We start from the raw sequence: 72,089 nt of genomic DNA, 5'->3' as shown, positions 1-72,089 counted from the left end.
ATTTGATATTGCCTCCAGCTCAGGTATCAAGCATCAATTTAGTTTGTGAACCAAGACCTCCAAGGTATAGAATGACTATCGTTGCTTCATCAAAACCATGAGTAGGTGTCTTTCTCAACAAGCTCTTGTATCTATCCCATGCTTGCCCCAAGGTTTCCTCCATGCCTTGCCTGAAAGAAGAGATTTCATGCTTCCCTTTGTTGATCTTTGACTGTGGGAAATATTTATTCAAGAACTTTGCAACCACATCTTCCCACTCAGTCAAGCTATTTTCAGGAAAAGAGTTCAACCACAGTTTAGCATTGCCTCCCAGTGAGAAAGGAAACAAGCTCAACTTAATAGCATCATCTGGAACTCCATTCAGCTTCATAGTATTACAGATCTCATTAAAGGTTGTCAGATGCTCATATGGACTTTCATTTGACAGTCCATTGAATTGGTTTCTCTTCACTAGATGGATCAACGCAGGCTTCATCTCCATACTTGCGACATTAACCCTCGGCCTTGCAATGCTGTTAAAATGGTGAGGGCCAACAACTGTTGCATAATCTGCCAAAGTACGTATACCACCATTGTTGTCCATGCTTTCCTTGATCAAATTGTAAGGCAGGTGAAATTCTCTCTAGAGAAGGTTCTCTAGATAATCTGCTTCTTCTAGGCCTTCTATTAGTCTCAATACCTTCAAGAAGAGGTTCAGAAATTTTGTTGCTCCTAGTCCTGATTGTATCCTGTATAAAATAGACACGAAACCCTAGAAAACTTTGTTAGCACAAAAAAAATAAACGACACTAGACACAAATTAAAAATTAGACAAAAAAAATTAAAATTAAAAATAAAAAAAAAACAAAGTCAAAGTTAATCAAGAATCACACAAATAGAATAGTTTAAACCGTGAGTCCCCGACAACGACGCTAAAAACTTGTTGGATGATCGACAAGTGTACCGAATCGCACAAGTAATATAAAATGGTAAGACCAAAGGACTCTCGGTACTAAACAGTCGTGTGATAACTCGATTAATTAAGACTTAAAGAAAACGAGATCATTGGTTTCAAATGCAAAGGCATAAAATTAAATATGAATGCAGTTTGATCAAAAGTAGAATAACACAATGAACAAATGTTGTTCAATATGAGATGAATATGTTGTTGGGGTTAGATTTCACTAAGTTCCCTCTCATGTATGTAAGAATTCTTCTTTATGAATTAATGTCAACGTCACTCACTAAATCACTTAAACCCGATCCCTCGGTGAAGAAGCCTGTCCTTAATCACCAGTTCATGGAATTCCTAACATTCCTAGTAATTAAATGTGAATATCAAGAGCTATAAGACGACCAAGACTCATACCCTCATCCCTGAGCAATATTAGTCTTGGGAGAATTCAACAAGAACCTGAATTGTAAGGAACCTCCTGCCCCTCATGCAATTCATACATCATGCTATGAATGAGTTAAACAAAGCATATAATAAGCACAGATGAATTACTCTAACAATTAATGAAAAAGCATATGTTATTGAGAATCAATTCAAATACATGAGAGTTCACAAGGTTACATCATCCCCCAACAACAAATAGAGTTTAGTTCACCATAAACATGGTGAAACTAGACGAATAATGGAAAAGCATGAGATAGCAAAACCCTAAAAGTAGAGGATGGAAGCTCCCACATCCAATTCCGCCTTCAGAAAGTGGAAGAGTGTCCTATTGTGCTGCTCCAGCCAGAGATACAAAACATAGGACGCCTGGGTCCTTTAAATAGAGTGATGACAGAACAGAAACAAAGCCCGGGCCCGTGTCGTTGGCGCTCAAGCGCCCCACTTAGGGCGCTCGAGCGGTGCGCTGAAGCCTCAGAGATGGCGCCCAAGCTTCGTGCCTCCACCGCTCGAGCGCCCCAAAAAGGGTGCCCAGGCGGTGAGCGACACTCTTCTGCGCTCAAGCCTCTAAAAAGGGCGCCCAAGCTTTGAGCATCCCTCCCTTCTAGTGCTTTTTCAGGCCTTTCTGAGCTCCATCTCCTTAGCACTTCATCTCTGCTATCCATATTATCTCATTTTCAACCAAAACAAGGAGAATTAGTCATAAAACCATCAAATTCAACCTCAACTCTCTTATTCACACAACTTAACAAAAAAACATGATTTCAAGCAAGTTTCTAAGCAGAAAAGGGTGCATTTAGTATCAAAATTACATCACAAATAACGGGATTTTCAACCGTTATCAGTAACATGGCTGGGCAAAGAAGAAAAAATAGTTTTTCAAGATCGCAAAATCCCTGAGTTAAGAGATTCATTCATAAATTTATCATTCAAATACAATCTCTCTTTAGACAAACCAATATCACTCATTCCCAACTTTCCCCTTTTTGCATTGAGCTTTTCTTTCTTTGCATTCTATTTTCTTTTCTCTTTTTCATACTTGCTCAATACTTACCTTAATGCTTTTCATTACTTTCTTTTTCAATTCTCCCAATCAACCCCAAGCTTGAACCTTTATCAATACCACACCATGATTCTTAACTTAACTCAAGGTAAAGATTTTCACAAAGGATTTTTATAATTTGTTTAAGGCTTAAGGTCCAAAAAGGGTAGAACACTTCGTGCTCTCTTTCATTTGGGCTAAAATCATACACTGACTAAGAAAAGGGGTAATAAAAAATGGCCTTATTCATATGACACAAGCAAGCAAGTAGTTAAATCATAGAAACCTGGGCAAAGTAATTCATGCTTTCAAAAGAATAACAATCATTCACAACAAATACTCTAGAGTTGAAAACCTCAGATATAAGCTAATTCAATGTTCCACATACACCAAATACACATCCTGCTTAACATCATAATCACAATCATAACATCATGCATCTGTTCACACAGTTTGTGAACAACCACCTGTATATCAACATCTTGTGCAACATCTCAACATCAATCAATATCAAAGCATCATCAAGCAATACTCATCACATGCAAATCAATATTAAACCATCGCACCATATATAAGTCTCAAAATGAGTACATCAACACCTATTCTAAAAACAGGAGCAAAATAAATTTCACAAAAGTAAAAAGACAAGTTTAGAAAACTGGGTTGCCTCCCAGTAAGTGCTTCTTTAACGTCACTAGCTTGACCCAATAAGCTCATGGATCAACCAACTTCATAACTGCGAAAAGGCATTCCACTTCTCCTCCCAAATAGTGCTTGAGACGTTGACTATTCACTACCCAACTTCTCTATGGATCACTAGTAGCTCGATCTACCAATTCAATTGCTCTATGGGGATGCACATCCTTTACTATGAATGGTCCTGACCATTTTGACTTCAACTTCCCAGGAAACAACTTCAAACGTGAATTGAACAATAACACCTGTTGTCCTGGATTAGAAACCCTTTTTATCAACTTCTTGTCATGATAGAATTTTACCTTTTCTTTATAATTCCTGGATGAATCATATGCATGCAACCACATCTCCTTAAGCTCCAGTATCTGCCTTCGGCGTTTATTTTGATTATCATAGGGATCAAAATTCAAAAATTTTAGAGCCCACAAAGCTTTATGCTTTATCTCCACTAGCAGATGACATGCTTTCCCATAGACTAACTAAAAAGGTGATAAACCCATAGATGTCTTCATTGTCGTCCTATTTGCCCAAAGAGCATCATCCAATTTCTATGACCAGTCCTTTCTTGATGAAGCAACTGTTTTCTCCAAGATCCTCTTTATCTCCCTGTTAGACACCTAACTTGCCTATTTGTCTGTGGATGATAAGGTGAAGCCACCTTATGCCTCACACCATATTGTTTGAATACTTTTGCAAGCTTAAAGTTTCAAAAATGAGATCCTCCATCACTAATAAGTACTCTTGGAGTTCCAAAGGGTGAGAAAATTTGCCTCTTCAGAAATTTAATCACAGTGCTAGCATCATTTTTTGGACAAGCCAGGTTGATAACTCTCAGTATTTGCATATTTTTCTAGGTTAAAACTCTTTTCTTAAGGTTCTTTAGCTTTTAATTTTTTAGAAATATAATAGTTTAGTGTAAACTAGTAAAAATAGCTTTTAAATAAAAATTTGGTTAAATTTCTCTTTTTAGGCAAACTATTTTAGAAAACAAAGTAAAAATATATTTTAGAATAGGTTATATTTTTTTAACACATTCTTTTTCTTTGTTGCAGGAATTAATAAAAGTGGGCTGCTAAAGAAAATATATTGGCCCAGGTCACTAATGGGCCAACACTGATTGGAGAGCAGATTTGCACCATTATGATGATGATTGGGCTGTAGTAGCTGCCACAAGCCCACGAGGCTGTTGTGAGGGAATGGAATGAAGATTTTTTTAGGCCTTTGCCTGTCAGAGTTGAATGGGGATGATGTTGTGTGGAAAAGAAAAGAAGTGTGATGCGTGATAATAGTTGAAAAAATGTTATTTTTATACTTAATTTTTACATCAAAAACAACCTTTATGACTTAGAAACTAGCTTGTAATCATGCTTTTGCTTATGTTTTGGAAATAAGAGAATTGGATGGGTTTTATGCTTGGTTTTCCTTGTTTTTGCAGGTTTTAAGATGAATTGAATGGAAGAAGTGAAGTAGCCATAAGTTGGACTCAGAAAAGGAACAAAAAGTGCATAAAAGAAGAGTCGCAAGTACCGCTCAGCAGAAACTTCCACTGAGCAGCACTTTGAAGTCTCGTAGTCACCCCTGAGGGGCAAAACTGCAGCTGAGCGTCAAATAGAAGAGTCGCACTTACCGCTAAGCGGTAATTACCGCTGAGCGCCATTTTAATGAGCTTTGGGTCACTTTTATGTAATCTTTCAGAGTCTATATAAGGTTTTAGTCGACCTCGGGGTAGTATCTTTTGGCAGAACGAAGCAAAATCACACTTTATTCACCTCTTGGAGGAGGATTTTGGATGCTCAAGCTCCACTCTTCAAATTCTGGGGTTCTATCTTTCATTCTTTCATTATTTTTCATCTAGTTTCACCGTGATTATGGTGAACTAAACCTTCATTCTTGTTGAGGAATCAAAGTAATCCTTTGAAGCTCTCATGTATTGAATTGGTTCTTTAATCCATATGCTTTCTTTCATTAATTGTTTGGTTTTTTCTTCTATACTTTATACATGCTTTGTTTAATTCATTCAATTGCATGATCATTGATTTTATTTGTATGGACACATATAGATAAATCTAGACATGAAGAAATTCTCCCAATAGTAATATTGCCTAGACATAGGGATAGCAGGATTGGTTGCCTTTAAGCTTCTGTGCGAATGTAATGCATGAATAATTGCGTGGGAGACAAGACATTATAAACTAGTGATTAGGAGTAGGCTTTCTTCACCAAGACATTGGGTTTAAGGTAAATTAGAAAGTGACATTAACATTAATGAAGAAAGATGAATTCTTGAATACATGAGAGTGGATAGGATGAATTGAAAACCCCAACAACATCATCATTCCACAATTTCAATCACATTTGCTTCTTTTGATCCAACTGATTAATACCTACATTCATATTTAATTTTAAGTATTTGCATTTAAACCTTCAAGAATTTGTTCACAAGTTTAATTTAATCAATAAATCACATAACTGTTTAGGCCGTGAGTCCTTTGGGAAACGATACTTGGTCTTACCATTTATTATTGCTTGATACGATTCGGTTATACTTGCCGAGCTACAATCCGCTGGCAGAGGCTGAAGTCTCTAAGTGCTGAAATGGGCCAAATTCAGATGGGCCAGCGATGATTTAATTGCATCATTGTGCTATTGCTGCATGGGCTGAGCATAATTGAAACGCAACATTTTGGTGCTGAGTTTCCTGCTGCCTTTAGGGGTCTTTGCTCGAGACATTCAATTGGGGTAGAAGTATTCCTTCGAGCTAAGTTGGCGAGAGCGTAAGAGAAGAAGAGAAGAAAGGAGCTCCTTGGTGCCACTTACTCGGAGTGATGTTAACGGACCGATGCACGTGTGGAGGAGTCCGAATCGGCTTAGAGGTTGAAGATGATCGGATGGTTGGAGATTGAGCACACAAAGAAAGAACTGAGATCATCCGATGGGAAGCACGAAGCGTCCAAGCTGCCAAGGTTCCCCTTTTCCCCTTTTCCCCTTTCCCTCTGTCTCTGACCCTATAAAAGGGCATGTACATAGATACTTTGAAAGACTTTACGCACTTTACTTTTTGCTACAGTTCTCCATTCTTTAGTTTAAGGTTTTATTCGCTTTTCTTAGAGTAAAGATATTGTTCTTGATTCTGGATTTCGCTGATGAGATTCATGGAACAGTGACAATCTGTGAGCTCCTCATTCAGTGATCTCTGGTATAGTGTTTGTAATTTTCCTTTTTCATATTAATAAAATTCGATTTCGTGTTCCTTTTATTCTTGTTTTGTTGTGTTGAGATTGTTCTGTGATTTTGGTGTCTACCATTGTTATGTTCTGAGAAAATGAATTGGACTTTGATTATCTGCATCTTTGCAATTCCTTTTGGAATTGAATGATTCTGTAGTGAGGATTCTTTACCGAGATGTCTTCTCGAGTCAGAGTTGAGTCCAATACATAAAGACTCATTCAGTTTTGTGTTTCTATTCTTTTTCGTCTATTATTTTTGTTATGTGTGATTTTAATTCTGTAATTGAACTCTATTTGAGAATTGTGAAGGAAAACATCCACATTTCTACATCTGTTTTGGATGTAATATGACTCCATAATGAGCATGACTTATCAAGAGGTCTTCATGAGAGATGTTAAGCTTCATAATTGTCAGACTAAGTTCAATTTCAGTGTTGTATTTTGATGACAAATTTATGAACACCGAAAAACGGCGCCACAAACTTGTTTAACAATCGGCAAGTGTGACCGAATCGTATCAAGTAATAAAACTAGGTAAGACCAAGTATCGTTTTCCCAAAGGACTCACGACCTAGTTAATTATATGATTTGTTGATTATTTGAGACTTGTAAACAATTGATTGTAGGTTTAAATGCAAAAGACAGTAATTAAACATGTATGCATGAATGTTGATCAATGGAAAAGAGGAAAACAAACACTTTAATGAATTAAATGGATGAGTATGCTGTTGGGGTTATCAATTTCATCTTGTTCACTCTCATATGCTTTAGGAATTCATCATTCTTTTCATCAATTGCTAATGCCACTCTCTAAATCACCTTGCAAGAAGGCCTATCCTTAATTACGAGTTCATACAATTCCTAGAATTCTTAGTAATTAGTTCTGAAGTGCAGGAGCTTAAAGGCAACCAATATGCTATTGGGAGAAATTCCCCGGATCTAGATTTCCCCGTACGTTCCCATATCGACAAAATCAATAATCATGGCAATGAATGAGTTAAACAAAGCAAGCATTAAGCAAAGAGGAAAATCCCTAACTAAAGATGAAAGAAAGCGTGTATCTTAATATAAGATGTTAAAACACAAATTCCATATATGAGAGTTTCACAAGACTACATTGATTCCCCAACAACAATACAAGGTTTAGTTCACCATATTCATGGTGAAACTAGATGAACAATAATGAATGAAAGAAAGATAGAACCCTAGAAAGAGGAGAAGGTAGCCTGAGCATCCAAGATCTTCCTTCAAGGGGTGGAAAAGAGAGTGTTTGCTTCGTCTCTGCCAAAGATACAAACCCTAGGACGTCCTAAAGCTTATATACTATTCTAAAAATACATAAAATTAGGTCCAAGCCCATAAAAGTGCCGCTCAGCGGTAAACTACCACTCAGCGGTAAGCGCGTGAGTTGATTCTTCCCCCTCAGCGGCATTTTCACCCCTCAGCGGATCCACCGTGATTGCCTGAGTGCCGCTCAGCGGTAAACTGCCGCTGAGCGGTAATTCGACTTCTCCTTTTGCACTTTTTGATGTCTTTTCTGATTCTATTTCTATCCTTCTTCACTTCTTTCACTAAATTCACCTTAAAACCTGCATAAAACACTGAAATCAAGCATAAACCTGTCCAGCTCTCTTATTTATGAAAATATAACCAAAAGCATGATTTCAAGCTAGTTTATGAGTGTTAAAGGTTGCTTTTAGTATAATTTTAAGCATGAAAATAACAGTTTTTCAACTGTTATCATATTTTTGTTTCTTGTGAAAGTGTGCATTGGTTGGAAAATTGAGTGAGAATTGCCAATTCAAGTTCTGAAAGATGAACTATAAGACCTTGTGATGGGCTCACTTTAGTCAGAATTTCTTTCTGAAGAGTAATTGAGACTCTATCTTTCAATCTATTGCACATTTGCATATGTTCTTTGTTTTTGCCTAATATTCTTAGTTTGCTTCTTTATTTTCAGTATTTCTGTTGACTTGATGTTAGAATAGTCTTAGTTTTGATTGTGATTTTATTTTTCCTTCCATTTAGGTTCTGTTATATGTTGCACTGTTCTTAGAATTCATAGTTAGGTTTATTTTCTTGTTTTCTTTCAACATTGAGGTTTTGTTATTAGACAGTAGTGATGCTCATTAGTTTAGGTCATTTTAGTTGCATTTAATTTTCATATTCACTTAGGACATGTTGTTGTTTCTATCTTAGGAATTTAAGTTTCTACTTTCTTTTATTTTCCTTTTATTTCATATTCTTTCCTTAAACAAATTTTGTTTTTAATTCTTTTATTTTTCATTCTTTCATTTTTAATTTCCCCACCCTGTCTGTTAGTAGTAGTTAATAATAAATAATAACAAGAATTAACTTTACATTCTGAAACTTAATCATGGTTGAGTCCTTGGATTGACCCTTGGTTATCCCTTTACTACATTAGTGGGGAAACTGAGTTTGTTGGCTTTGATGCAACTAGAAGCGAGTTTAACACCAGGGCTTCCACCCATTTACTCACATAATCCACCGCCACCAATATGTATTCATTGTTGAAAGATGGTGGAAAGTAGGACTGGACAAAAATAACTTAACTATACTAAACTATAGTTAATTGTACTATTTTATACTAAAAAAACTAATTTATTTTAACTTAAAACTAATTATATTATTATCTAGTTCAGTTTAGAAAAACTGAACGTATTATATTTCTAGTGCAGTTAACTGAAAACTGGATTTTTACTTCTGTGTTTAGTGAGTTCCTATCACTTCTACTTTCATTTTGTTCTAAAACTGTAAGTTAGATGGATAATTCCATGGAAAACCCAACCTAGTTACGTGTAGTATTAATCTTATCTCATTTTTTAATACTTATTTTTTATTTATTTTTAAATACTTATTTTTTTATTTATTTAAATTCATGTTCACACAAATCAATCCAATGTTGCAGCTAATCTAACTCAACTTAAAATAAATAAATTCAGGCTAAAAAATATTATTCAGTATAAAAATTAATATTTTTAAATATTTAACATTTTTAATGTTTTTAAATATGATCCTTAGTTATTTTTATTTTAGCATTAAAATAAAAAGTATCAATTAATATAATTAAAATAAAAGTTAAATTAAGATAATTTAATTATGTTTTGATGTATAATTTAATTGATCTATGTATTTTTGTCAACTAAGGTAAGATAACTGTAAACTTTGTTTTATACTTTATTTTAAAGTTTTTATATTATTATTTTAAATAAACATTACCTTTTAATAAATTGTATATATTCCTTATTTTGTATCTAAACAAAAATTAAGAAGACATAGATATGGACTGGAACACTGTCATCTTCTCAATTTTCTTTGATTTCACGGTTCAAGAGTTTATCATTATATATTTTATTTACCGCTGTAGTTAATAATAGGCTTAACTTTTGAATACAAAATCCAGTTCAGTTAGTAGTTAATTGATATAAGTTCAGTTTTTCAAAATTGAACTCTTAAACAATACAGTTAAATATTATACTAAGTAGTTTAGTTTTTTTAGTTTATTAAAAATATAGTTAACTATAGTTTAGTTAACTATGCCCAACCCTGGTGGAAAGGGTCCCCCAAAATCAATACTCCAGCAATCAAAGACTTCAACCTCTAAAACGTCTTGTAATGGCATCTCATTACATCTTGAAATAGCCTCAGTCCTTTGACATTTATCACAATTTCTGGCATGATTATGAGCATCTTTAAACAGGGTAGGCCAATAAAATCCTGACTGGAGAACTTTTGTTGTTGTTCTTTCTCCATTAAAATGTCCCATATAAGGTGAATCATGACAGTGCTAGAGAATTCCTTCTGCTTCTTCATTTGTCACACACCGCCTCAGAAGATTATTTGCTCCAATTTTGAACAAGTAAGGATCATCCCAAATAAACTGTTTTGCATCATGCCAAAACTTCTTCCTCTGTTGCCAATTCAAGTCTTTCGGAATTACTCCTGCAGCTTTAAAATTAGTCATATCAGCAAACCATGGCCTTTGTTGAATATACAAGAGTGTCTCATCTGAAAAAGACTCCCAGATTTCTTTTTCCTTACTTGTAACCTCATTATTAACTAACCGAGATAGGTGATCAGCAATCAAATTTTCACTCCCCTTCTTGTCACGGATTTCCACATCAAATTCTTGTAATAAGAGCACCCATCTAATCAAATGTGGCTTAGAATCTGGCTTTGATAACAAATACTTTATAGCCGCATGATCTGTGTAAATGATCACCTTAGACCCAATAAGGTAAGGTCTAAATTTCTCCAAGGCGTAAACTATAGCCAGAAATTCCTTCTTAGTAGTCGCATAATTTAACTGGGCATCATTCAAAACTTTGCTAGCATAATAGATATTGTGAAATACCTTCTCTTTTCTATGACCAAGCACAACACCTATTGCATAATCACTGGCATCACACATTAGTTCAAAATTTCGATTCCAATCTGGAGCTACAATCATTGGGGCTGAAACCAATTTGCTTTTCAAGATGTCAAAAGCTATTAAACATTCTTCATTCATCAGAAAGGGTACGTCTTTAACAAGCAAATTACTCAATGGTTTAGCAATCTTCAAGAAGTCTTTAATAAATCTTCTATAAAAACCCACATGGCCTAAAAAACTTCTAATTCCCTTTACGTTTGTTGGCGGTGGAAGTTTCTCAATGACCTCTACTTTGGCTTTATCCACTTCAATCCCCCTAGCATAAATCTTGTGACCCAACACTATTCCTCCTGTTACCATAAAATGGCATTTCTCCCAATTAAGCACAAGATTTGTTTGAACACATCTCTTAAGGACAATATCCAGATTCGCCAAACACCTTTGGAAAGAATCTCCAAACACCGAAAAATCATCCATGAAGACTTCAATATACTTTTCTATGAGATCCGTGAAAATTGCCTGCATACACCTTTCAAACGTAGCTGGAGCATTACATAACCCAAATGGCATCTTTCTGTATGTGATAACGGTTGAAAAACCGTTATTTTTATACTTAATTTTGATATTAAAAACACCCTTTATGACTTAGAAACTAGCTTGAAATCATGCTTTTGATTAAGTTGTGAGAATAAGAGAGTTGAATGGGTTTTATGCTTGCTTTTCCTTGTTTTTACAGGAATTAAGATGAATTGGATGAAGAAGTTTAAGTAGTAAGGAGCTGGAGTCATGAAAGGCTGGAAAAGTGGCACATAAAAGAACCGTTGTTTCACACCTTATGCCACCGCTGAGCACCAGTCTGGAAGTGCAACCACTGTTTCACGCCTAGCTGCCACCGTTGAGCACCAACTTGGTTCTGAAAGCACTGTTTCACTCTTGGGTGCCACCGCTGAGCGCCAGTTTGGTTTTGAAAGCACTGTTTCACGCTTGGGTGCCACCGTTGAGGGTCATTTGAGTGTCGCAACTACCGCTGAGGGCCCTTTTGGGGCGTTGAGCGCTGACGACGTAGGCTTGGGCCATTTTGTTGATATTTTTATGAACTATTTAAGGTTTTGGACGACCTAGGGTTCATATCTTTGGACAGAAAGAGGCGAAAATACACTTCTTTCACCCCTTGGAGGCGGATTTTGGATGCAGAAGCTCTGATCTTCAGCTTTTAGGGTTTTATCTTTCATTCTTTTCATTATTTTCATCTAGTTTCATCAAATCTATGGTGAACTAAACCTCCATTGTTGTTGGGGACACGATGATATCGTTTGAAAGTCCCATGCATTGAATTGATTCTTATTATAATTGCTTTACTTCATTAATTGTTACGGTTTTTCCTCTACACTCTATGCATGCTTTGTTTAACTCATTCAATTGCATGATTATTGATTTTGTCAATATAGACACATATGGGAAAATCTAGAACTGGGGAAATTCTCCCAAAAGCAATATTACCTAGACATAGGGATAGGAGGGTTGGTTGCCTTTAAGCTTCTGTGCGAATGTAATGCATAATTAATTGCTAGGGATACAAGACATTGTGAACTAGTAATTAAGAGTAGGCTTTCTTCATCGAGACATCGGGTTTAAGGTAAATTAGAAAGTGACATTAACATTAATGAAGAAGATGAATTCATAAATACATGAGAGTGGATAGGATAAGTCGGAAACCCCAACAACATAATCATTCCATATTTTATATCAATCACCTTTGCCTCTTTCAAGTCAATTGATCAACACTTGCATTCATATTTATTTTTCGTAATATAAACACAATGATTTTGTTTACAAGTCTTAATTAATCAAGAAACCACATGAATGTCTAGGTCGTGAGTCTCTTGGGAAACGATACTTGGTCTTACCATTTATTATTACTTGATACGATTCGATACACTTGTCGGAGTGTTAATAGTAAGCGAATACACCAAATGGACATGTGAATGTCGTCTTCTCCTGGTCTTTTTGGATCTACCACAATTTGGTTATGTCCAGAATATCCATCTAGAAAGCAATAAAAAGCCTGACCTGTCAATCTTTCCAGCATCTCATCCATAAAAGGAAGGGGAAAATGATCATTCCTAGTGGCCTTATTTAACTTCCTATAATCAATGCACATCCGTCACCCAGTAACTGTCCTAGTAGGAATGAGCTTGTTCTTCTCATTATAAATTACTGTCATCCCACCTTTCTTTGGCACTACCTATACTGGACTCACCCATTCAGTGTCAGAGATTGGGTATATAATGCCAGCTTCCAGAATCTTCAATACTTCTTTTCTAACCACCTCCTTCATCATAGAATTTAAACTTCTCTACGGTTGAGCAAATGGTCTATAGTCATCCTCCATAAATATTTTATGCATGCAGTAAGTTGGGCTTATACCTTTGAGATCTGAGATTGACCATCCAATAGCTTCTTTGTTGGCTTTCAATAATTCTACCAACTTTTCTTCTTCTTCAGGAAGCAAAGAATTACTAATGATGACTGGTTTCGTTCCATCTTCTTCTAAGAAAACATACTTCAAATGTGATGGTAACATCTTTAATTCCAACTTCTTTTCTTTGACTTCTTCTTTGGTACCAATCTTCTCAAAATTAGCCTCATCCACTAGGATTTCCTTTAACGCCTCCAAATCCGTCATACACTCATCAATTAATTTATCTTCCTCTTCATTCAAATCTTCACATGCATCAATGAGAGTTTTTTCTAACGGAGAAGAATAACGCATCATCTTCTCTTACACCATACAAACTTCATCAAGCATATCAAATTGGAAACATGTTTTATCATCCTTAGGGTGTGTCATGGCTTTGAATACATCAAAATTCACTTCTTCATCTTGCACTCTTATTTTAAGATTGCCATTCTCCACATCAATTAAAACTGTAGCAGTCTTCATAAATGGTCTCCCCAGAATGAGAGGCACGTCTCCATTCTCCTCCATCTCCAATATGACAAAATCCACAGGAAATACAAATTTTTCCACCTTCACCAGCACATCTTCAACCACCCCATACGGGTATTTAAGAGACATGTCCGCTAATTGGAGCGTCATTCTAGTAGGTTTGAGTTCCAAACCTTCAATTCTTTTGAACGTAGAGAGCGACATTAAATTAATGGTAGCTCCCAAATCAATCAATGCTCTTCCAACTTCCAACTCTCCTATGGTACATGGAATGTTGAAGCTTCTTGGATCTTTAAACTTATGAGGCAATAATTTTTGTATGATTGCACTACAATTACCTTGCACTTCAATGGTCTCCTTTTCAATGTATTTTCTTTTCTTCGTGAGGAGCTCCTTCAAAAACTTTGCATACGAAGGCATTTGTTGCAATGCTTCAAAGAAAGGTATGGTGATCTCCAGTTTCTTAAAAATCTCCATGAACCGCTCAAGCTGTTTTTCTTTCTCCTTCCTTGAATAAGTCTTTGGATAAGGAAGGGGTTTTTCAACATCTTTTTCTTTTTTTCTCTCATCTACCTCTTCTTTCTTTTTTTCTCCCTTAGTTCTCTCTTTCCGTTCAATTACTTCTTTCTCACTCACATTTTCTTTCTCTTTTCTCTCTATTTTTCTCTCATCTAACACTTTGCCACTTCTAGTAACAATGGTCTTACACTCTTCCCTAAGATTAATTTTTGCATTCCTCTCACAACCCTCCATCTTGTTGACCAATTGCCCAATGTGAATTTTCATACTTTTAAGCGCAACCTCCATATTCTTACAATAAGATAAGCTCATTTTCATGAATTGTTGGAAGGTTTCCTCAAGCTTCGTGGTCTTCTCAGGTGGAGTAGATTGTTGCTGCCATCGTTGCTGCTGCCACTGAACCAGTGAAACATTCTGTATCTCTTGTGGCAATAGAGAAAGTTTCTTTGTCACTTCTTCCAACTATTGAGTGATAATTTTATTTTGAGCAAGCAAGGCATCTTGAGATTGTAATTGTAGAACTCCCTTCTATTGAGGTGGAGCTCCTCTTTCACTATGCATCTCGTTATCATTAGTAGTCATGTTGTCAATCAATTCAAAAGCTTCCTCTGGAGTCTTACACTTAATATTACCTCTAGCTGAGGCATTGATGGACAAATTTATGAACACCAAAATATGATGTCACAAACTTGTTTTTCAATCGGCAAGTATGACCGAATCGTTCAAGTAATAAACTTGGTAGGACCAAGTATCGTTCTTCCCAAAGGACTCACGGCCTAGTTTAGTTGTGTGGTTTCTTGATTAGCTAAGACTTAAAGACGAAATATTTGGATTTTATATGCAAAAGACCAAAATTAAATATGTATGCATGAAGTTTTGATCAATGGCAAAAAGCAAAAGATAAACACTTTCAATGAAATATATGTATGAATATGTTGTTGGGGGTCAATTTCATCTTATCACTCTCATATATTTTAGGAATTCAACATTCAAATCATCATTGTTAATGCCACTCTCTAAAGTACCTTTCAAGAAGGCTTCTCCCTAATCACGAGTTCATACAATTCCTAGCATTCCTAATGATCAGTTCATAAGTATAGGAGCTTAACGACAACCAATATAATATTGGGAGAAATTCCCCGGATCTAGACTTCCCCGTACGCGCCCGTATCGACAAAACCAATAATCATGCATCGAATGAGTTAAACAATGCAAGCATTAAGCAAAGAGGAAAAACCCTAACTAATGATGAAAGAAAGCATAGATCTTAAATAAAAGATGTAAAAACAAATTCCATATATGAGAGCTTCAAAAGATTACATTGATTCCCCAACAAACATACAGAGTTTAGTTCACCATATTCATGGTGAACCTAGATGAATTACAATGAAAGAATGAAAGATAAAACCCTAAAAAGGTGAAGAGGAAGCCTCAGCATCCAAGATCCTCCTTCAAAGGGGTGGAAGAGAGAGTGTTTACTTCGTTCCAGCCAAAGATACCTAACCCTAGGAAACCCTAAAGCTTATATAGTATCGTAAATTACAGAAAATTAGGTCCAAGCCCATTAAAGTGCCGCTCAGCGGTAAAATACCGCTCAGCGGTAAGTGCGTGTCACGTTTCTTCCCCTCAGCGGCCATTTTGCCCCTCAACGGTCCTCCCGTGAGCTCCTGAGTGCCGCTCAGAGGTAAACTGCCGCTGAGCGGTGACTTCGGCTTCTCCTTTTGCACTTTTTGATGTCTTTTCTGATTCCATCTCTCTCCTTCTTCACTTCTTTCACTAAATTCACCTTAAAACCTGCACAAAAACACTGAAATCAAGCATAAACCTGCCCAACTCTCTTTTTTCTGAAAATATGCAGAACAGCATGATTTCAAGCTAGTTTCTAAGTATAAAGGTTGCTTTTAGTATCAATTTTAAGCATGAAAATAACAGTTTTTCAACTGTTATCACAACCCCAAACTTAGAACTTTGCTTGTCCTCAAGCAAACAAGATGTAACTCCATCTTCAACCAATTCATATGATGGTTCACTTCATTCAAAAATCTTCTTTTCAAGATAAGTAAAAACATCAATCCAACTTATGATCAAGATTTCAATTAAGATGTGCACATGCTTTAGTGTTTCACAAAATCAGTTAATACCCAACAAATGCTCTTTTTCATGAATGACCAATCAATTAAGCATGGATGTTCATGTGCTAATGGAATATTTCCTCACTAGGTAAAGTATTTCACTCAACACACAAGTGTATAAAAGGTAATCACTCATTCACTCTACTATCACAATGTTCTCTGAATCAACTTTGCCTTTCATTTTACCACAATCAAAAACATTCACAAGCATGCATCATCACAAGGACTTTTCAATGGCTTATAATGTGGCTGGGCTAACAAGAAAATTGTTTTTTTCTGGATCACAAAATCCTTGAGTTAAGAGAATCATAACAACACAATCATCTTATTCATTCCCAACTTTCTTTTGCCTTTGCATTGAGCTTTGCTTCTTTTTCTTTTCTCTTCTTTTTCTTTGCATATTCTTATTTTTTAGCTCTTAGCTCAATGCTTTTCATGTTTTTCCCAACAACCCCAAACTTAAACATTTAACAATATCACACAAGATCTTCTACTTAACTCAAGGTAAAGATTTTCAATCAAGGGTTTCAGTGTATGTTCAAGGCTAAGGGTTCAAAAGATAGAACACAAAGTGTTCTCTTTTAGTGGGCTAACTTTATGAATTTGGCCAATAAAAAGGGTTTCCAACAAACGGCCTTGATCATATGATGCAAAACAAGCAATTGATTCAATCATAGAAAACCTAGGCAAAATCATTCATACTTTCAAAGTAATAGCATTCAACAATAACAACTCTGGAGCTCAAAACCTCACATATAAGCTCATTCACATTTGACATACACATCCTGCTTAATTTCACAATCACAATCATGATATCATGCATTTGTTCACAAAGCTTGTGAATCACCTGTATAAGCATTTTAATGTGCACATCATCTCAACATCAATCAATCAATAAGCATCATTCAGTATTACTTATCACACAATCATAGTTAATAGCAAACCATCATCAAACCAGGTGTTCAATAGAGTACATCAAATCCTAATCTAAAAACAAATAATGCTTACAGAATACTGGGTTGCCTCCCAATAAGCGCTTGTTTAACGTCACGAGCCTGACCCAAACTTTCAAGGATCAACCAACAACATCATTATGGAAAATTGTTGCACCTCTCCCCCTAGATAGGGTTTGAGACGTTGACCATTCACCACCCAACTTCTCTGTGGATCATCAGCAGCTGGATTAAATATTTCAATTGCTCCATGCGGATGCACTTCTTTTATCACATATGGTCCTGACCATTTTGATTTCAGCTTCCCAGGAAATATCTTCAATCTTGAATTGAACAATAATACCTGTTGTCCTGGATTGAAAACTCTATTCACCAACTTCCTGTCATGATAAAATTTAATTTTGTCTTTGTAAGCCTTGGATGAATCATATGCATGTAATCGCATTTCTTCAAGCTCCAAAATCTGCCGTCTACGTGTGCATTGAGTTTCATAAGGATCAAAATTCAAGAATTTCAAAGCCCATAATGCTCTATGCTCCAATTCTACTGGCAAATGGCATGCTTTCCCATAGACTAATTGAAATGGTGATAATCCCATAGACGTCTTCATTGTTGTCCTATAAGCCCAAAGAGCATCATCCAATTTGAGAGGCCAATCCTTTCTTGATGAAGTCACTGTTTTTTCCAGGATTCTTTTTATCTCCCTGTTAGACACCTCAGCTTGTCCATTGGTTTGTGGATGATAAGGTGCAGCTACCGTATGTTTTACTCCATAGTGTTTGAGTACTTTCTCTAGCTGATAATTGCAATAAGATAAGGTCTAAATTTCTCTAGAGCATAGACAATGGCAAGAAATTCTTTCTCTGTGGTAGCATAATTCAATTGAGCATCATTCAGCACCTTGCTAGCATAATAAATTGGATGAAACTTTTGTTCTTTCCTCTGGCCAAGGACAACTCCTATTGCATAATCACTTGCATCACACATTAATTCAAAATTTTGATTCCAATCTGGCGCTACAATTACTGGAGCTGACACTAACTTCTTCTTCAATATGTCAAAAGCTTTCAGACAGTCTTCATTAATCACAAAAGGAGCATCCTTCATCAAAAGATTACTCAATGGTTTAGCAATTTTTGAGAAATCTTTGATAAATCTTCTATAAAACCCAGCATGACCAAGAAAACTTCTAATCCCCTTTACATTTGTTGGTGGAGGTAGTTTCTCAATGACTTCTACTTTAGCTTTGTCTACCTCAATTCCTTTAGCAGAGATTTTATGCCCCAATACAATTCCTTCAGTTACCATGAAATGACATTTCTCCCAATTCAAAACAAGATTTGTCTGAACACATCTTTTGAGGACAGTGTTCAAATTAGCCAAACATCTTTGGAAAGAATTTCCAAAAACTGAGAAATCATCCATGAATACTTCAATGCATTTTTCTAAGAGATCCGCAAAGATTGCCTGCATACACCTCTGAAACGTAGCTGGAGTATTACATAATCCAAAAGGCATCTTTCTATACGCAAAGATACCAAAAGGACAAGTAAAAGCCGTCTTCTCCTGGTCTTTTGGATCTACTACAATTTGATTATATCCAGAATATCCATCTAGAAAACAATAGAAAGCCTGCCCTGATAACCTTTCTAGCATCTGATCCATGAAAGGAAGAGGAAAATGATCTTTCCTAGTAGCTTTATTCAGCTTCCTGTAATCAATGCACATACGCCAACCAGTGACTGTCCGAGTAGGAATAAGTTCATTCTTATCATTATAAATTACTGTCATCCCACCTTTCTTTGGAACCACCTGTACTGGACTCACCCATTCACTGTCAGAGATTGGATAGATGATACCAGCTTCTAGCAGTTTCAACACTTCTTTTCTGACCACCTCCTTCATAACAGGATTTAACCTTCTCTATGGTTGAGCACTTGGTTTATAATCTTCTTCCATAAAAATTTTGTGCATGCAGTAAGTTGGGCTAATACCTTTAAGATCTGATATTGACCACCCAATTGCTTCTTTGTTGGCTTTCAGAATTTCTATCAATTGCTCTTCTTCTTGTAGAGATAAAGAGTTATTGATGATGACTGGCTTTGTTCCATCTTCTTCTAGAAACACGTATTTCAGATGTGATGGCAATCTTTTTAATTCTGGTGTCTGTGCTTTGACTGTTTCTTCCTTATCAATTATTTCGAATATTGGATCTTCCTCTGGACTCTTTTTCAATGGTTCCAAGTCCATCAGACATTCATCAATCAATTTCTCTTCTTCTTCATCTAAATCTTCACATGCATCAATGAGAGTTTTTTCCAATAGAGAAATATTTCGCACCATCCTTTCTTGCACCATACAAACTTCATCAAGTTCATCAAATTGAAAACATGCTTTGTCATCATTTGGATATGTCATGGCCTTGGATACGTCAGAAGTGACTTCTTCATCATCAACTCTCAATTTAAGCTTACCATTCTCTACATCAATCAAAACTCTAGCAGTCTTCATAAAAGGTCTCCCAAGAATAAGAGGAACATCACTAGTTCCTTCCATCTCCATCACAATAAAATCCACTAGGAATACAAATTTGTCAACCTTCACTAGAACATCTTCAACCACTCCATATGGATATTTAAGAGACCTGTCCGCCAATTGAAGAGCCATTCTGGTTGGTTTAATTTCCAGCCCCTGAATTGTTCTGCACATGGATAGCGGCATTAGATTAATGCTAGCTCCCAAATCAATCAATGCTCTTCCAACTTTCACATCTCCTATGGTGCATGGAATAGTGAAGCTTCCTGGATCTTTAAGTTTAGGAGGTAGTTTCTGTATGATTGCACTACAGTTACCCTGTATATTGATAGTTTCCTTCTCAATGTACTTGTGTTTCTTTGTGAGGAGTGATAACAGTTGAAAAACTGTTATTTTCATGCTTAAAATTGATACTAAAAGCAACCTTTAGACTTAGAAACTAGCTTGAAATCATGCCTTTTGTTTATATTTTCAGAAATAAGAGAGCTGGACAGGTTTATGCTTGATTTAAGTGTTTTTGTGCAGGTTTTGAGGTGAATTTGGTGAAAGAAGTGAAGAATAAGAGAGAGGACATTAGAAAAGACAAGAAAGAGTGCAAAAAGGAGAAGTCGAAGGCACCGCTCAGCGGCAAACTACCGCTGAGCGGCACTCAAGAGGTGGCGTTGGAATCAAAGTAATCTCTTGAAGCTCTCATATATGGAATCTGTTGAGTACATCTTTGAATTAAGACATATGCTTTCTTTCATCATTAGTTAGGGTTTTTCCTCTTTGCTCAATGCTTGCATTGTTTAACTCATTCTAATGCATGATTATTGGTTTTGTCGATACGGACACGTACGGGGAAGTCTAGATCCGGGGAATTTCTCCCAATATTATACTGACAATATTCTATTGGTTGCCTTTAAGCTCCTGCACTCATGAACTAATCATTAGGAATGCTAGGAATTGTATGAACTATTTGATTAGGGAGAAGCCATCTAGAATGGTACATTAGAGAGTGGCATTAACAATGATGATTTGAATGTTGAATTCCTAAAATATATGAGAGTGGATGAGATGAAATTGACCCCCAACAACATATTCATTCATATATTCCATTGAAAGTGTTTATCTTTTGTCTTTGCCATTGATCAAAATTCATGCATACATGTTTATTTTCTGTCTTGCATTTTAAACTCAAATATTTCGTTTGTAAGTCTTAGTTAATCAAGAAACCACATAACTAAACTAGGCCGTGAGTCCTTTGGGAAGAACGATACTTGGTCTTACCAAGTTTTATTACTTGAACGATTCGGTCATACTTGCCGATTGTGAAACAAGTTTGTGACATCATATTTTGGTGCTTACAAATTTGGCCATCAAGGAGTTCCTTCAAAAACTTTGCATATGCTGGCATCTGTTGCAATGCTTCAGAAAATGGTATAGTGATCTCCAGCTTCTTAAACAACTCCATGAATCTTTCCAACTGCTTTTCTTTCTCCTTCCTTGAATAACTCTTTGGATAAGGAAGAGGCTTTTCATACTCTTTTTCTTTTTGTCTCTCCTCTCTCTCTTCTTCTTTTTTCTTTTTCTCTCTCTCAACTCTTTCTTTCCACTCACATGTTTCTTTTTCACTCTCACTCTCATTTTCTTTCTCTTTTCTTTCTTGTTTTCTCTCTTCTAACACTCTAGCACTTCTGGTCACAACAGTTTTACACTCCTTTCTGAGATTATCATGTTTCATCTTGTAAACTATTCTCTTAACATAAACCTCCATATTTTTAAATGCAGCATCCACATTCTGACAATAAGACGCATTTGTCTTCAAGAATATTTGGAAAGTCTCTTCAAGTTTTGTTGTTTTCTCAATTGGAGTAGATTGCATTTGCCATTTTTGTTGTTGCACTTGAACCATTAAGACCTGTTGTATTTCCTGTGTTATTTGAGAAAGCTTCATAATTACTTCTTCAAGTTGTTGAGATATAATTCTATTTTGAATAAGCAAAGCATCATTTGATTGTAACAACTCCTTTTGACTATGATATCCTCTTTCAATGTTGAATTCGTTGTCACTAGTAGCCATATTTTCAATAATTTCAGTTGCTTCCTCTGGAGTTTTCCATTTAATGTTTCCTCCTGCTGAGGCATGAAGCATCATCTTAGTTTGTGAACCAAGACCTCCAAGGAAAGTTAGGACTACTTCTTCTTCTTTGAAACCATGCATGGGCGTTTTTTGTAACAGGCTTTTATATCTGTCCCTTGCATGCCCCAGTGATTCTTCCATGCCCTGCTTAAATGAAGAAATTTCTTGCTTGCCTTTTATCCTCTTAGATTGTGGAAAGTACTTGTTTAAAAACTTTGTCACCACTGCTTCCCAATCTGTGAAACTTCCTTCTGGGAAAGAATTCAACCAAAGTTTAGCATTGCCTCCCAATGAGAAAGGAAACAGGCTAAGTTTGATAGCTTCGTCTGGTACCCCATTAATCTTCACTGTATTGCAAATCTCATTGAATGTAGTGAGATGCTCATATGGGCTTTCATGAGATAACCCATTAAATTGGTTGCTTTTCACTAGTTGGATCAGTGCTGGTTTGACCTCCATGTTAGCTGCATTGACTCTAGGTCTAGCTATACTGTTAAAGTGCTGAGGTCCAGCTATATTGGTGTAGTCAGCAAGAGTTCTTCTGATATTATTGTTCTCCATATTTTCTGTGCTATGAACAGAACCTTGTGGTGATGGTTGTAACAAAGTTTCCGGAGGAGGGAAAAGTTCTCTAGATGTTCGTATTCTTCTCCTCCGTCTACTCTCGTCTAGACCTTCAAGAAGAGGTTCTGTTGTTTTCTTGCTCCTAATTCGAATTGCCTCCTGCATACACAAGAACACAAAACCCTAGAATATTTGGTTAGCACAAAAAGTTATAGGAGAAGATAAAAACAGAAAACAGAAAAATATGAATAAAAACAGAAAATAAAATAAAATAAAATAAAATCTAATATAATCAAATAAAATAAAATCAAATCAAATAAAAACCGAAAAATAAAAAACAGAAAATAAAAACAAAAATTCAAAATTAAAGTCAAAGATAATCAATAATCACACAAATTAACCAGTTAAACCATGAGTCCCCGGCAACGGCGCCAAAAACTTGATGGACAAATTTATGAACACCAAAATATGATGTCACAAACTTGTTTTTCAATCGGCAAGTATGACCGAATCGTTCAAGTAATAAACTTAGTAGGACCAAGTATCGTTCTTCCCAAAGGACTCACGGCCTAGTTTAGTTGTGTGGTTTCTTGATTAGCTAAGACTTAAAGACGAAATATTAGGATTTTATATGCAAAAGACCAAAATTAAATATGTATGCATGAAGTTTTGATCAATGGCAAAAAGCAAAAGATAAACACTTTCAATGAAATATATGTATGAATATGTTGTTGGGGGTCAATTTCATCTTATCACTCTCATATATTTTAGGAATTCAACATTCAAATCATCATTGTTAATGCCACTCTCTAAAGTACCTTTCAAGAAGGCTTCTCCCTAATCACGAGTTCATACAATTCCTAGCATTCCTAATGATCAGTTCATAAGTACAGGAGCTTAACGACAACCAATATAATATTGGGAGAAATTCCCCGGATCTAGACTTCCCCGTACGCGCCCGTATCGACAAAACCAATAATCATGCATCGAATGAGTTAAACAATGCAAGCATTAAGCAAAGAGGGAAAACCCTAACTAATGATGAAAGAAAGCATAGATCTTAAATAAAAGATGTAAAAACAAATTCCATATATGAGAGCTTCAAAAGATTACATTGATTCCCCAACAAACATACAGAGTTTAGTTCACCATATTCATGGTGAACCTAGATGAATTACAATGAAAGAATGAAAGATAAAACCCTAAAAAGGTGAAGAGGAAGCCTCAGCATCCAAGATCCTCCTTCAAAGGGGTGGAAGAGAGAGTGTTTACTTCGTTCCAGCCAAAGATACCTAACCCTAGGAAACCCTAAAGCTTATATAGTATCGTAAATTACAGAAAATTAGGTCCAAGCCCATTAAAGTGCCGCTCAGCGGTAAAATACCGCTCAGCGGTAAGTGTGTGTCACGTTTCTTCCCCTCAGCGGCCATTTTGCCCCTCAGCGGTCCTCCCGTGAGCTCCTGAGTGCCGCTCAGCGGTAAACTGCCGCTCAGCGGTGACTTCGGCTTCTCCTTTTGCAGTTTTTGATGTCTTTTCTGATTCCATCTCTCTCCTTCTTCACTTCTTTCACTAAATTCACCTTAAAACCTGCACAAAAACACTAAAATCAAGCATAAACCTGTCCAGCTCTCTTATTTCTGAAAATATGCAGAAAAGCATGATTTCAAGCTAGTTTCTAAGTATAAAGGTTGCTTTTAGTATCAATTTTAAGCATGAAAATAACAGTTTTTCAACTGTTATCAGGCATCTAGCATTAATTTGGTTTGTGAACCTAGACATCCAAGGAAAATAATGACTATTGTTGCTTCATCAAAGCCATGCGTGGGCGTCTTCCTCAGCAAACTCTTGTATCTATCCCATGCTTGACCTAACGTCTCCTCCATGCCTTGCCTGAAAGAAGAAATTTCTTGCTTACCATTGTTGATTTTTGACTACGGGAAGTACTTGTTTAGAAAGTTTGAAACCACAACTTCCCATTCAGTAAAGCTATCCTCTGGGAAAGAATTCAACCATAGCTTAGCATTACCTCCCAATGAGAAAGGAAACAAACTAAGCTTTATAGCGTCATTCGGCACACCATTGATCTTCACAATGTTGCAAATCTCGTTGAATTTGGTCAGATGTTCATATGGACTTTCATGAGACAGTCCATTAAATTGGTTGCTTTTTACCAATTGTATCAATGCCGGTTTCACCTCCATATTTGTAGCATTGACCCTCGGCCTTGCAATGCTGTTAAAGTGATGAGGGCCAACAACAGTGGTGTAATCCGCCAGAGTGTGTCTGCCATTATTTTCTCCAGCCATCTCTTCAGTACTCTAGTCAGATTCTTGTGGTGAGGGTTGTAAAAGTGTCTCCGGAGAAGGAAATAATTCTCTAGATGTTCAGATTCTCTAGAAGAGGTTCCAAGGTTTTCTTGCTTCTAGTTTGAATTATACTCTGCATACACAAGAAAACAAAACCCTAAAAAGCACTTTTAAAACAAAACAAAACAAAAATACACTAAAATAAAAAATCAAGTCAAATCTAATCAATAATCACACGAATAGAATAGTTAAACCACGAGTCCCCGGCAACGGCGCCAAAAACTTGTTAACACTCCGGCAAGTGTACCGAATCGTATCAAGTAATAATAAATGGTAAGACCAAGTATCGTTTCCCAAGAGACTCACAACCTAGACATTCATGTGGTTTCTTGATTAATTAAGACTTTTAAACAAAATCATTGTGTTTATAATGCAGAAAATAAATATGAATGCAAGTGTTGATCAATTGACTTTAAGAATGCACAGGTGATTGATGTATAAAATATGGAATGATTATGTTGTTGGGGTTTTCGACTTATCCTATCCACTCTCATGTATTTATCAATTCATGTTCTTCATTAATGTTAATGCCACTTTTAAATTTACCTTAAACCCGATGTCTCGGTGAAGAAAGCCTACTCTTAATTACTAGCTCACAATGTCTTGTATCCCCAGCAATTAATTATGCATTACATTCGCACAGAAGCTTAAAGGCAACCAACCCTCCTATCCCTATGTCTAGGTAATATTGCTTTTGGGAGAATTTCCCCAGTTCTAGATTTCCCCATATGTTTCCATATCGACAACATCAGTAATCATGCAATTGAATGAGTGAAACAAAGCATGCATAAAGCGTAGAGGAAAAACCCTAACAATTAATGAAGTAAAGCATTTATAATATAAATTAATTCAATACATGAGAGTTTCAAAGGATTACATCATTTCCCCAACAACAATGGAGGTTTAGTTTACCATAGACATGGTGAAACTAGATGAAAATATGGAAAAGAATGAAAGATAAAACCCTAAAATGTGAAGATCGGAGCTTCCGCATCCAAAATCCACCTCCGAGAGATGAAAGGAGTGTTTATGCGCCTCTTTCTGTCAAAAGATTTAGTCTCTAGGTTGTCCAAAACCTTAAATAGTTCATAAAAATAACACAAAACAGGTCCAAGCCCACGTCGTCGGCGCTCAGCGGTGGTTGCGACACTAAACTGACGCTCAACGGTGGTGCTCAGACGTGAAACAATGGTTGCAACACTAAACTGATGCTCAATAGTGGCGCTGAGGCGTGAGACAGTAGAACTTAGCGCCTAGCGCCCCAAAATGACACTCAACGCTATCTGCGATTCTTCTATGTGCAACTTTTCCAGCCTTTCCTGACTCCAACTCCTTGCTACTTCAACTTCTTCATCCAATTCATCTTAATTCCTGTCAAAACAAGTTAAACCAAGCATAAAACCAATAATAACACCTTCAACTCTCTTATTCTCACAACTTAAGCAAAAACATGATTTCAAGCTAGTTTCTAAGTCATAAAGGGTGTTTTTAATATCAAAATTAAGTATAAAAATAACGGTATTTCAACCGTTATTAGCTATCATCTGAATCTTCCAACATCCATCAGTAGACACTGACAATACACCCATTAGTAGATGTCTAATCTCATAGCATCCATCAGTAGATGCTTAATCACATAGCATCCATCAGTAGATGCTATTATTCGTCATCCTCATCATAACATCATCCATCAGTAAATGTTGTTATCTAAGTCCTCCTAACATTAACCAGTAGATGTTGTCATCACTGCCATCAGAAGCATCATATATCCTAAAAAAAACTCAAACACACAAAGAAAAATCAAATCCAAACCACACAAATAATCAATAAAAAAGAAAAATCAGAAACTAGGTTACCTCCCAGTAAGCACTTCTTTAACGTCATTAGCTAGACACCATCAAGCTCCCGTCACATCTTTAATCTTGGTGTTTTCCTGTCTTTCTCCACACCAACTTATCTTCAGCAGCTTCCTGTTCACCTTCTTGACTCTTCTTGAAATTGGAGATTCAATCTCTATCAGTCCATAAGCTTTAAGTTCTTTTACAACCCAAAATTTGTTGTTGAATCTCACTGGTATGCCTGGTTTGAGTTCTTCATGTTTGACCAAAGAGTCTTGATGAACATTTTTTCCTTTGCTATCTTTTTCTTCTTCCTTCACTTGTGACAGGAAACAATTTTTACCTTTCTTGCCTGGCTTAGCAGCTTTTGTACTAGTCCCCGGTACATCTTCACATGCAGCTTTGAGACTAGTCTTCTTCACTTGGATTTGCTGCTCAGCATTGAAGACGTTGAACATCACCTCCTCTTCTTGGTCTTTGAGGGCTATAGTTTCATCATCAACATTGATGATTACCTTGGTCGTTTTAATGAATGGCCTTCCAAGAATAATAGGGATCTCCAATTTTTCCCCCATCTCCATCACCACAAAATGCACCAGGAATCTAAGGTTGTCTATTCGAATCACAACATCCTCCACCACACCATAGGGCTTCTTAGTGGATCTATCCACCATTTGCAAGGTCATCTTTGTAGGCGTGACTTCAAGACCATCAATCTTTTCAAGTACATATAAGGGTATCAAATTGATATTGGACCCTAAATCAATTAGAGCTTTCCCTATTTCATGACTCCCAATAGTGCAGGGAATAGTGAAACTTCCTGGATCTTTAACCTTTGAAGGAAGTGCCTTTTGCAAGATCACACTACAATTGCCCTATACCTCAATTGTTTCCTTTTCTAGATATTTTTTCTTTTTGTTGAATTTCCTCAGGAATTTAACATAACCAGGAACTTGTTGCAATGTCTCAATCACATGAATTTTAATCTCTAATTTCTTGAAGATTTCCATAAAATGCTCAAACTATTTTTCTTTCTTCTTCCAAGAATAATTCTACTGGTAAGGAAGGGGTTTTTCATATAATTCTTTCTTTTTTCTGTCATCCTCTTCTTTTTCTTTTCTCTCTTCTTCCATATTCTTCTTTTCTCTCTTTCTTTCAACCTCACTTTTTCTCTCTTCTTTCTCTTCTTTCTCTTTCGTCTCAACTTTCTCTTTTCTATCTACTACTCTCTCTTTTTCCTTTTCTTTTCTCTCACTCTCTTCTTTTTCTTTCTCTTCCTCTACATCTTTCCCTTTTTCACTCAACCTTTCTTCTTCTTTTCTCTCTATTGTTCTCTTATCTAAAACATTGCCACTTTCAGTGATAACGGTGTTACACTCCTCCATAGGGTTAACTTTCGTGTTAACCTCAAACTCTTCCATCTTCTCAACTAGGTGACCAATTTGTATCTCCATCCTTCTGATTGCCGCCACAATGCTTTTATGATGAGATATGGACATCTGCATTAATTGTTGAAGTGTGTCATCTAGCTTTACAATTCTTTCTGAAAGAGAGGGTTGTTGCTGCCATTGTTGTTGTTGTTGTGGTGGTCTATTGAATTGTCTGGCAACTTGCCCGAATTGACTTTGTCTCATGCTTGGATGAGGTAACCACCTGTGGTTGAAATTACCTTGGTGGAGTTGAGTGCCCATATAGTTAATCTCAGAAACAAAGCTCAGGCTCATCTCGCTAGCGCTCAGCGCCCCACTTAGGGCGCCCGGGCGTGTTGCAGATCTCATTAAAAGTTGTGAGGTGCTCATATGGGCTTTCATGAGACAACCCATTAAATTGATTACTCTTCACCAGTTGAATTAATGCTGGCTTAACCTCCATGTTGACTGCATTGACCCTTGGTCTTGCTATGCTGTTAAAGTGTTGTGGTCCAGTTATATTTGTGTAATCTGCAAGAGTTCTTCTGGCATTATTATTCTCCATATTTTCAGTGCTATGTTCAGAACCTTGTGGTGATGGTTGTAACAGAGTTTCCGGAGGAGGAAAAAGTTCTCTAGATGTACGGATTCTTCTCCTCCGTCTACTCTCGTCTAAACCTTCAAGAAGAGGTTCTGCAGTTTTCTTGCTCCTAGTTCGGATTGCTTCCTCCATACACAAGAAAACAAAACCCTAGAAAAATTGGTTAGCACAAAAAGATATAAAAGAAGATATAAGATAAGAGATAAGAAGATAAAATAAAAACAGAAAAAATAAAAACAAAAAAATAAAAACAGAAAATAAAATAAAATAAAAATAAAATAAAATAAAAATAAAAATAAAAACAGAAAAAATAAAAACAGAAATTCAAAATTCAAAATTCAAGTCAAAGATAATCAATAATCACACAAATGAACTAGTTAAACCACGAGTCCCCGACAACGGCGCCAAAAACTTGATGGCAAATTTATGAACACCGAAAAACGGCGCTACAAACTTGTTTAACAATCGGCAGGTGTGACCGAATCGTATCAAGTAATAAACTCGGTAAGACCAAGTATCGTTCTCCCAAAGGACTCACGGCCTAATTTAGCTATATGATTTGTTGATTATTTAAGACTTAAGAACAAATTGATTGTAGGTTTAAATGCAGGAGACAGTAATTAAATATGTATGCATGAATTTGATCAATGGAGAAAAACAGAATACAAACACTTCAATGAATTAGATGGATGAGTATGTTGTTGGGGTTATCAATTTCATCTTATCCACTCTCATATACTTTTAGGAATTCATCATTCTTATCATCAATGCTAATGCCACTCTCTAAATCACCTTGCAAGAAGGCCTATCCTTAATTACGAGTTCATACAATTCCTAGCATTCCTAGTAATTAGTTCTTAAAGTGTAGGAGCTTAAAAGCAACCAATATGCTATTGGGAGAAATTCCCCGGATCTAGACTTCCCCGTACGTTCCCGTATCGACAAAATCAATAATCATGGCAATGAATGAGTTAAACAAGCAATAAGCAAAGAGGAAAAACCCTAGCTAAAGATGAAAGAAAGCATATATCTTAATATAAGACTTTAAAACACAAATTCCATATATGAGAGTTTCACAAGACTACATTGATTCCCCAACAACAATACAAGGTTTAGTTCACCATATTCATGGTAAAACTAGATGAACAATAATGAAAGAATGAAAGATAGAACCCTAGAAAGAGGAGGAGGTAGCCTGAGCATCCAAGATCTTCCTTCAAGGGGTGGAAAAGAGAGTGTTTGCTTCGTCTCTGCCAAAGATACAAACCCTAGGACGTCCTAAAGCTTATATATTATTCTAAAATTACAGAAAATTAGGCCCAAGCTCAAAATAGTGCCGCTCAGCGGTAAACTACCGCTCAGCAGTAAACTACCGCTCAGCGGTAAGTGCGTGAGTTGTTTTTCTCCCCTCAACGGCCTTTTCACCCCTCAGCGGAGCCAACATGACTGCCTGAGTGCCGCTCAGCGGCAGTTGCGGCTTCTCCTTTTGCACTTTTTGATGTCTTTTCTGATTCCATCTCTATCCTTCTTCACTTCTTTCACCAAATTCACCTTAAAACCTACATAAAAACACTGAAATCAAGCATAAACCTGTCCAGCTCTCTTATTTCTGAAAATATAACCAAAAGCATGATTTCAAGCTAGTTTCTAAGTGTTAAAGGTTGCTTTTAGTATCAATTTTAAGCATGAAAATAACAGTTTTTCAACTGTTATCAGCGCTCAGCCTTGGCGGTAGCATTCCAAAACTCACTTTTTTTTGCTGTTTTGTGTGTTTTTATGGCTGATTCAACTCCATACAGCTCTATATATTGTTGGAGATCCTTCCAGGCACATTATTAGCTACAAAATAAAGGGAATTTAGTGTTAAAATCATAAAGTATAACCTCTACTCACTTATTCGAAAAACTAAAGCAAAAACATGAGTTCAAGCAAGTTTCTTAGTAGAAAAGGGTGCATTTAGTATCAAAATCACATCACAGATAACGGTATTTACAACCATTATTAATGACAGACTTAGATAGTTGTGTGTCATGAGAGAGTTTGCAATTTTTTCCACAAAAATTGTAGAAAGGGATTTGTTGTTTTTGTTATGTTGAGTAATAATAATATTTTTTTTAGTATTAATGTTTTTGTATGATGTGATCCCCCATGTTTTTGTATTTTTTTTTCTTTTCTATTTTATGGTGTAGTGATAAGTGTATTTTTATGCACTCATACATCATTTAATCTTAGTTTTATTCAATAATAGTTGTGTTTAAATCTATTGTTTCTACTAGGATTTCTCCAAAAGGAATAAAATGAGTTTCGAATGAAAATATATGCTAAAATAAGCTTTTTTTGTTAAAAAAGAAAAGTTGTTCTAAGAAAACGATAAGCACTATACACTATAACAAGAAAAACTTAATTAGAGAGTCTTGTCTATGCAATTTGTCTATATGACTTGATTAATCATCTATGCGATGAGTTTTAAAGATGTTACATAACTACATAAATTGTTCTTCAGCATTCTAACATGTGCTTTGTATAGATGAAGCGAAATCAAGCTCATAAGTCATATATGGATAATACAACAAAGAATCATCTAGTGACCTTATAGATGATGAAAACATGATTGAATTGGAGATTTTACAGTAACAAAGAGAAACTAAGATCCTGAGTTTAATCTTAAGTGAGTTGAAAAACTATAAAAGATCATTTAAGACAAGACAAAGAATATTAGAGGCATCTAATATGTGCTTCGCAAGAATCATCTCACATATTGTTTGACACTTGTATAATCTAGTCTATGTTGCATCAGACTCATAGGATATATATATTATCTTATGAACTCGTTTAGTGGATTCGTCTAATTGTATCATCTAGTATGTATCACATGGTGGCATTCGTTTGATATGCATCGTTTGAAGGACCTCGTCTATACTATTGTTTGATGCATTGAAAAGCCACATTTGTACCAGTTGTTGAATTGTTTTCGATGAAATAAAAGTTATTTTTATGGTCTTTCTATGTGCGAAGTTCAAGGAACATTTTGACATGAGTTAACCTTGGATATAACATTATTGTATATTACAAACTTAAATCTTATCTCTAACCCTCTATAGAAAATATCTATACAAAAATCTACAACAAAACGAGTCTTCAAGATTTGCAACCAAAGTACCATGGTACTTTGGATCTTCAATGTGATTGATGGGGAGCAACTAAAGTCCATGTATAACTGCTATAAAATGTGAGCTCCAGTACAACTTCTAGTAATATCATATTGAATTTTGAGGTTTTGTGCAATCAACATTTTGTTCTTTTATTTTATTCCAACAAAGCCTATTTTTATCTATTTTTTTTAGTTTTGATTCTTATTTTATTCAAACAAAGCCTATTGTTTTTATGATAATTCAATCTTAATTTTTAATTAGCTTGTTAGTTTACTTATTTTTCATAATCTTTTTTTGTATAAGTAAAAAAGTAAAATAGTTTGAAACAAGTGTTAATAGTTTTTTTTTTTTACATACTTGGAACAAGTGAAGAATTAGTGAAAAACTAGATGAATTAATTGATTAGTCAATTCAAACTTATATAATGGTTTGTTTAATAAAAAGATAAAAGAATAGATTATTACTTTAACTATATAAGTTGGAGATGAGTAAAGCAGAACAAAAAATTCACTTATGTACACTCAAAATGAATGAGAGTCTTAACAAGTTAACTGAAACATATTTATTTAATTTGATGTTTCTGTTTATAAACTAAACGAAGGATAATCATTTGATAAAGGTAATGAATAATTCAACTATGAAAAACTAGAGAAAAAACATATTATTTTATATTTCTTTTTATTCCTTGTTTTAAACTCCCTTCTTTCCTGTTTATATTTCTTGTTTAGAAACAATTTAGATTAATTTAATCCTCTCTATGTTCTTTTGTTTTCTGTGTTCAGACATTTATTTTGTTCTCTATGTCCAGACATTTATTTGATAGCATTAACATCAATTGTGATTTATGTGATAATTAATTATTAGTAAATTTGAAAGTATCAACTTAACTAAAATATCAAAATTTATAACGATAACTAACATAAATTTAAAAGAAAAAAACATAAATAAGAATATAAACGACATTGTTTAATTCAAGTAATGAATTGATTCCAAATGAGTGTAAACTCATTCTATTCAAACATTTTGATCATGAACTCAAGAACACATAAAAATAATGAAAATTTAAAAAAAAACAAATATAGTAAAACGAAATTAAAAAAAAATGGAGTAGGAGAAAAAGTGGAGAATTACACCACTTACGATGACTTAAGATGAATGAAAGAAAATGTCACCACTTTTTCTCAAAACTCGAGATAAGATTTCACAATAAGACCGTATTCTCTAAGACCGTATTCTCAAAGACCGAATTCTGAAGAAATTTCTTTCACAATTCTCAAGTAGAATTTCTTTTCCAATCAATGTTGGGAAACAAAGACCCAAAGACTCCTTTTTATTGGCTAATGCATGTTCAAGATTGCTAAACTTGAAAAAAACCTAGAATTTTCATACAATTGTCTCCAATTTTGAATTCCAAATGAAGAAAAATTAAAATTTATCACTAAATTGGATTTTCCGTTTCTAATTCTTGTGTGAGGGCCTAATCCCTTTGTCATGTTTTCCTCCTGTGTATTTGATCCTTACATTCCTTGAGTGGGGCGCTTAAAGGGTCTTGTCATCTTTATAACAATTACAACCAACCAAAGCTATTCCAAAATTACAATGAAGCAAATCCTGTTACACACAAAGAAATTTATTCTCTAATAAACATAAACTAATCTTTTGAAAAAGATTCTCCATTTCCATGCATTCGTCAATATGCAACCTTGGTATGCAATCACTTCATGATAAAAGAATTAAATTTATAAGTAAGCACACTTAACTGCTGGAAGTGTAACGAAATTACAATTCCTTGTTGCTAAATGAACATAGTGTGCTGGTTTCGAGAAAGAACAAGGCTGCTTTTCACATTCATTGCATCACTAATGCCTGACCAAAATAATTCCCATTGAGACTACCATTTTCTCATTGTTGTACATGTAAATTGACTCTATCTGTATGCTTGAGATGGTCTTAGGCTTATATGAGAAGTAAAAAACATTTCACATTAGCATGTACAGAGAAAAACAATCGTGTATGATGAAATAATGCCATGTCCTTCACTTCGTGAAGATTAGGAAAAGAAAACTCAAAGAACTACAAAAGAGATAGGCGATCTACAACAAACTCAAAAACAATTTACATTGGCAAAAGGGAATTACTCACATAATCTTATGAAAGATACTGTGGATGGATCAAAACTCAAACAAATTTCTCACAGGGCGGTGGCTAATGTTATAAGATCAATCCGTCCTTCACAATTTGCTCCAACCAAGATGCTATGTCTGACATAGGTGGTCGTTCACTTGGATTCTCTCTCACTGCAAGTTCTGCTATATCAGCAAGCTTAAGCAAAGGTTCAACGTTTCTTGGAAGAGCCACATACCTATCAATTGTAGCAGCAGCCTTCCCTTGTTTAATCAAAGGCACTGCCCACTCAACCATGTTGGGTGGAGTGTAATCTCTGTCATAAGCCTTTCTTCCACTCAGAATCTCTAGTATCACAATCCCAAAATCGTAAACATCGCTTTCTAAGTCTCCATTCAAATCTTTGTCACTCGAAGCAAGAAGTCCAAAGTCCGAAATCCTTGCTCCCCACTCCGAATCCAAAAGAATGTTCGAACTTTTTAGATCCTTATGCACAATTGGAGGCACAAGTTCCTTGTGAAGATACTCAAGCCCCTTCGCAGCTTGCATCGCTATCTTCAATCTGAGGCTCCAATTAAGCGGAGAAAGACCACCATGGAGGTGATCATAAAGCGTTCCATGAGGCATATACTCGTAAACAAGCAACCTCTCCCCCATCTCCGCGCAGTACCCCAACAGATTAACGATATTACCATGGCGAATTTTGCAGAGAATTTCTAGTTCCATTTCAAAATTACGATTATTGGTGTGGATTATGGTAGCAGCATTTGCTCTTTTAACAGCAACCACTCTCCCATCTGCCAACATGGCTTTGTACACAAACCCATAACTTCCTCTCCCAAGTTCATTAAACTCCTTAAACCCATTGGTAGCATCCTTCAGTTCAGAAAGCCTGAAAACCTGAGGAGCCCCGGGACAAGAATTAACAGAAGGTGTTGATTGAAGAGCAACATTGACATGGTCATCCTCTTGCTCTGGTTTCCCCATGCCAGACTTGGATTGTTTCTTTGTCTTCTTTCTGACCGAAAAGAGACACCCACAAAGCAAAATTGTCAAAACCCCCAACACTGAGCACCCAACTATAACCATCCATTTACGCAAATGATGCCAGTGCCAATGCATATGCAGACCTGATGGGGAATGAAGTCCACAGGCACTAAAACAAGAGCTGTTCTGACAAAGAGAACAAGAGGTGCAGACTCTGTCAGCATTTTTAGTACATGAACTTGACAAGAAGAACCCTTTAGAACAATTTGAGCCACAAGGTGAACAAATCCTCAAATCCTCTCTAACACAGAGGCTAGTCAAAGCTACCTCGTTAAGCATACTCGCATTGAAAGCAAACTCACCGACCCCACAGGAACTAGCCCTGCACAGTCCAGGGCTCGAAAGCTCCAAAGGAGGATCAAAATCGGCTTTCAAAGCATTCACCATCCAACAATCCAGAAGAAGATCATCTTCCCTGATCCCACACGTGGTTAAATCCGAAGAAGCAAGTGCCATGAAACCGTTCCCTCGAGGAATCACCGAAGAGTTCAAATCTCCCCAACACTCCACTTCATGGTTATCCATTCTAATGCCGCAGAAATGGTTAGCCCCAGCAGTTAGGGACACCAGCCGAACCGAATCCAGTGGAGGATCCGAAAACGAACCCGGGTCGCCCCAGCATTTCAACTGGCCGGAAACGTTGAAAACACCGCACACGGCCCTCCGGCCAGCCGCTAAAACCGCGAAACTCTCGGAAACATTGGAAACTCTTATCCCTCCAGAGTTAGGTCCCCAACATATGAGTCCACCGTCTCTTACCTCGCCGCAGGTGAACCCTTCCCCAGAAACAACCCTCTTCACCTCCAGATTCATCACGGCTTGGTTGAAATACAAGTCACTCTGTTTCGCTGTCAACGTTTTGTTTGCGGTCGTCGTGATTTCCCAGCAATCCACGGAGCCCGAATCGTGATCGGAGTAGTAGGATCCTCGAACAGCGCACACATGGCTCTTGCCAGCGGCGATGTGGGAATAAGCCGTGTTCCGGTACGCCGGCGGCACGAGGACGAGATCTGTGCTGGGTTTCGTCACAGCACCCCAGCAGAACGCTTGCGAGGTGTTCGCTAAAATGCCGCAGAGGAAGCCTTCCCCGCCGGAGAGTGCTGACATGGAAGGAACGGCGTTCGTAACGGAGGGCAGAGACGGTGACGTGGCGTTGTTCCCCCAGCAAATGACGTCTTGCTTCCCGCTAGCATCAATGGCGCAGAAAACCTCGTCTTTTGCGAATGAAGCAGATATTGGCCCCATGGCGCCGAACCCATGTGCAGTGGCACACCAGAATAAGAGAACGAGAGAAAGGGTAGGGAGATTTTGCATGGCTGGGTTGGGTTGGGAAGAGTGTCATGGACTCTGCGAAGAGTTGTTGTTGTTGTTTGAGATCGTGACGATAAAGATGGTGATGCTGTTTGTGTTTGCTATTCTTGCTGAAGTAAGAACCTTGAGAGTGAGAGTGTGATAGGTGATGACGATGAAACAACGTGGCTGTCGCCATTTTTACAGCTCCCATTATCACATTGTTTACTTACTTTCATCTTTCTTCCAATGTCATTGTTCCCATCAAATTAAAAACCAGTTTTTTATTCTGATATTAATGACAATGTTCCAAGAGCAAGAATTAATTCACCACTCACCACCGGTGCATCTGCAAAGTTTAAACTTAAAAGGCATTCTTAAAAAGTATGTTTGACTTTAAGTAGATATGTGTAAACTTCACAGTTGACTAAGTTTTATTTTATTTTTTAAATTAAGAATTACTTTTAATAAATGTTTCTACATGTTGACTATTTCGGATAAATAGATTGAATTAGATTTTCCTGTGTGCGGGTGAAATCTAGTCTATTAAAATTTAACAGAATTTCCCATTTAATAGTTCTTAAGTAGTAATGTTAACATTACCATAATTACTTTTGAATCTATCTTATTATTCTATTAAATAAACAATTGAGTAGAACTAATGATAATAGAATTATTATTTCTTGTATTCCATTATTTCATTAACTAAAAGTATATTTTAAAACATTAAACTATTTAAATATTACAAAATTATATGTGTCTTCTGAATTGAATTTAACAACAAAATTATAGAATTTTTTCATAAAATTGAGTGACCAGTTTATATAAACCAATCCAAATATCTGAACATGCTAAACAGTATCTTTTAACTATCACAATATTGGTTTATAAAATTACTAGACTCTAAACTTAAATTAGAAACACTTATATATATATATATATATATATATATATATATATATATATAAAGAATCAAAGTTTATTTAAGAATCATAGTTAAGAAATAAATAATGTAGTAATTATGGAGAATCATGTTGGTGGGTTTTGTTTAGAAACATGGGATTCTTAGAAAAGGTTAATGATAAAATATGGATTTTGTCCCAATGAGGTGGGTTTGGCGTGGGTCTACAATCTAAAAGAGATTTTATTTGTAGGCACCAAGATGGGTCATTTCGTCTGTCCAATTGAATCAACAAAACAAAACAGTCACCTTCCAAATTCATCACAAACAAATTCAATATTTAATATCACTGTCTTCAACTTCAAATTAAATCATTTCTCATTATTTTAATTTGATTTTTTATGTAGAATATTTTTTATATACTTCCACTTATTATTTATGTTAAAATATCATATAAGACAAGTTCAAGACACTAGTAAGTTGTTGTTACGTAACTCAACTCAATTATCCCCAACTTTTCACGTAATTCTCCACTTCAATGCGTTTGGGGCAATCAACTTAAAAGATGATACCAACAACTTCACTAACAATGTATAATAAGTGCTACTTTTTTTTATGCCTTTTAATAAAATACTCAAAGCAGGGTTTTTCTTCATTTACACTTACTGTTTTAGAAATTTTATCTTATTTATGCTGAAAATATGAAACTGTTTCGGTAGAAAAAGGTACTTATAATTAAAACATTGGAAAGCAAATTTATTATAATAATAGAAAAGAAATAAATAAAGGATGGGAGATTCTTAATGCTTACCCCTCCTTTTCGAAACCTGCGTGTAAAGTTAAAACAGTATGATCGTGCAAAACTCATCTCATTTGGTTTTAGCGAATTGTGATCAGAAGAAAAGCACCAAACATCATATCATAGCCTTCTCAATTGGGTTTCTTTCTGTCACTCTTTTCTTCTTTCTCATGTGAATTTCTAAAGTATTTTGTCTTCTACGAAATTAGTTGGATAAACCATTATTTAATTACATTTCTCTCATGCTAGAACTTTATACGAAAGTGAAAACCCTTCTATACCCAAAGATAAAAATTACTAAACAAACATGTAAAAATTACCATGCTCGAAGCAGTAACTGTATATCAGAAGTATCATTTCTTTTATCCTGAGTTGAAACTATGTGACTGCTGTATTCTCTTTATATCTAGGAATTATAATCTCTTCCTTACTGAGTACACTTATTTTTAATATAAGATTTAACAAATCACCAGAAAACCTGCTTAAGAAACAAAGTCATAAATTAGAATACTTATATCATGTTTATATATTACCATGTTGGAGAGAAAAGAAATATATCCCACACACTTGAACTGAGAATACAAAACACTGATATAAAAAGATAAATCAGCTAATACTATATAACTAAGATTATGTCTGCAAAATGCAATATCAATCTAATATCTAATAAAGAAGAAAGAGTTCTATATACAGATCTAGAGGAAGAGATTTGAGGGTGAGATGTAGGTGGTGGTGCAGCTGTAAGAATGACCTAGAACTTCTAAACCGCTGATTGGATCACGTGGATGACCAATCGAGCTGTCTAGTGTCCTTTGATTGTTGCTTGAAGAATAAAAAAATCATATAAATGAAGAAAATAATAATAGCATGAGGTCAAATAGACATGTTTTAACTTGAAACTTGGATGGTCCCTTGGTGCCTGTGGGGTACACCCACCCTCCCTAATTGGGGTGCTGGCCTGCTACAACTGCAACTGCATGTGCACTATACCATTCACTTTTTGTGCTCCATCTTCATCTTGGTCAAACCCAAATAAGAAGGGTCCCTGTCCCTTGGTGTAGCCACAAACCACTCCAATTGGTTCCAATGCTACATATTTTTTATGGGCCCCTACCAAGATCTTCAACAACAGCCAGCCAGCATTGTACCAACCTCATTTGCTATGCATGATTAACATTTATTTATGTTTCTCACTGAATTAACAGATTTAAAAGATTCATGCGTTGTGAAATTGTTTTATATCATGACATGACCTGCAACTTGATATATTCTTTTGTTTTGACGTGTTTTTTTTTTTTTAACTTAATCTTAAGGTTTTACTTTCTAGCAAGTGTCTACATAAAAATCACAAATGTAAAGGTGATGGGATAAGGATATATCATATATGAGACGCATCATCCCATCTTTTTGTTCTTTGTCTCTAGCTTTTGCCCTAGCTGAAATGAGATCATCATGCATGCACTGCCACCGACCTGAGTCACTCTTCAACTACTACCTTATTCTTTTTTTTTTATTTTCATTTTTTATGCTCAAAAGCTTAAGCTAGTTGGTCTTATAGCTTCATTATACAATACACTTTCAAACTAGATAAGAGATATACATATATTATTCACTATAAAAAATAAAAGACTCACATTGGAAACTGAATTAAAACACTAAATAATCTCAATTGGAATGTAAAAGGGACCTTTTTCTTTGTTATGAGGACTTAGCGAAAGTAGTTAATATTTTGAATGATGTGGTATGTGATTCTTTTCAAATAGATGAAATTTTGTGGTAGCATTGAACTACTTTAATGAATATATAATGATGGGTATAGTGTACTGTAATTGAAGTAGGGAAGTAGAGGAAGGTTGAGTTGGTGAGGAGAAAGGAGGGTCCAGTTTTGGTATATGTTAGTTTTGTGGGAAATGATGAAGGATTGGAAAGTTAGAAAGTAAAGTGGCACATGTGTTGTCTATGGGGTAAGGGGCTAAATTGAAGTTACCTTAGATTTCCCTCTCTTTTTCTCTTTCACATTATCTGTCATTCTAATGTTTTTTTAGAGTGTGGCAGTGAGAGTAAGCAAGTGTTGGGGACATGTAGGGCAGGACTGAACTGCAAAAGAGAGTGTCTCATTAGAAAGAAAACCACATTTCCTTCATTAAAACCTTCAGGAGGACAATTCCCTTCCAGGACACCAATTCCGTAGGTCAAAGTACTAATAACACTTTACAAATTATTATTTTTTCTCTCTTTTCCACACAATGCAATTTCAGTACTTAAAACAAAAAGTTTACTGCATTTTCAGAATGAATTCTTTACAGTTCTACAATATTTTGTAATATTCATAAACATGGTATTTTTTGGGTGGAAAACGATAAATTGTACAATCATATTAAATGAGTTTACTAAGTCTATATATATATATATATATATATATATATATATATATATATATATATATATATATATTATATCAATTTCAACCCTTTGTATCTAAGAAAATATAATGTGAAATTCTATGAAAATTATTATATAATGAAGATCCTCTTTGTTATATTATACATCTATACTACTACAAAAAAAGTGCATAGATAGCGTTTTTTTTATCATAGATAGCGCTTTTTAAGCGCTATCTATGCGTGCGCTATCTATTAATAGATAACGCTTCTTAAAAAAGCGCTATCTATGCGTGCGCTATCTATTAATAGATAACACTTCTTAAAAAAGCGCTATCTATTGTCAGCCACCAATAGATAGCTTGTTTAAAAAAGCACTATATATTATCAGCTACCTCTAGATAGCGCTTTTTTAAATAAGAGCTATCTATTGGTCTAAATTTAAAAAAAAAAATAATTAATTTTATAATAAAATATAAAATATTGTTCTATTATTTACAAACCAACATTATCTATTGATTTTATTATATAGAAAAAAATATAAAATATTGAGAAAAATATCACAAATGTCTCAAAAAGAATGCTCATTGACATGAATAAAAACTATTCATAGAATAATATTTCAAAACTTAATCCTTAAGTCGTACAGTACATTTCATGACATGACATTCCTTTATAAGATAATATATACAACCATAACACATACATCCTATGAGTACTTATAAGCATATACATCATCATAACATAACTTATAAGCATGTACTATGTTTCCTAACTTCAATTATTTGACTTTCACGATATTGTTGACATCTGCAACTAGAAAAATACTACAAGAAAGAAAAATAATATAAATTAGTTAATTAAATTTTACAACAAATGAATTATGAGAATGAAGATGACTTACATAAGTTGGAATTGTTCTTCCTTTACAGTATGTGATAATTTCTTCATATATTGACACACGTAATACCCACAATTGTCATTGGATTGTCTTGGACACTAGAAAACCAAAATTAAAAAATATCTTTATAATTTAAACATAACAACAAACTAGAACTCTAGTAAACTCCAAACAACTGTATACTAATTACAAATTTAAACTTTAAATTCCGATATAGTAAGTCATGCTTTCAAATCATATCTCTAATTAACACTATCATTCTCATTTCTTGTTACCCTTTTAAAGCTTGCCATTTACTACTATAGAATATAGTTGGTCATATAATAGTACAATAAAACCTCCATTTAAGATTGGTAGGCTTTGGGGTCACAAATTCCCATTTCTTTACCTGAGAAAGTAGATTGAGTATTGGTCCCCGGTGAACCATCATCTTTACATGTTGAATTGGTTTTTACTCTGCACAGACCACGATTCCCAACAAAGTTGCAAGAAAGCATAATATGTTTGTCTCAATATTGTAAATGGATTTAATTCCTTAGAAATTGACTGCTATATTTGGAGTGTCTAGTATCATTGATCACAAAAGGCAAAGTAAACATTAAAAACATAACTATTGACAATATTAATTTCAAGACTTAATATATTTATTAAAATACCAACTGGCATAACAACATAAAAAATAAAAATGATCATAAAACTATCTGAAAATAAAATATTGCTTTTAAATTCTCTCTGAAATCTAATAGTGTAAATAGATTAGTATTAATATATTTAATTAAAACTAAACTTTAATAAAACAAAAATCAGCACTTAGAATCAGCACATATATTTGGATGTCCATTACCGTATAGCCAAATTTACTCTTAGAAGTTGATAGTTAAACCACTTAAAATTCAATATTGGATTTGGGCATATTTGATTACCTGGATTGATATTCGGGCAGAAAATTTTACAAGACCTTCTTCTGTAAGCTTTTCAGATGAACTTTTTCCTCGAACACTTTTTGTTACAAACTTTGTAGATTCCACACCTTTATGCCTTTCAGACAATCCTTCGTCAAAGTGCATCTATATCAATAAGCAGAGAAACAAATAATTATTAACAAATAATAACATAAGTAAAATAAGATTATTATAATTGCTATAATGAAATGTCTTTTTATGATTTGTTGCATTATTTTCTTAGTAAATTTATAATAATTTACAAGTAAAAGGATACGAGGATAGAAGGCTTCTTTTGGCTTTGTAAGTCAAATAAGAAGGTTGTCTGCATAAAAAGAATGCTTTACAGAGTTCTTTATGAATTATGTGTCCATGTAAACAATAGTTACAATGGCCCATTTAGCATCCTTTACAAGTTCTTTATGAATTATGTAAGTTGAATTTGAATTATGTAAGTGGAATTTGAGTGTAGGACCTCTAGATCAGAACCTTACACGGCTTATTTCATTTACATGGCATTTCACTTTCATTCAAGCATTTAAAGTGGATCAGATGAGAACTTGTTAGGCAATTAAAGGTTTACGTGAGAAGGGGTAAAAAAGGGATGAAATAAGTAGTGGGAGACGGTGGTTAGTTGGTTAGAAGAGAGAGGGAATATAAATAACAAACAGTTTAAGGAGAGAGGGTATCGAATATTATTTTGGGAATTGAGACTGGACCTCTTGGCCAGTGGAGGAAGGGAGGCTTCCTTGGGGAAGAGATAGACACCTGTATTCATCTTTTTCTACACATTACAGAGGAAATAGAAATACAGATACATGCATATTCCTTTATATTGTTGAGTGTGTGTATTTTTGCTACTGTTCGGTTCCTTGTATAAAGGAACCTAACAAATTTGGTCCGACCTGCTGGATCAGTTTCGGAGAGGAGAAGAAGGAGAGGTAGCGAAGAAGCATGGAGGGGCGAATGGGGCGATGGAGGCGACAATGGAGGAATTGAAGGCAGAGGTGAGGGCGATGACTCTCGCTTTTCAACGAACCTCAGGAAGACGTTCCAGGAACCATGATCGGAGCTTCGCAGGGAGCCGCGACTCCGTCAATGCTAACCGTGAACGAAGATCACTAGAGAGTTCGGAGGATGAGTCGAAAGAGGATGGAGGAGATGTGCAACGAAGTTGGATGAAACGTGTTGAACTTCCAACGTTCGAAGGAACGGACCCCATGGGCTGGATAGCGAAGGCCGAAAAATTCTTTGATATCCAGAACGTGACAGAGAGGGAGAAAATGAAGCTGATATATATCTGTATGGAGGGAGGCGCTAGTTATTGGTTCCGTTTTTGGCGGAAGAAGACTAGACACCCAACTTGGAGCATGTTCACTGCCGCTCTAACACGGAGGTTTGGAGGCTTAAACAGGGGCTCTGTTTACGAAAAATTGGCTGCCGTGCGACAAAGGGGAAATGTCGATGAATATATACAAGAGTTTGAAGTACTGGTGGCGCAAGCAGCCGGAGTGAATGAGGAACAACTTTTGGGATACTTCTTCGCTGGGCTGCAAGAAGGATTAAGAAATCTGGTGAGGCCGCATGACCCACGCGATCTGTTGACGGCAATGGAGCGAGCACGCGACGTCGAGCAAGCGAGTTCTGTATCGCGAGGTAACAGCGGAATGGGAGGAAAAGGAGGAGTGACCTGGGGAAAGTATTCCTCGAGCTCAGGTACTGTCGCGAGGACGGAGACCTATCGCGGCGCGTCGGAGGGATCGGTAAATGTCGGCGGGGTCGGCGGTGGATCGGGAACGAAGAAGGAAGGCGTTTCTAGCAATGTAACCGCCCGAGCGGGTAGTAGCGGAGGAGGGAATACTCAAGGAAGAGGAGTAAGATTGTTGCCTTATCCCGAATATATAAAAAGGCGTGAAGAAGGGCGTTGTTTCCAGTGTGGAGGCCCATACAGCCCGGGCCATCGGTGTGCTGAAAGGAGTATGAGAGTGATGATTTTGGCGGAAGAAGGTGAAGAAGAAGGAGTCGAAGAGAAGATCGAAAGGGTGAACCCGATCGAAATGGAGGCCCCGGTGATGGAACACACGGCGATGGAACTGTCAGGGTTGTCTGCCGGAGGACTCACCCAATCGAATACCATGAAGATGCAAGGATGGATGAAGGGGAGGAAAATTCTGGTGTTAATAGACAGCGGAGCTAGTCATAGCTTTATATCCACCAGATTTGTGAAAGAATTGGGTCTGGAAAGCATTGACACCCATCCCTATAAAGTGTGCTTAGGTGATGGGCAAAAGAAAATAACCAGTGGATATTGCACAGGGGTTACCGTGAAATTAGATGGGCTGGAAGTTAGAGATAAACTATATCTCTTTGAGTTAGGCGGTGTGGATGTGATATTAGGAATCACTTGGTTAGCTTCCCTAGGAGAAATTAAAGTGGATTGGGGACACCTAATTATGAAGGTGGAGGTTGAAGGGAAAATAGTGGAGATAAAAGGAGATCCCACTTTAACACGTCAAATGGTGACACCCAAAGTTCTCTTAAAAGAAAAGGAGATAGAAGCCATGACTCTCGTGTGGAGCTTAAGTCAAGCAGAAGCGGTGGAGGGAGAGGGGAAAACAGAGAGATGGACACCGACTCAAGAAGCAGGGCTGAAGCAGATTTTGTCAGATTTCGAAGGAGTATTTCGAGAACTTCAGGGGCTGCCACCTAAGAGGAAAGTTGATCACCGAATACCCTTGAAGGAAGGAACAGAGCCCATAAGTGTCAGGCCATACCGCTACCCACACCTCATGAAAACAGAGATAGAGAAACAAGTTGAGGAAATGTTGAAACTCGGTGTGATTCGTCCCAGCAATAGTCCATATTCAAGCCCAGTAATATTAGTGAAAAAAAAAGATGGGAGCTGGAGATTTTGTGTAGATTACAGGGAACTTAATAGAGTCACAGTAGCGGATAAATACCCAATACCAGTTATAGAAGAACTGCTGGATGAGCTTCAAGGGGCAAGGTATTTTTCTAAGGTTGATTTAAGGGCTGGATATCATCAGATCAGGATGAAAAATGAAGATATTCCTAAGACAGCCTTTAGAACGCATCAAGGGCACTACGAGTTCCTCGTTATGCCTTTTGGGTTGACAAACGCCCCTGCCACGTTCCAAGATATGATGAATTCTGTCCTCAGGCCATTTTTGAGGAGGTGCGTGTTAGTTTTTTTTGATGATATACTAATATACAGTAAATCTTGGGATGAACATATGCAACATTTACAGCAAGTTCTGGAGGTGTTAGCACAGCAAAAATTATTTGCTAATAGAAACAAATGCGAATTTGGGAGAGAACAAATTCGTTATTTGGGGCATAAAATTTCAAAGGCGGGAGTTGAGATGGATGAGGAGAAGGTTTCTGCGGTGACAACATGGCCTGAACCAAAGAGTATCAGAGAGTTGAGAGGGTTCTTAGGTCTGACTGGATACTACAGGAGATTCATCAGAGGGTATGGGAAGATCGCTCAACCTCTCACCAACCTGCTTAAGAAGGGGAAGTTTGACTGGTCTCTTGCAGGGGCAGAAGCAATGCAGAGACTCAAAACAGCAGTCACCACGGCTCCAGTATTAGCTCTACCGGATTTCTCTCAAACCTTCCAGGTGGAGTGCGATGCGTCGGGCACAGGTTTAGGAGCAGTTTTGTCTCAAAACAGAAAACCAATAGCTTATTTTAGCAAAGCTCTTTCCGAAGTGTCACTCACCAAATCTGTTTATGAGAAAGAATTGATGGCTTTGGTGTTAGCCATCCAACACTGGCGCCCCTACCTTTTGGGCCAAAGGTTTGTTGTTTATACTGACCAGAGGAGCTTGAGATATTTGTTGGAGCAACGTATTACTACTCAAAATCAGCAGAATTGGTTGGCTAAATTACTGGGGTATGAATTTGATATTGTTTATAGGACTGGGGCATCCAATAAGGTGGCGGATGGGCTCTCAAGAAAAGGGGAGGAATTGGAGGAGGGAGAAAAAGTACTGCACATGATATCTAGACCTTATTGGTCCAATTTCCAGGAAATTATGGAAGAGGTTGAGAAGGATGCAACTCTAAAGAAAGTGATGGAAGATATAAGGGCAGATCCGAATTCACATCCGGCGTATACCCTGGAACATGGGACATTACATTACAAGGGGCGGTTGGTTCTGTCAGCACAATCTTCCTGGATACCAAAATTATTAACAGAGTTCCATAACATGGTCACAGGAGGGCATTCAGGAGTCTATAGAACATATAGAAGGGTGGCACAATCCCTGTATTGGACAGGAATGAAGAAGACAGTCACCGACTATGTGGCTGGCTGCCTAGTATGCCAACAGCATAAGTACTTGGCATCTTCACCAAAAGGTCTCTTGCAACCTTTACCCATTCCTAAAGCAGTATGGGAGGACATCAGTATGGATTTTGTGGTAAAATTACCTAAATCGCAAGGATTTGACACTGTACTTGTGGTGGTGGACAGACTCAGCAAATATGGGCATTTTATCCCCATTAAGCATCCGTATACAGCAAGGTCTATAGCTGCAGTATTTGTGAAAGAGGTGATTAGATTACATGGTATACCTATGACCATTGTTAGTGACAGGGACTCAACATTTTTGAGCATCTTTTTGCAGGAGATATTTAAATTGCAAGGAACACAACTTAAGATCAGTACTGCCTACCATCCAGAGACAAATGGACAAACGGAAGTATTAAACAGGGTACTCGAAACATACTTACGCTGTTTTAGCTCAGAACAACCTAAAAGTTGGAGTTTGGTGTTACCGTGGGCAGAATATTGGTACAATACCAGTTATCAAGGGGCATCTAAGTGCACACCCTTTGAAACTGTTTATGGCAGACTTCCCCCCACACTCACACGATTCATCCCTGGGGAAACAATGGTAGAAGTAGTAGCCCAAGATTTGCAGACACGAGATGAGGCTTTACAGCAACTGAAATATCATCTGGCCAGGGCCCAAGCCCAGATGACACACTTTGCCAATAAGAAGAGGGTGGAGGCCAAAATCAAGGTAGGGGATTGGGTATTTTTAAAAATCAGACCACATAGGCAAACATCTATGCCAACAAGACTCCATCCGAAGCTATCTGCACGATATTATGGTCCTTTCCGCGTGGAGCAGCAAATAGGCCCAGTCGCCTTTCAGCTACAGCTACCAGAAACAGCAAAAATACATCCTATTTTCCATGTGTCCCAGTTGAAGTTAGCTATTGGAACACATTCAGTTGAAGGCACCCTCCCAACTGAATTGCAGGATGACAACCCACGATATACTCCAGTGAAGGTGTTACAGCGAAGGAACCAGCAAAATCAGGGGAAGGAGATACCCCAAGTCCTCATACAGTGGCAGGAGAATGATATTGAAGGTGCTACTTGGGAGGAGGAGCACTATATCAAACAGCAGTTTCCTAACTTCAACCTTGAGGACAAGGTTGATAATGAGGGGGAGGGTAATGTTAGGCAATTAAAGGTTTACGTGAGAAGGGGTAAAAAAGGGATGAAATAAGTACTGGGAGACGGTGGTTAGTTGGTTAGAAGAGAGAGGGAATATAAATAACAAACAGTTTAAGGAGAGAGGGTATCGAATATTATTTTGGGAATTGAGACTAGACCTCTTGGCCAGTGGAGGAAGGGAGGCTTCCTTGGGGAAGAGATAGACACCTGTATTCATCTTTTTCTACACATTACAGAGGAAATAGAAATACAGATACATGCATATTCCTTTATACTGTTGAGTGTGTGTATTTTTGCTACTGTTCGGTTCCTTGTATAAAGGAACCTAACAGAACTCCACCATTTACATTTTATACTGAATATCAGAAGAAACAATCACGACAACTTTTACTATGATTTACTTACCAAGCCATATAAATAGAGGTATTTGGATTATACTCCTCCAGAGTACATTGTTTGTGTATGTATCTTCCCTGTAAACATTAGCATCAGAGAGAATTACCTAAATTCAAATTAACAAGGTAAAAAACAATAACATTTAACTTGATATAAAAGAAGACAATAACAATGATTTAAAATATTAAACAAGGGTGAATGAAGCATTCTTAGTGGTAGTTTATCTAAGCAAGAGGATTACCGAAAAAGTAGAAGTTTGCATGAATTGTTCATTACAAGCAAAAATCAACAACAAAATCATAACATAATTAATTCAAAGAAGCAGTTTCATGTGTCATACTTCAAAGTGACCATTGAAAGTGCATATCAGAATGGTTATATAAACTTAAATCAAACTAAGATTATTTAATTGGATTTTCCTGGAGTTAGTTACATGGAAAACTAACTCTTTTAACATTGAGACTAAGGTTAGTGAAAGATGTTGTTGAGGTTATTGAATGAATAAAGTGTGGCAACATAACCAAGGTGAGAGTTAGAAAAACATGATCAAGGAGAGGATACATTTTCTTTATATTGATTAAAGGTAGTGTTAAAGAAATTTGACATGGTGGTTCAAAAACAAAGATATACTCTACATGTTGACCATGAGCTCTATAATGGGCTCTATTTAATGTACACTTTCATGGGTCTCTATCCACAAATATTCAAGATAAAGAACAAAAAAGATATAGAAATCTCATTCGTCAAGATTTAATTGAGATAAAATTACTACAAGTGATGAAAATCCATATCTTTGCATGTACATGTCTTTCTTCTGCAAACTCATGTAATTAACTGTCATCTGTTACAATTTTGGACAGTATAATCAGAGTGTCCATGTCTTGGTGAATAATACATACAAATGATAAAATAAACATGAAACAAATATTTTAGTTACTCCAACATAAAAGTATTTATGCTCTAAAAGAATTTCATCTAACAAATAAATAACAAATTAATATCTTCTAAATGACAATTATATCTTCTACAATGATATTAAGGCAACGATTACTAGGTTCAAGACCTGTTGATGACAAATTTATGAACATCGAAAAACGGCGCCAAAAGCTTGTTTAACCCTCGTCAAGTGTGACCGAATCGTATCAAGTAATAAACTTGGTAAGACCAAGTATCGTTCTCCCAAAGGACTCACGACCTAGTTAGTTATATGATTTGTTGATTATTTAAGACTTGTGAACAATTGATTATAGGTTTCAAATGCAAAAGACAATAAGTAAACATGTATGCATGAGTTTGATCAATGGAAAAGAGGAACACAAACACTTGAACGAATTAAATGGATGAGTATGTTGTTGGGGTAATCAATTTCATCTTATCCACTCTCATATATTTTAGGAATTCATCATTCTTTTCATCAATGTTAATGCCACTCTCTAAATCACCTTGCAAGAAGGCCTATCCTTAATTACGAATTCATACAATTCCTAGCATCCCTAATATTTAATTCTCAAGCACAGAAACTTAAAGGCAACCAACCCTCATATTCCTATGTCTAGGCAATATGCTATTGGGAGAATTTCCCCGGATCTAGATTTCCCCGTATGTTCCCATATCGACAAAATCAATAATCATGACATCGAATGAGTTAAACAATGCATGCTTTGAGCAAAGAAGAAAAACCCTAACTAATGATGAAAGAAAGCATATATCTCAAATAAGATGTTTAAACACAAAATTCCATATATGAGAGCTTCAAAAGATTACATTGATTCCCCAACAACAATACAAAGTTTAGTTCACCATATTCATGGTGAAACTAGACGAACAATAATGAAAGAATGAAAGAGATAGAAAAACCCTAGAAAGATGAGTAGGTAGCCTGAGCATCCAAGATCTTCCTCCAAGGAGTGGAAAAGAGAGTGTTTGCTTCGTCTCAGCCAAAGATACAAACCCTAGGACGTCCTAAAGGTTATATACTATTCTAAAATATACAGAAAATTAGGCCCAAGCCCAAAATAGTGCCGCTCAACGGTAAACTACCGCTCAGCGGTAAGTGCATGAGTTGATTCTTCCCCTCAGCGGCATTTTCACCCCTCAGCGGAGCCAACGGGATTTCCTGAGTGCCGCTCAGCGGTAAACTACCGTTGAGCGGTACTCGCGACTTCTCCTTTTGCACTTTTTGAGTTCTTTTTTGATTGCATATCTATCCTTCTTCACTTCTTTCACCATATTCACCTTAAAACCTGCATAAAACACTGAAATCAAGCATAAACCTGTCCAGCTCTCTTATTTCCAAAAATATGAACAAAAGCATGATTCCAAGCTAGTTTATAAGTGTTAAAGGTTGCTTTTAGTATCAATTTTAAGCATGAAAATAACAGTTTTTCAACTGTTATCACAACCCCAAACTTAGAACTTTGCTTGTCCTCAAGCAAACAAGATGTAACTCAATCTTCTACCAATCAATACAATGGTTTACTCCATTCAAAAATCCTCTTTTCAAGATAAGTAAAAACTTCAATTAAGCTCATGACAAAGACTTCAATCAAGACATACACATGCTTTAGTGTTCACAAAGTCACTTAATATCCAACAAATGCTATTTTTCATGAATGATCAATCAACTAAGCATGGATGTTCATGTGCTCATGGAATATTTCCTCACTAAGTAAAGTGTTTCACTCAAACACAAGTGTATAAGAGGTAATCACTCATTCACTCTACTATCACAATGTCACATGAATTGACTTTTCCTTTCATTTAACCACAATCAAATAAATTCACAAGCATGCATCATCGCAAGGACTTTTCAATGGCTTATAATGTGGCTGGGCTAACAAGAAAATTGGTTTTTCTAGATCACAAAACCCTTGAGTTAAGAGAATCATATAAACACAATCGTTCTTACTTTTCCCCAACTTTCTTTTGCATTGAGCTTTGCTTTTTCTTTTCTTTTCTTTCTCTTTTGCTTTCTCTTTTCACATACTTAATTCTTAGCTCTTAGCTCAATGCTTTCAATTTCCCTTTCTATTTTCCAACAACCCCAAACTTGAACATTTATCAATACCACAGAATCTTCTCGTCTTAACTCAAGATAAAACTTTTCAACGAAGGTTTTCAAATCATGTTCAAGGCTAAGGGTTCAAATGATAGAACACATAGTGCTCTCTTTTAGTGGCTAATTTCATTTGGCTAATACAAGGGTTACCAGCAAATGACCTTGATCATATGATGCAAACAAGAAAGTAATTCAATCATAGAAAACCTGGGCAAAGTCATTCATGCTTTCAAAGTAATAGCATTCATTCACACAAACTCTGGAGCTCAAAACCTCACATATAAGCTCATTCACATTCGACATACACATCCTGCTTAGTATCATAATCACAATCACAACATCATGCATTTGTTCACAAAGCTTGTGAATCACCTGTATAAGCATGTAATGTGCACATCTCAACATCAATCCATATCAAAGCATCATCAAGCATTACTTATCAAACAATCACAATCATAAGCAAACCATCATAACAGACAAAGTTTCCAATTGAGTACAACAAACCCTATTCTAAAAACACAAGTAAATAAGTTCAGAACATAAAACAAAAACATAAGTCCTGCTCTAGTTATGTTAGCTTTCATCAGTAAATGCTATCTCAACTCCTCATCAATCTGAGCTGTCATCTGCATCATCCTCTTCTTCCTCATCTTCGACATCCTCAAATGCATCATCCTCATCATCATCAACATCATCTTCATCCATCTCCATAGCTGAAGCTTCAGCTGCTCCAGCTCTACCTCCTTGTACCTGCTCTTCTAGCCAAGCTACCACATTATGAAACTCCTCCATAGTCCACTTGTGTGCTGGAGGTGTATCATACATTCCAACAATCATCTCAGCAGTAGCCACCTGCCCTCTGTGGATAGACTGTAACTGTGCACCTATAAGAGACATATACATGTCCCTCATTTGGAAAGGTTCTGCTTCATGTGTCTCAACAGATGCCTAACTCTGTGCTTGCCCTCTTTCTCTACGAGTATGGCGTGGTGGAACTGGCTGAGCTGCCTCCTCACCTCCACAATATTGTCTGTAATAGGCCTCATCAATTGCTTTCCTTGGCCTTTCAAATGGTGGAGCAGAAGTATCCACCCCAGCTATCTTGCAGAGGTGTGTAATCAAAGAAGGATGTCCTAAGGGTGCTTTGCTGTTTGTTGTGTTAGCACACACCCTTATCTCATCAGCTATTACCTGTCCAATATTGACATTCAAGTTTCTGATCGCACAGTAAAGGAGGAGTGCCCTGTTAAGAGTGATGTCTGACACATGAGAACATGGCTGAATGTTGGCATGAGAAAATGTCATCCAATACTTTGCAAGAGGAGTCAAGTTAGTCCTCCTAATGTTCACCACAGAGCCAGTTCTATTCCTCTGAAAATGTCCTCCAGATACACATAAAACTCTCTCCACATCATCAAAATCAGTGCCTTCTTCCATACATAGAGCAAACTGGCACTGTTCACCATCCCACACAGTACCCAAGAAGTTGTTGATGGAATCAGGATCATACCTAATAGCATGGCCTCTGACATAGCCTAGGTAATTCTCAGCCGGATAATCACCAATCTTCCTTGCATTGGTGTAGAATTCTTTCACCACAACTATATTAGCAGGTGTAGGGTATGTGGCTAGCTTCCCCTAATCATTTCCCAACAATTTCTCTCCAAATGAGGAGCAAAGTTAGGTATCATTCCAACCTTCCTCTCCATAAGGAGTCTCCTATCTTGGACCACCTTAAAGTGCTTCTCATGTTTGCGAGATAGGAACCTACTAGAATGGGGTTGTTCTGGTTCCTTTTCTTTTCTTTTGGATGCCATGGTTTTCACTCTTTTGCCTGAAGAGAATGTCATTCCTACATCAAACACAGATTACAAAACCACAAAACATGTTGTTAATCATTAGTAAACCACAAACAACACCTTATTTCGAAGCTAAACCACCGCTGAGGGTCAAAATCACCCCTCAACGCCACCAGTGCAGCAATCCAGTACACAACTCAACAAAAATAACATGTCTATCAGAGTGGCGCTCAGCGGCAATTTACCCCTAAGCGGTGACTTTGCAGGTTGTTGAAAAATGCACTTCTAACCTTTCCTAAATCCACCCACATGCAATTTTTAATCTTCTAGATCAAAATCACTCAATTCAATACATCAATTAAATCATCAAATCATGCATATAAATCAAAACCCCTAAAAATTCATGCTTCAACAATCAAATTCATACTCAAGAACCCTAGAATGAAAAATGCTTGACTTACTTGGGTGGAGATGTGATAACAGTTGAAAAACTGTTATTTTCATGCTTAAAATTGATACTAAAAGCAACCTTTAATACTTAGAAACTAGCTTGGAATCATACTTTTGTTCATGTTTTGTGAAATAAGAGAGTTGGACAGGTTTATGCTTGATTTCAGTGTTTTATGCAGGTTTTAAGGTGAATTTGGTGAAAGAAGTGAAGAAGTATAGAGATGGAATCAGAAAAGACATAAAAAAGTGCAAAAGGAGAAGTCGCAACTACCGCTCAGTGGCAGTTTACCGCTGAGCGGCACTTAGGAACTCACGTTGGATCCGCTGAGGGGTGAAAATGTCGTTGAGGGGGAAGAATCAACTCACACACTTACTGCTGAACGGTAGTTTACCGCTGAGCGGCACTATTTTGGGCTTGGGCCTAATTTTCTGTAATTTTACGAATAGTATATAAGCTTTAGGTGTTCCTAGGGTTTGTATCTTTGGCTGAGACGAAGCAAACACTCTCTTTTCCACCCCTTGAAGGAAGATCTTGGATGCTCAGGCTACCTCCTCATCTTTCTAGGGTTCTATCTTTCTTTCATTCATTATTGTTCATCTAGTTTCACCATGAATATGGTGAACTAAACCTTGTATTGTTGTTGGGGAATCAATGTAGTCTTGTGAAACTCTCATATATGGAATTTGTTTTAACATCTTATTTTAAGACTTATGCTTTCTTTCATCATTAGTTAGGGTTTTTCCTCTTTGCTTAAAGCTTTCATTGTTTAACTCATTCATTGCGATGATTATTGATTTTGTCGATATGGGAACGTACGGGGAAATCTAGATCCGGGTTATTTCTCCCAATAGCATATTGGTTGCCGTTAAGCTTCTGCACTTCAGAATTAATTATTAGAGATGCTAGGAATTGTATGAACTCGTAATTAAGGATAGGCCTTCTTGCAAGGTGATTTAGAGAGTGGCATTAGCATTGATGAAAAGAATGATGAATTCCTAAAAGTATATGAGAGTGGATAGGATGAAATTGATAACCCCAACAACATACTCATCCATCTAATTCATTAAAGTGTTTGTATTCCTCTTTTCCATTGATCAAATTCATGCATACATGTTTAATTATTGTCTTTTGCATTTAAACCCTATAATCAATTGTTAACAAGTCTTAAATAATCAACAAATCATATCGCTAACTAGGTCGTGAGTCCTTTGGGAAAACGATACTTGGTCTTACCTAGTTTTATTACTTGATACGATTCGGTCACACTTGCCGATTCTTAAACAAGTTTGTGGCGCCGTTTTTCGGTGTTCATAAATTTGTCATCAAGATGCTAGATGAATGGAGAATGATTTCAAGCTATGAAGAAAAATGATGCTCTCTTCCAACCCCAAACTTAGATGGAAAACTAGTGAAAAAGTGAGTGGAAGGGAGATTTTCTCAAGAGGGATAAGGGAAAAGTTGTAGAGAACCTTTTGAAAAAGTATGTAGGAGTGTGTGTGCAGAGAAGCATCTAAAAAGAGAGGCCAAGGCGCAACTTAGGGTATAAAAATACCCTAATGGGCTCGGGTTCCGCTAAGGGGCAACCTAAGCCCATTCTACGACACTATCGCTCAGCGGCAGTTTGCCGCTCAGCGGCACTTTCGGGAAGTGCTCTTCTTCTTCCTAGCTTAACCTAGGTGCCTCCTATACATGCCCCTCACTTGCTCCCTGCACTTAAATTCTCAGATCACTCATGCAAATCCCTATCATGCAACTAAAGTATAACAAACAAAAATATAATCGATCAACTGGGTTGCCTCCCAGGTAGCGCTTGTTTAACGTCACGAGCCTGACCCAAAATCCACCAACACCTATCAGTAGGTGTAACAAACCTAGTATCTTTCAGTAGATAATTAACCACCTAGCATCCTTCAGTAGATGCTATGCCCCAAAATTTACAGAAGTAATGTCCGACTGATAAAAGTTTACAAAACCAAAATAAAATCAAAAGAAAAATTGTCTTCAAATCACTAGAATGCCTTCCAGCAAGCGCTCTTTTAACGTCATTAGTTTACAACTCTTTCTTCTCGGTCTTGGAGCACCACTATACCTTCATCCACATCAATGATGGCTTTGGTCATTTTCATAAACGGTCTTCCGAGAATAATGGGTATCTTTTCAGTCTCCATCTCCATCACCACAAAGTCTACCAAGAACTGTAGTTTGCCTACACTAACTATAATATCCTCTGCTATTCCATAGGGTTTCTTTGAGGATCCATCTGCCATTACTAAATTAACCTTTATAGGCTTCACATCAACATCACCAATCTGCTCAAGTAAAGAATAAGGTATCAAGTTAACACTTGATCCTAAATCAAGTAAAGCCTTCTTTATCCTTTTTTTCCCTATTGCGCATGGAATGGAGAAACCTCCTGGATCTTTTGCTTTTGGAGGGAATGGCTCCTTTTTAATAGCTTTATACTTCTTTGTATCATCATCTCTACGTCTTTTCTTCGTAGAGACTTCTTCCTCAGGTTTTGTATAAACTACAATATGTTGTAATATCTCCTTCCAAGGTACATCATTGTCCACCATATTGAATAATTCTGTAAAATCAAATTGTTTCTCATGATTTATTGGAAAAGGAAAAATATCTTCACTCTTTATCTCTCTTCTCTCTCCTTTCTCTTTTCTCTCTTCTTTCTCTTTTCTCTCTTCTTTTTCTTTTTCTTTCTTTTCTCTCTCTTCTTTTTCTTTCTCTCTGTCTAACTCAACTGTTTCAACATTTGCACTCTCCAACACTTTACATTCCTCCCTAGGGTTAACCTCAATATTAGCCCCAAAATTTTTGTCAGGCCTTTCTTCCAACTGCTTGGTAATCTGACCCATTTGAATCTCCAAGTTTTTAATAACAGCTTCAGTGCTCTTTTGAGAAGATTCAGTTTTCTGTATAAATTGCTGAAGAGTTTCTTCCATCCTTATTGATCTTTCATTAAGTATAGAAATCAGTTGCCATAAGGTTGGTTGTTGTTGTTGCTTGTTAAATTGCCCAGTTTGTCCAGCTTGCCCACTTTGTCCTTGACCAATGTTTGGGTGTGGTTTCCACCCTTGATTGAAATTCCCCTGACGGTATGGAAATTGATTGGCCATGAAGTTAACATCCTCTAAAGCTTCTGCTGGAAAGGCGCATTGACCATTGATATGGTCACCCCCACATAATTCACACATCTGTTGTTGAACCTGTGCAACAGTCTTTAACTCTTTTGGCAGTTGTGCAAGTGTTTTTGTGAGAGTCTCCAATTGTTGGGTTAGTATCTTGTTCTGTGCTAGCAAGGCATCATTGGTTTGTAACTGTAGAACTCCTTTTTGTTGAATAGGAGCTCCTCTTCCACTGTTTAGCTCATTATCATTTGTAGCCATGTTTTCAATTATTTCTGTAGCTTCCTCCGGAGTTTTCCATTTGATATTTCCTCCAGCTGAGGCATCAAGCATCATCTTGGTTTGTGAACCAAGACCTCCAAGGAAGATCAGGACTACTTCCACTTCGTCAAAACCATGCGTGGGAGTTTTTCTTAATAGGCTTTTATATCTGTCCCATGCATGACCTAGTGATTCCTCCATGCCTTGCCTGAAAGATGAAATCTCTTGCTTTCCTTTATTTACCTTTGATTGTGGAAAGTATTTGTTTAAGAACTTTGTCACCATTGCTTCCCACTTTGTAAAGCTTCCTTCTGGAAAAGAGTTCAACCAAAGCTTAGTGTTGCCTCCTAATGAGAATGGAAACAGGCTAAGTTTGATTGCTTCGTCCGGCGCCCCATTTATCTTTACTGTGTTGCAAATCTCATTAAAAGTTTTGAGGTGCTCATATGGGCTTTCGTGAGACAACCCATTAAATTGGTTACTCTTAACCAGTTGGATTAATGTCGGTTTCACCTCCATATTAGCTGCATTGACCCTTGGTCTTGCTATGTTATTGAAATGCTGAGGTCCAGCTACATTAGTGCAATCTACAAGAGTTCTTCTGGCATTATTATTCTCCATCTCCTCAGTGCTATGGTTAGAACCTTGAGGTGATGGTTGTAACAGAGTTTCCGGAGGAGGAAAAAGTTCTCTACATGTACGGATTATTCTCCTCCGTCTACTCTCGTCTAAGTCTTCAAGAAGAGGTTATGAGGTTTTCTTGCTCTAGTTCGGATTGCTTCCTGCATATACAAGAAAACAAATCCTTAGAAAAATTGGTTAGCACAAAAAGATATAGAAGAAGATATAAGATCAGAGATAAGAAGATAAAATAAAAACAGAAAAAAATAAAAACAGAAAATAAAAACATAAAACCAAAAAAATAAAAACAGAAAATAAAAATAGAAAACAGAAAAATAAAGTAAAATAAAGTAATAACCGAAAAAAAAATAAAAACAGAAAATAAAATAAAATAAATTAAAATAAAATAAGAATAAAATAAAATAAAATAAAATAAAACCCGAAAAATAAAAACAGAAAATAAAAACAGAAATTCAAATTTCAAAATTCAAAATTCAAGTCAAAGATAATCAATAATCACACAAATAAACTAGTTAAACCACGAATCCCCAACAACGGCGCCAAAAACTTGATGACAAATTTATGAACACCGAAAAACGGCGCCAAAAACTTGTTGAACCCTCGACAAGTGTGACCGAATCGTATCAAGTAATAAACTCGGTAAGACCAAGTATCGTTCTCCCAAAGGACTCACGGCCTAGTTAGTTATATGATTTGTTGATTATTTAAGACTTGTGAACAATTGATTATAGGTTTCAAATGCAAAAGACAGTAAGTAAACATGTATGCATGAGTTTGATCAATGGAAAAGAGGAACACAAACACTTGAACGAATTAGATGGATGAGTATATTGTTGGGGTAATCAATTTCATCTTATCCACTCTCATATTATAGGAATTCATCATTCTTTTCATCAATGTTAATGCCACTCTCTAAATCACCTTGCAAGAAGGCCTATCCTTAATTATGAGTTCATACAATTCCTAGCATCCCTAATAATTAATTCTGAAGCACAGAAGCTTAAAGGCAACCAACCCTCATATTCCTATGTCTAGGCAATATGCTATTGGGAGAATTTCCCCAGATTTAGATTTCCCCGTATGTTCCCATATCTCAAATAAGATGTTTAAACACAAAATTCCATATATGAGATCTTCAAAAGATTACATTGATTCCCCAACAACAATACAAAGTTTAGTTCACTGTTGAGAGGGTCGCACCTCACACAAAAGTTGATTGCAAAATTAATGCAGTATAGTTACTAGGAAGTGACTCCTAGGTCGTCTCTCAAGGACCAATATTGTGGGTTCAGTCTCAGATTTAACACGAACTAGGGGGTGTTTTGTAAGGTTTTGTGCAGAAAATTGAATTAAATTAAAATTGGGAGTTAAAGACAACTAACAAAATTAAAAGCTGAAAGTAGAAAACCGAATGATTCTAACCATAAGTGTTAAAACCGAACGGTGATATAAAAGACCGAACAGTCTAAAGCAATGACCGAACGGTGCACTATAATTGCACAAAAGTAAAAACCGAGCGGTAATAACATTGAGACCGAACGGTCTCCGAAAAAGGAAATGGGCGAACGGTCGCTAAATACCGAGTGTCCTAACAAGGAACAAGACAAGCCGAACGTCACAGAGCAACAATAATAAAAGGCAGAACAAAGATATGGACGAACGATCTCTAACAGTGACGTTAGAGACCGAACAGTTGTGCACCTAGGCCGAACGTTAAGAAAACAACAGATATTGAAAACTTAGCAGAAAAAGCAGAACGGTCTCTTAACATGTTAGAGACCGAACGGTACAAATTTAAAAACTGGACTATCTAAATGGAGAAGCACAAAACGTTGTAGAAATGAACCAGAAAATGCGGTGAACAGTAAATTGAACTAGTTGAACTAGAATTAACATGCAGAGCTGGAATGAAGAAAAACGAACTTTTAAACACAACTAGAAAACGTAAATCAAACCACAAACAGAGGCTGTAGTGAAAATAAGCTGAAAAACATAAATGAACAAAGTTGAAAACGTAAAATGGAAACAAAAATCTGACATAATTAAAATGCACAATTGGAAATAAACAATGAAACTGAATGAAACGAATTAAGCAGAGACGATACTCACAATAAATTGGAAAATGAAAGTAATTGGATCCAAAATCTAAACGTGAAAACGGGATTGGAAACGAAAGGTAATGCGTAAATGAAAATAACGATTCAACAACATCAAATAAAGAACGCAAAGTGGAAATTAGAATTTACATTAGATAATATTCAATACATGAAGATGAAGATGGAAAATGAAAACAAACCCAAAACCTCCTAAGGGGAGGAGGAAAAAGATGCTCCCAGGAGAAAACGTCTGGTGGCGGCTGGAAGACTTAGGGCAAGTGAAGGTGAATTTTGGGGTATATAGACCCCAAAAGACAAAACTGCCCTTCTAACACTGACGTGGCCACCCTCTTGAATTCCCAAATTGTGTTTGCAATATCTGGTCATCTCATCTGACCGTTTGGTTAATAAAGGATCCCACCGTTCGGTCACTAGAGGCTCAGGAGATGGTGTGTAGTTCAGTCTTTACAAGACCGTTCGGTCAACAACAATTGCTGAGACCGTTCGTTTTATGGTGCACGTCCTTTCGGTTTATGCTCTAGCTCACCGTTCGGTCACTACAATTCCATTCCCGTGCTCGCCCATTATTGGTAGCTGACCGTTCGGTTCAATGAAAGGTTCATGCCGTTCAGTTCAATGAACAAATGCACTACCGTTCGTTGAGGATTGTTCGGCCATTTAATGTAATCTTTCACAGACCGTTCGTTCAATCCTTTAGAAGACCGTTCGTTCATCTTCAGCAGATCTTTTTCAACCTTTCAACCGTGATTGTTCTGCACAAAAATGTGATTGAAATAATTAAGCCCAAATAATGCAAATTAAATAAAATAACAATTAGTCTTGAAATTGAGCCCAAATAATGAAAATGCAAGAATAATTGATAATTAAGCACAATTCCCTGACAAAATATGGTGCTGGAAGCTAAGTGTATAATGAAAAATGGTGACTCATCATTCACCATATTCATGGTGAAACTAGATGAACAATAATGAAAGAATGAAAGAGATAGAAAAACCCTAGAAAGATGAGTAGGTAGCCTGAGCATCCAAGATCTTCCTCCAAGGGGTGGAAAAGAGAGTGTTTGCTTCGTCTCAGCCAAAGATACAAATTTAGGACGCCCTAAAGCTTATATACTATTCTAAAATATATAGAAAATCAGGCCCTAGCCCAAAATAGTGCTGCTCAGCGGTAAGTGCGTGAGTTGATTCTTCCCCTCAGCGGCATTTTCACCCCTCAGCGGAGCCAACGGGATTTCCTGAGTGTCGCTCAGCGGTACTTGCGACTTCTCCTTTTTCACTTTTTGAGTTCTTTTCTGATTCCATCTCTATCCTTCTTCACTTCTTTCACCATATTCACCTTAAAACCTGCATAAAACACTGAAATCAAGCATAAACCTGTCCAGCTCTCTTATTTCCAAAAATATGAACAAAAGCATGATTCCAAGCTAGTTTCTAAGTGTTAAAGGTTGCTTTTAGTATCAATTTTAAGCATGAAAATAACAATTTTTCAACTGTTATCACTTGTAACACAAAGTGTATAAGAAGTTGAAATTGGACTTGGGATTTTAAACCATACACGCTTTATTATAACTTTATCCATTTGACTAGAATTGGCTTTAGTAATATATCAGGAAGAAATGAAGCTTAGTCGTGACTTAAAGATGTTCATAAATGGGAACATGGGGTGGTATAGAACATCTTTAGACAACCATAAATGTCCAAAATCAGAACCACATTATATATAGCAATTAGTCACGGGAAATGAAAGAGGAAAAATTGGATTGAAACACGGACTAAATAATTCCAACTGCCTCAACTATGAAACCAACATTGATGAAGTTGTAGAGTTTCTTGTTAATTGGGATAGTTGCAATATATACCATAAAAAGTTGTTAAGATTAATCTTATCTCATTCAATTTTAACTAATTAGATGGATTTTATTTGACTAGCTTACCTTCTGTGAAATGAAGGATGACTATCCTTAAGAATCTCTATCGGGATGTTATCCCTAACTTTAGTAAGTATACCCTCGTCTCCGCAATTCCTCCTTCATAAAGTTTGAATACATCTTCAAAATTGTCAAACTCATTAGGGTCCTGTTAAGTAAAGATTCCAACTCCAAGTTAGTAATAGAGTGCGTTAGAGGAGAACAACTCAACACCAAATCGAATCATTACCTTGAGATAATGGAGAAGCTAAACCTCTTCGAGAAAGGCTCCTACCATATCTTTTCCATCGTCGATGTGCTCCTCGCCGTAAGTGTCCAGATTTGGAGCCCTATGTAGCGGTTTTCGTGATACCCCTCGTGAAATTAGTTAGGGTTTTCACGATACCCATCTAATGAGAGCTCTGTCACGCAGCGGCAACAGTACGAACTTTCACGAGCAACCTACATCGAGTTCGTCAATGAACGGACCAAAGTAGAGAAGGCACGAGCAGTTGAGGTATTAATCTTCTCAAATTCCCTAAATTCAAGAATCCCACTTTGCTAAAGTTCTTATTAAGAAATCATAAGATAAAAAATAGAAAGAATGAACTGAGGTTGGTCGAATAATCAGCATTTTCTTACAAAAGCGCTCTCAAGTGATGTATATTTGTGTTATAAAAGATAGCGTTTTTCTAAAAACGTGCTATCTATTCATTTATTTTAAATTATAAATTAAAAAAATAATATTAATTATTTATAGACAGCGTTTTTCTAAAAAAGCGCTATCTATTATCAGAGGTATAGATAGCGCTTTTTTAAATAAGCGCTATCTATCATTTCGCATACTCATAGATAGCGCTTATTTAAAAAAACGCTATCTATTAAGCGCTATCTATCATCAATTTTGTAGTAGTAGTATACTTTCTTCATTCTATGAAGTAAAAATTATATCATGTTATCTATGTTAACAATATAGATAAGATATTAAACTCTATTAAAGTATTTTACAATATAATTTTATTTATAATTAGCACATAAAATTTGAAGTATTGCAACTATATTATTTGCTCTTATTCAAAGAAGAATGTCTTTCTTTCATTGGGATGTATGTATGAATGTGTTTCTTTTTTTTTTCCATTTTTTTAACACAATATAAAGAGACCTTTTTAGAGCTAAAGCAAAATAAAAGACAAATCTGCAACGCTTAATGTGGCAATGACACTGCTAAAAAAAATAAAATGCATCTTCCTGGAAGAATAGCCATGAAGATTCCAGCCAAGCCGTGACACCTCTTCACCCAAAATCCAAAGAACGGTGAGTGCACCAAGCTGAAATCAGCGCTTGCTGGCTGGACGTGACCGAGTGCATCTCTTCTGGAAGAAAGGAAATAATTGTCTCCAAAAATAAATCCCAGCACCATGCTGCTTCCTCCAATTAAAGTCCGCATTTTTCCCTTCCAACAAAATGAAATGCCCGCCTCCTTCCAGCACCTACATCAGCGCATCTTCCTATCTAAAAGTAAATAAATGATTTTAAGCAAAGCTAGCTGTTGTCCGTGTGCACATGTGCGCCTCCTTCTCCAAGACCAAGTGAATGTCCGCGTGTGCCACCTCTCTGCAATTGAAATTGAATTCTTCAATCACCGTACACTCCACTTCTTGAATGAAGTGCGGCTTTCATTTGCTGGCTGGAAGAATGTGCACACGGTGACAAAGTTTCTTTTTTTTTCTTTCTTTCTTAACGCATGGACCAAGAGCATTACTTGCTTTCACGCATTTCTTCTTCTTTTAGTACTTTTGCCATGATGAATATGCATTGATAGATTAATACAATTAGCATTTTATTTTTTCAGTTCACTCGTTGCAATTCCAATAGCATTAGATGTGTTGCTTCTTTATCCGTGCATTTCAATTGGTCAAGCAATTGGCATTTTATTTGTTCCTGCTGCAATGTGCATTTAACTTTTTAGCTTAAGCGTTACATTTCAATAGCGTAGATGAGTTTCTTTATTATCAGTTGCATTTTACTTAGTTTGCACACCTTGCTTTAGGACTGTTCAGTTTATTATTTCCGTTCACTATGTTGTCTATTCTGTTTGGCTTCTTTATCTTCCTACATTTCCAATTTCCTCACTTTCTTTAGAGACCGTTTGGTCTCAATGTAGGACCGTTCGATCTTCATGCTTTGTCCATTTATTTCAATGTTTTCAATTATGTTTGGTTGTATTTAATTTTCATTTTTAATTTAGTTCATTTCGAATCACAAAAACACTTTCAAACCCCCCTACTACGTGTTTGACCTAAGCCTCGAACCACATTTGGTCCTTGAGAGACGACCTAGGAGTCACTTCCTAGTTATACTGCATTCTTATTTACACATCAAATTTGTATAGGCCGGACAGCCCCAACAAATTTTAATTGGGGGAGATTCTGATTTTCTTTGTTAGTTTTTGTTTTCTGTGTTAAATTTTTTCTTTTCTAGGTTGTTTTTGTTGTGTTCTATGTACAGTTTTGCATGTTTCTCTTGCTTTCTGGACTTTGTTTAGGTTGTAGACTTGACCTTCACTTCATTGACACTTGGCTTGAAATCCTTGCTTTTCTTTGCTTGGGAAGATGATTATGATGTTTGAGAGGTTGAATTGATTGTGACATGACAAAGATACCCTGTGTGAGATTTGAGCCACTTTATGTCTTTCTTGTGTGTGATATGTCTCTTGATTGCTTGCACATATGCCTTGGCTTGACTCTTGTTGATAATTCTTGATTGATATGCATGTTTGGAAGTGATATAGGCAATTTTGTTCTTGAGCCTCTCTAGCCAAATAAGTCTACCTTGTTGTGATCATTTGATAACCCCTTTGAGCCTATGCTTCCGTTTTCCTTGTTTTGAAGCTCATACACTAGCCCTATGTGAAAAAACCATGGTTACCTTAACCTTAGGGAATTTTGGAGCTTTGGAAGTGTTTTGGGAACAATTGTGGTCTCCTTGGGGATTTTGATGAATTGGCTAGTTGGTTCCTCTTGTTTCATTTTTGTAAATATGTTGTGTATCTTGTCACTTACAATTGAGTCCTAAATAGAGAAAAGAAAAAGAGACAAGATGAGAAAAGAAAAAAAATACAAAAAAATGAGAAAAAAAAATTGTGAATAATGGAGTCAAGAAGAGGATTGAATTAGATGTTTGGGTGTGATTTGACTATGTTTACACTTGGTCCCCATTGCTCCTCTATTTCTTTTGGTTTGTAGCTTCTCATCCATATTTTATCCTCCCTTGTCCTTGGCCCCATTACAACCATGAAAAAACCTTTTGATTTGAGCATGCATATGTTTTGAGTGTTGATATTAGAGGCTCACCAAGTCTATTGTTGCTTGTTTTCTTGAGTGCATTGAGTTGACATTGTTTACCCTAGACCCTTGAGAGATACAGTGATAGTGCATTTGTGAGGTTTTGTTGCTTTTGATTCACCTATTGAGTTGATTGATCATTTTGCCATGTCTTGAATTGCTTGGATGATTTCATGAGTATCTGCTTTCCTTGATTCTGTGTTGGATATTTTCTACATATTTTCTTTGTCCAGATCCCTTGAGGACTGTGTAATTCTGTTTGTTTCCTTGTGAGTCTTTGTTTTCTGTGTGCTGAGGTTGTGTCATACCCCTGATATCCTCTGAACTATTCCTTGATTTGTGTCTTGATTTTGCCCAAGAGTGCAAAAGACTAAGTGTGGTCTATTTTGATGAGTCAATATTTTCTTCACTTAACTTAACTTATTGTGCTAGATTTAATCAGGGAATTGTGCTTGAATGTCCAGTATTTCCCTATTTTAACGTCATTAGCTTGACATCATTATGCTCAGTTTAGATTCTTGATATTGGCGTGCTTCTTGATTTCATCACACCAACATAATTTCAACAGCTTCCTAGTCACCACTTTGACTCTCCTAGAATAAGGAGCCTTAATCTCAAGAACTCCCTTTGCTTTGATATCCTTAATAAGCCATAACGTATTCTTGAATTTCATTGGTTTGCCAAGGTAAGGTTCATTATTTTCCAGCATAGAATCTTGGTGAACTAGCTTTTCTTCCTTATCTCCATCCTCTTCCTTCACTTTTGGAGAGAAACAATTATGGCTCCTCTTGACCAACTTGGCAACTTGATCAGGTAGGCTAGTCACTGATAGAATTTCATCTGTTTTTTCAGGACTAGACTTTTTTACTTGAATTGGCTGCACATTATTCAAGACATTGAAAGTCACCTCTTCATCTTGATCTTTCAATGTTAAAACTCCATCATCTACATGAATTACAACCTTAGTTGTTTTCATGAATGGTCTTCCAAGAATGAGAGGGATCTCTATTTCTTCCCCGATCTCCATCACTACAAAATCCACTGGGAATTTGAGTTTGTCAATTTGTATCACAACATCTTCCACTACACCATAAGGATGCTTAATGGACCTGTCTGCCATTTGCAAGATCATTCTTGTAGGTTTGACCTCAAGCCCACCAATCTTCTTGAGCATAGATAGGGGCATCAGATTGATGCTAGCCCCTAAGTCAACTAGAGCCTTCCCTATATCATGATTCCCAATGGTGTAAGGGATATTGAAACTTCCCAGATCTTTGAATTTGGGAGGGAGAGCCTTCTGCATAATGGCACTACAATTACCCTACACTTCAATTGTTTCTTCATCTAGACATTTCTTCTTTTTAGTGAGAAACTATTTCAAGCATTTAGCATAACCAAGAATTTGTTACAGTGCTTCAGTCAAGGGTATAGTAATCTCCAATTTCTTGAAAGTATCTATGAACCGCCCAAATTGCTTTTCTTTTGCCTTCCTTGAATGGACTTTAGGATGAGGAAGGGGCTTCTCAATTTCCTTTCCTCTTTCTCTCTCTCTTCTCTCATTTACTTTTACCTCAACCTCTTCATTCTCTTTTTCTTTCTTTTTCTCATCCTATTCTTTTCTTTCTCCATTCATCTCTTCTTTTTCACTTAGCTCCTCTTTCTCTCTACTCATCTTTTCTTTCTCACCAACTTCCTTCTCTTTTCTCTCAATTTTTCTCTCTACTAACATCTCACCACTTATACTCATGATGGCGTTACATTCCTCCTTAGGGTTAACTTCAGTATTAGACCCAAAATTATTCTCAGATTTCTCCTCCAACTTCTTTGCTAGTTGGCTAACTTGTATCTCCAAATTTCTAATGGCAGCTTAAGTGCTTTTATGATTAGAGATAGACACTTGCATGAATTGTTCGAGTGTCTCCTCTAGCTTTATAGTCCTATCAGATAAGGATGGTTGTGGTTGTAATTGTTGCTGTAGTGGTCTATTGAATTGTCCAGCTTGCCCTTAACCCATGCTTAGGTGAGGTTTCCACCCTTTGTTGCAGTTACCTGGGCGGCCTTGATTACTGTTAACGGTTGAAAATACTGTTATCTGTGATATAATTTTGATACTAAGTACACCCTTTTCTACTTAGAAACTTGCTTGGAATCATGTTTTTCTGTTAAGTTGTGTGAATAAGAGAGTTGAGGTTGAATTTGATGATTTTATGACCAATTCCCTTTGTTTTGATAGAAAATGAGTTAATATGGAAAGCAGGGATAAAGTGCTAAGGAGATAGAGCTCAGAAAGGTCAAGAAAAAGCACTAGAAGGAAGGAAGCTCGAGGCTTGGGCGCCCTTTTTGAAGGCTTGAGCGCAACAAACCACCGTTCACCGCCCGGGCGCCTCTTTTTGGGCGCTTGAGTGCCAGCAGCACGAAGCTTGGGCGTCCTCTGGAAGGCTTAAGCGCAGGAAGTTCCGCTCACCGTTCGGGGGCCCCTTTTGGGGCGCTTGAGCGCCGGACATAGAAGGCTTGGGCGATCTTTGAGAGGCTTGAGCTTGTAAGACCATCGCTCGCTGCCCGGACGCTAATAACAGTTGAAAAATTGTTAATTTTAGACTTGATTTTGACCTTAAAGACAACCTTTATGACTTAGAAACTAGCTTGGATTCATGTTTTTGTTTAAGTTTTGGAAATAAGAGAGTTGGATAGGTTTTATGCTTGGTTTTCCTTGATTTTGCAGGTTTTAAGATGAATTGAATGAAAGAAGTGAATTAGCCAAAAGTTGGACGCAGAAAAGGAAGAAAAAGTGCATAAAAGAAGAGCCGCAAGTACCGCTCAGCACCACTTTAACCGCTGAGCGACACTTTGAAGTCCCATAGTCAACGTTGAGGGACAAAACAGTAGCTGAGCGTCAAATAGAAGAACCGCACTTATCGCTGAGCGGTAATTACCGTTGAGCACCATTTTATTGGGCCTTGGGCTACTTTTCTGTAATCTTTAGGAAGCTATATAAGGTTTTAATCGACCTAGGGTTAGTATCTTTGGCCAGAATGAAGCAAAATCACACTTTCTTCACCCCTTGGAGGAGGATTTTGGATGCTCAAGCTCCACTCTTGAAATTCTAGGGTTTTATCTTTCATTCTTTCATTATTTTTCATCTAGTTTCACCATGATTATGGTGAACTAAACCTTCATTGTTGTTGGGGAATCAATGTAATCCTTTGAAACTATCATGTATTGAATTGGTTCTTTAATCTATATGCTTTCTTTCATTAATTGTTAGGGTTTTTCTTCTATTCTCTGCATGCTTTGTTTAACTCATTCAATTGCATGATCATTGATGTTATTTGTATGGACACATATGAATAAATCTAGAACTGAAGAAATTCCCCCAATAGTAATATTGCCTACACATAGGGATAGGAGGATTGGTTGCCTTTAAGCTTCTGTGCGAAAGTAATGCATGAATAATTGTTAGGGAGACAAGACATTGTAAACTAGTGATTAGGAGTAGGCTTTCTTCATCGAGACATCGGGTTTAAGGTAAATTAGAAAGTGGCATTAACATTAATGAAGAAAGATGAATTCTTGAATACATGAGAGTGGATAGGATAAATTGAAAACCCCAACATCATCATCATTCCATAATTTACATCAATCACTTTTGCTTCTTTTGATCCAATTGATCAATACATGCATTCATATTTAATTTTCAGTATTTGCATTTAAACCTATAAGAATTCGTTCACAAGTCTAGGATAATCAACTAATCACATAACTGTTTAGGTCGTGAGTCCTTTGGAAACGATACTTGGTCTTACCATTTTATTATTACTTGATACGATTCGGTTACACTTGCCGAGGGTTAACAAGTTTTTGGCGCCGTTGTCGGGGATTAAAAATTTGTTTATCAGGCGCCCTAAGTGGGGCGCTTGAGCGCCATTCACTTGGGCTTGGGCTTTGTTTATGTTATGCTTCCGTTCTATTTAAAGGACCCAGGCGTCCTATGTTTTTATCTATGGCCGGAGCAGCACAACATCACACTCTTCCACTCTTTGAAGGGGGATTTGGATGCGAAAGCGTCCTTCCTCTACTTTTAGGGTTTTGCTATCTCATGTTTTTCCATTATTCATCTAGTTTCTCCATGTCTATGGGGAAGTAAACTCTATTTTTTGTTGGAGAATGATGTAACCTTGTGAACTCTCATGTATTTGAATTGATTCTTAATTCCATATGCTTTTTCATTAATTGTTAAAGTAATTCATCTATGCTTATTACATGCTTTGTTTAACTCATTCATCGCATGATTTATGAATTGCATGAGTGTCGGGAGGTTCCTTACAATTCAGGTTCTTGTTGAATTCTCCCAAGAGTAATATTTCTCAGGGATGAGGGTTTGAGTCTTGGTCGTCTTAAGCTCTTGATCTTCACATTTAATTACTAGGAATGCTAGGAATTGCATGAAGTGGTGGTTAAGGACATACTTATTCGCCGAGTGATTGGGTTTAGGTGATTTAGTGAGTGACGTTAACATTAATACATAAAGAAGAATTCTTACATACATGAGAGGGAACTTTGTGAAATCTAACCACAACAACATACTCATCTCATTATAAACAACATCCGTTCATCTTTGTGTTACTCTGATAGTGATCAAACTGCATACATATTTAATTTTATGTTCTTGCATCTTAAACTAATGATTTCATTTTATTTAAGTCTTAATTAATCAAGTCATCACACAACTATTTAGTGCCAAGAGTCTTCTGGGATACGATACTTGGTCTCACCATTTTATATTACTTGTGCGATTTGGTATACTTGCCAATCCATCAACAATTACCCATAAAATTGACTTCTTCTTAGGTATTGGCTTGCATAGCAAACTGTCCATTGATATGATCTCCACCACATAGCTCACAAAGCTGATATTGAGCTTGAGAGACATTTTGAAGCTCTTTAGGAAGTTGAGAGAGTTTTTTCATCAAGGCCTCAAGTTGCTGAGTCATTATCTTACTCTAAGCTAATAGGGCATCTTGAGATTGCAGTTGAAGAACTCCTCTTTGTTGCAACTAAGATCTTTCCTTATGTGTCTCATTGTCATTTGCAGCCATATTCTCTATCAACTCATAGGCTTCATCAGAAGTCTTCCATCTAATGTTACCTCCAACTGAGGCATCTAACATCAATTTAGTCTGAGATTTGAGTCCTTCAAGAAAAAGAATGACCACTGTAGGTTCATCAAATCCATGAGTAGGAGTCTTCCTCAATAGGCCTTTGAATCTATCCCATGTTTGGCCTAAAGTTTCGTCCATGCCCTGCTGAAAAGAAGAGATTACCTACTTCCCTTTATTGATCTTGGACTAAGGGAAGTATGTTAAGACCTCGGCAAGTGTACCGAATCGTATCAAGTAATAAATATGGTAAGACTAAGTATCGTTTTCCAAGAGACTCAAGGCCTATATAATTATCCTATCCACTCTCATGTATTTATGAATTTGTCTTCTTCATTAATGTTAATGTCACTTTCTAATTTACTTTAGACCCGATGTCTCGGCGAAGAAAGCCTATCCTTAATTACTAGTTTACAATGTCTTGTCTCCCTAGCAATTAATTCTGCATTATAAACTCACAGAAGCTTAAACGTAACCAACCCTTATAACCTTATGTCTAGGAAATACTGCTTTTGGGAGAGATTTCCCAGAGCTAGATTTCCCCGTATGTGTCCATATCGACAAAATCAATTATCATGCTATGAATGAGTTAAACAAAGCAAGCATAGAGTATAGAGGAAAAATCCTAACATTTAATGAACAAAGCATTTAAAATAAGAATAAACTCAATACATGAGAGTTTCAAAGGATTACATCGTTTCCCCAACAACAATTGAAGTTTAGTTCACCATAGACATGGTGAAACTAGATGAATAATGAAAAACAATGAGATAGAAAAACCCTAAAACTTGAAGATAGGAGCTTCCGCCTCCCAATCCGCCTTCAAGAGAGTGTTTCTGCGCCTCTTATGTCAAAAGATAACAAGCCTAGGACGTCCAAATCCTTAAATAGAGCACAGATAAAGTCCAAGCCCATGAGACTGGTGCTCAACGCCCCAACTTAGGGCGCCCAAGCATGACTACGAAAGCATTTGCACTCAGCGCCCCTGGAAGGGCGCTCAAGTGCCAAGGCGAGACTTTAGTGCTGAGGGCCTCCAAAAGGGCGCTCAGGCGCCACCTACGGTCCTTCTCTCTGATGATTTTCCAACTTTTCCAGAGTTCCAGCTCCTTGATACTTCAACTCTTCTTCCAAACCATCCTAATTCCTGTTCAAACAAGGAAAACCAAGCATAAAACCAATAATTCCACCTTCAATTCTCTTATTCTCATAACTAAAGCAAAAGCTTGATTTCAAGCTAGTTTCTAAGTCATAAAGGGTGTTTTTAGTATCAAATAACGTTATTTTCAACCGTTATCAAAGTACTTGTTTAGAAACTTGGCCACCACATCTTCCCACTCAATGAAACTATTATCAAGGAATGAATTTATCCACATCTTAGCATTGCCTCCCAAAGAGAAAGGAAACAAGCTAAGTTTAAGAGCTTCATCTGGCACATCCTGAATCTTCATTGTATTGCATATTTATGTGAAAGTGGTCAAATGTTCATATGGATTTTCGTGAGCTAAGCCATTAAATTGCTTACTCTGCACCAAGTGAATGAGAGCAAGCTTCATCTCCATGTTAGTGGCATTGACCCCGGGCCTGGCAATATTGTTAAAATGAAGAGGGCCAGTGACTGTTGCATAATCCTCCAGAGTACGTCTAACTAGACCAATATTCTGATTGCCAACCATGACTTCTATTTCCTAATTAGAGACTGAAGTGAAAGGTTGTTCAAGAGTCTCAAGAGAGGGAAACAGTTCTCTGGAAACCCTTTTCTGCCTTCTTCGTCTACTATAATCCAGACCTGTAAAGAGAGGTTCAGATAATTTTGTGCTCCTAGTACAAATCTTGTCCTACATACACTAAAGAACATTGCACTAGAGCACCAGATTAGCCAAAAAAAAAAAATAACAAAAATTAGAAAAAGTAAAAATAAAGAAAAAGTCTAAACAAGTTAAGAATCACAAAAACGTATAGTATAACCACAAGTCCCCGGCAACGGCGCCAAAAACTTGTTAACTCATTGGCAAGTGTACCAAATTTTATCAAGTAAAATAAAATTGTAAGACCAAGTATCGTTTC

The 72,089-nt window shown here is 36.6% G+C and overlaps 3 protein-coding genes and 1 long non-coding RNA gene across 5 annotated transcripts; all 4 read right to left on the bottom strand.

Annotated features, from left to right (window-relative positions):
- Window positions 1-12,897: 12,897 nt before the first annotated feature.
- On the bottom strand, window positions 12,898-14,160 carry LOC148193878 (uncharacterized). Its single transcript, XM_088096390.1, has 2 exons — window positions 13,663-14,160; window positions 12,898-12,978 (listed from the first exon to the last, which is right to left on the bottom strand). The coding sequence occupies exons 1-2, from the start codon at window positions 14,158-14,160 to the stop codon at window positions 12,898-12,900; spliced, it is 579 nt and encodes a 192-aa protein (XP_087952516.1).
- Window positions 14,161-33,061: 18,901 nt separating this feature from the next.
- Window positions 33,062-36,633, bottom strand: CCR1 (CRINKLY4 related 1). 2 transcript variants are annotated; one of them, XM_047322902.2, is made up of 2 exons: window positions 34,017-36,633; window positions 33,062-33,485 (listed from the first exon to the last, which is right to left on the bottom strand). In XM_047322902.2, the coding sequence occupies exon 1, from the start codon at window positions 36,357-36,359 to the stop codon at window positions 34,086-34,088; it is 2,274 nt and encodes a 757-aa protein (XP_047178858.1). In that variant the 5' UTR covers window positions 36,360-36,633; the 3' UTR covers window positions 33,062-33,485; window positions 34,017-34,085. The 2 variants fall into 2 exon arrangements, with proteins under 2 accessions (XP_047178858.1, XP_087951758.1); XM_088095632.1 differs by lacking the exon at window positions 33,062-33,485 and adding an exon at window positions 33,487-33,740.
- Window positions 36,634-42,245: 5,612 nt separating this feature from the next.
- On the bottom strand, window positions 42,246-62,157 carry LOC148193876 (uncharacterized). Its single transcript, XR_015781730.1, has 3 exons — window positions 61,553-62,157; window positions 48,161-48,228; window positions 42,246-42,384 (listed from the first exon to the last, which is right to left on the bottom strand). It is a non-coding gene; the product is annotated as an uncharacterized LOC148193876 (long non-coding RNA).
- On the bottom strand, window positions 55,505-56,668 carry LOC148193877 (uncharacterized). Its single transcript, XM_088096355.1, has one exon. It carries the CDS (start codon window positions 56,666-56,668, stop codon window positions 55,505-55,507), a length of 1,164 nt encoding a protein of 387 aa, XP_087952481.1.
- Window positions 62,158-72,089: the final 9,932 nt, after the last annotated feature.

Source organism: Vigna umbellata, chromosome 8 (assembly GCF_029865625.1).
Source record: "Vigna umbellata cultivar VRB3 chromosome 8, Vumbellata_1.0, whole genome shotgun sequence".
NCBI classification, from domain to species: Eukaryota; Viridiplantae; Streptophyta; class Magnoliopsida; order Fabales; family Fabaceae; genus Vigna; species Vigna umbellata.
Note: the sequence above shows the minus strand (reverse complement) of the source record. Positions and strands in the feature narration are given on the sequence as shown.

What these genes read in the sequence shown, in the direction of transcription:
- LOC148193878 (XM_088096390.1), bottom strand. Translation starts at nt 14,160, where the DNA reads ATGGAGATTTTTAAGAAACTGGAGATCACCATACCTTTCTTTGAAGCA. An exon ending in CATTTATGAAGACTGCTACA is followed by an intron (nt 12,979 to 13,662) that starts GTTTTAATTGAT and finishes AGTCCAGTATAG; the next exon opens with GTAGTGCCAAAGAAAGGTGG.
- CCR1 (XM_047322902.2), bottom strand. Translation starts at nt 36,359, where the DNA reads ATGCAAAATCTCCCTACCCTTTCTCTCGTTCTCTTATTCTGGTGTGCC.
- LOC148193877 (XM_088096355.1), bottom strand. Translation starts at nt 56,668, where the DNA reads ATGTGTGAATTATGTGGGGGTGACCATATCAATGGTCAATGCGCCTTT.